The sequence below is a fragment of the Medicago truncatula genome, chromosome 6, assembly GCF_003473485.1.
Source record: "Medicago truncatula cultivar Jemalong A17 chromosome 6, MtrunA17r5.0-ANR, whole genome shotgun sequence".
NCBI lineage: Eukaryota > Viridiplantae > Streptophyta > Magnoliopsida > Fabales > Fabaceae > Medicago > Medicago truncatula.
This window is the reverse complement of record NC_053047.1, coordinates 5,644,234-5,716,322: the sequence shown is the minus strand read 5'-3', so window position 1 is coordinate 5,716,322 and position 72,089 is coordinate 5,644,234. Positions and strand designations below refer to the sequence as shown.

General features: G+C 33.9%; 5 protein-coding genes and 1 pseudogene across 9 annotated transcripts; 2 read left to right on the top strand and 4 right to left on the bottom strand.

Annotated features, from left to right (window-relative positions):
• Nucleotides 1-28,530: 28,530 nt before the first annotated feature.
• LOC112422726 (GDSL esterase/lipase 7) lies at nt 28,531-33,094 on the bottom strand. The gene is made up of 5 exons (XM_039827181.1): nt 32,800-33,094; nt 32,369-32,490; nt 29,898-30,146; nt 29,250-29,502; nt 28,531-29,122 (listed from the first exon to the last, which is right to left on the bottom strand). Exons 1-5 carry the CDS (start codon nt 33,041-33,043, stop codon nt 28,908-28,910), a joined length of 1,083 nt encoding a protein of 360 aa, XP_039683115.1. The 5' UTR covers nt 33,044-33,094; the 3' UTR covers nt 28,531-28,907.
• Nucleotides 33,095-43,602: 10,508 nt separating this feature from the next.
• Nucleotides 43,603-49,617, top strand: LOC25495443 (calcium/calmodulin-regulated receptor-like kinase 2). Of its 2 annotated transcripts, none has more exons than XM_013595665.3 (8): nt 43,603-43,874; nt 44,976-45,373; nt 46,164-46,317; nt 47,319-47,445; nt 47,780-47,862; nt 47,941-48,012; nt 48,459-48,662; nt 49,162-49,617. In XM_013595665.3, the coding sequence occupies exons 2-8, from the start codon at nt 45,048-45,050 to the stop codon at nt 49,471-49,473; spliced, it is 1,278 nt and encodes a 425-aa protein (XP_013451119.1). In that variant the 5' UTR covers nt 43,603-43,874; nt 44,976-45,047; the 3' UTR covers nt 49,474-49,617. The 2 variants fall into 2 exon arrangements, with proteins under 2 accessions (XP_013451119.1, XP_024641643.1); XM_024785875.2 differs by having other exon boundaries at nt 43,604-43,874; nt 44,994-45,373.
• Nucleotides 49,618-50,185: 568 nt separating this feature from the next.
• On the bottom strand, nt 50,186-54,028 carry LOC112422628 (uncharacterized). The gene is made up of 4 exons (XM_024785874.2): nt 53,089-54,028; nt 51,220-52,393; nt 50,711-51,107; nt 50,186-50,628 (listed from the first exon to the last, which is right to left on the bottom strand). Exons 1-4 carry the CDS (start codon nt 53,105-53,107, stop codon nt 50,344-50,346), a joined length of 1,875 nt encoding a protein of 624 aa, XP_024641642.1. The 5' UTR covers nt 53,108-54,028; the 3' UTR covers nt 50,186-50,343.
• LOC112422725 (NAD(P)H-quinone oxidoreductase subunit 5, chloroplastic-like) lies at nt 53,603-55,251 on the top strand (annotated as a pseudogene).
• Nucleotides 55,252-57,677: 2,426 nt separating this feature from the next.
• Nucleotides 57,678-61,444, bottom strand: LOC25495440 (pentatricopeptide repeat-containing protein At3g58590). 2 transcript variants are annotated; one of them, XM_024785687.2, is made up of 3 exons: nt 58,895-61,444; nt 58,356-58,532; nt 57,678-58,170 (listed from the first exon to the last, which is right to left on the bottom strand). In XM_024785687.2, exon 1 carries the CDS (start codon nt 61,385-61,387, stop codon nt 59,195-59,197), a length of 2,193 nt encoding a protein of 730 aa, XP_024641455.1. In that variant the 5' UTR covers nt 61,388-61,444; the 3' UTR covers nt 57,678-58,170; nt 58,356-58,532; nt 58,895-59,194. The 2 variants fall into 2 exon arrangements, with proteins under 2 accessions (XP_024641455.1, XP_013451117.1); XM_013595663.3 differs by having other exon boundaries at nt 57,678-58,532.
• Nucleotides 61,445-65,129: 3,685 nt separating this feature from the next.
• On the bottom strand, nt 65,130-69,707 carry LOC25495439 (rhamnogalacturonan I rhamnosyltransferase 1). Of its 3 annotated transcripts, none has more exons than XM_024786627.2 (9): nt 69,356-69,707; nt 68,378-68,792; nt 67,749-67,816; nt 67,551-67,639; nt 67,264-67,429; nt 66,884-67,155; nt 66,588-66,792; nt 66,334-66,491; nt 65,130-65,873 (listed from the first exon to the last, which is right to left on the bottom strand). In XM_024786627.2, the coding sequence occupies exons 2-9, from the start codon at nt 68,706-68,708 to the stop codon at nt 65,639-65,641; spliced, it is 1,524 nt and encodes a 507-aa protein (XP_024642395.1). In that variant the 5' UTR covers nt 68,709-68,792; nt 69,356-69,707; the 3' UTR covers nt 65,130-65,638. The 3 variants fall into 3 exon arrangements, with proteins under 3 accessions (XP_024642395.1, XP_024642394.1, XP_013451116.1); XM_024786626.2 differs by having other exon boundaries at nt 66,884-67,173; nt 69,346-69,706; XM_013595662.3 differs by having other exon boundaries at nt 66,884-67,173; nt 69,356-69,706.
• Nucleotides 69,708-72,089: the final 2,382 nt, after the last annotated feature.

Below are 72,089 nucleotides of genomic sequence, written 5' to 3'. Positions count from 1 at the left end.
CTTTACTCCAGAGAGGACATTGTACAACTAGGCAGGGCAAGCCACCACCTGATCCGTTGCCTCCAAGGTTCAGGTCTGATCTCAAATGTGACTTTCATCAAGGTGCCTTAGGTCATGATGTCGAGGGGTGTTATGCTTTGAAGTATATCGTGAAGAAGCTCATTGATCAGGGAAAGCTGACTTTTGAGAACAATGTTCCACATGTCCTTGACAATCCACTACCAAATCATGCCGCTGTGAATATGATCGAAGTGTGTGAGGAAGCTCCTAGACTTGATGTCCGCAATGTTGCTACTCCTCTGGTGCCTCTGCACATCAAGCTGTGCAAAGCTTCTCTGTTCAGCCATGATCATGCCAAGTGTCTAGAATGCCTCCGTAATCCTTTGGGTTGCCGTGCTGTTCAAGACGACATCCAAAGCTTGATGAATGATAATTTTCTGACCGTCAGTGATGTTTGCGTGGTCGTGCCAGTTTTTCACGATCCGCCTGTCAAGAGTGTACCTTTGAAGAAGAATGCTGAGCCTTTGGTGATAAGGTTGCCAGGACCAATTCCTTATGATTCGGACAAGGCAGTGCCATACAAGTACAATGCTACTATGATAGAAAATGGAGTAGAGGTGCCTCTAGCCTCCTTTGCCACAGTAAGCAATATTGCCGAAGGGACTTCTGCAGCGCTAAGAAGCGGGAAGGTTCGTCCGCCATTATTTCAGAAGAAGGTAGCTACGCCAATCACTCCACCAGTTGAAGAAGCAACTCCAACCGTTGTTTCACCCATTGCTACAGATGTGAATCAGCCAGGCAAATCTATAGAGGATTCGAATTTAGATGAGATTCTGAGAATAATAAAGAGGAGCGACTACAAGATCGTTGATCAGTTGCTGCAGACTCCTTCAAAGATATCCGTCTTGTCATTACTCTTGAGCTCTGAGGCTCACAGGAATACCTTGTTGAAAGTGCTGGAGCAGGCATATGTTGACCACGAAGTTACGGTAGACCGTTTCAGCGGCATAGTGGGAAATATTACTGCTTGTAACAACCTCTGGTTCAGTGAAGAAGAGTTGCCGGAAGTGGGAAAGAGTCACAATCTGGCTTTGCACATCTCGGTGAATTGTAAATCAGACATGATATCAAATGTGTTGGTGGATACCGGTTCCTCTCTCAATGTAATGCCCAAGACAACTCTAGATCAGTTGAGCTACCGTGGGACCCCTTTGAGAAGAAGTACTTTCTTGGTCAAAGCTTTTGACGGATCTCGAAAGAATGTGCTGGGGGAGATAGACTTGCCGATAACTATTGGCCCTGAGAATTTCTTGGTTACCTTCCAAGTGATGGACATTAATGCATCCTACAGTTGCCTGCTGGGAAGACCGTGGATACACGATGCAGGTGCGGTTACTTCCACCTTACATCAGAAGTTGAAATTTGTGAAGAATGGAAAACTCGTTACAATCCATGGTGAAGAAGCATACTTAGTCAGCCAGTTGTCTTCTTTTTCTTGTGTTGAAGCAGGGTCTGCTGAAGGGACTGCTTTCCAAGGTTTGACCATTGAAGGTGCAGAGCCTAAGGAAGCTGGGGCTGCTATGGCTTCATTGAAAGATGTTCAGAGAGCCATCCAAGAAGGTCAGACTGCCGGCTGGGGCAAGATGATACAGCTCTGTGAGAACAAGCGAAAGGAAGGTCTCGGGTTCTCCCCGTCATCAAGGGTTTCCTCGGGAGTCTTCCACAGTGCAGGGTTTGTTAATGCTATCTCTGAAGAAGCCACTGGATCTGGTCTCAGGCCTGTATTTGTTACACCAGGAGGCATTGCGACAAATTGGGATGCCATTGACATTCCTTCAATCATGCATGTTTCTGAGTAATGTGTCTTGTTGCTTTAATGCTTTGTTTTCAAAATAACAATCCTCTCGCTCTGCCCAAAGCGAGAGTGATATTTTCTGTAAGGGCATGTTTATTTCGGCATTGCCGTTGATTAATAAAATTTTGTCGTTTCTTCCACGACTACTTTTTTTTTAGTGCTTTTTTCCCTTGGAAACAATGGTAATGCCAGAAAAAACCAAAACGTCTGTATTTTCTTATTAATTTCAAAAATCTGCATGAAAAAAAAAACTCTTTCTAAAATCATCCAATCATTATATGCAGGTTGAACCATAATAAACCCGTTGAACACAGTAATCCTACGGTTCCTCCAAGTTTTGATTTCCCTGTGTATGAAGCCGAAGATGAGGAAGGTGATGACATACCGTATGAGATTACTCGGTTACTTGAGCAAGAAAAGAAAGCTATTCAGCCTCACCAGGAAGAAATTGAGCTTATCAACATAGGTACCGAGGAAAACAAGCGAGAAATCAAGATTGGTGCTACTCTAGAGGAAGGGGTTAAACAGAGGATCATCCAACTCCTCCGGGAATATCCGGATATTTTTGCATGGTCCTATGAAGATATGCCAGGACTAGACCCTATGATCGTGGAGCATCGGATCCCTACCAAGCCTGAATGTCCTCCCGTCAGGCAGAAATTGAGGAGGACTCATCCTGACATGGCCCTCAAGATCAAGAATGAGGTTCTAAAGCAGATTGATGCGGGTTTCCTCATGACAGTTGAGTATCCCGAATGGGTTGCTAATATTGTGCCTGTGCCAAAGAAGGATGGTAAAGTTCGGATGTGTGTTGACTTCAGAGACCTGAACAAGGCCAGTCCAAAAGACAACTTTCCATTACCTCATATTGATGTGCTTGTTGATAATACTGCTCAATCTAAGGTGTTCTCCTTCATGGACGGTTTCTCCGGTTACAATCAGATCAAAATGTCCCCTGAAGATAGAGAAAAGACATCTTTTATTACTCCATGGGGTACTTTCTGTTACAAAGTGATGCCGTTCGGCCTAATCAATGCCGGTGCTACCTACCAAAGGGGAATGACCACTCTGTTTCATGACATGATTCACAAAGAAGTTGAGGTATATGTGGATGACATGATTGTGAAGTCAGCAGATGAGGAGCAGCATGTTGAATATTTAACAAAGATGTTTGAAAGGTTGAGAAAATACAAGCTGCGACTGAATCCCAACAAATGTACATTCGGTGTCAGGTCCGGAAAGTTATTAGGCTTCATTGTCAGTCAAAAGGGCATTGAAGTCGATCCTGATAAAGTCCGGGCCATCCGAGAAATGCCAGCTCCACAGACAGAGAAGCAAGTCAGAGGTTTCTTGGGACGTTTGAATTACATCTCCCGATTCATATCTCACATGACTGCAACCTGCGGGCCGATCTTCAAGCTACTTAGAAAGAACCAGCCTGTTGTATGGAATGATGAATGCCAAGAAGCTTTTGATAGCATCAAGAATTACCTGCTGGAACCACCTATCCTCGTCCCACCCGTGGAAGGAAGGCCTTTGATTATGTATTTGGCAGTATTTGATGAATCCATGGGATGTGTACTTGGTCAACAAGATGAAACTGGAAAGAAAGAGCATGCTATCTACTATCTAAGCAAGAAGTTCACCGATTGTGAAAATCGGTATACAATGCTTGAGAAGACTTGTTGTGCTCTAGCTTGGGCTGCCAAACGCCTGCGTCATTATTTGGTGAATCATACAACTTGGTTGATATCCAGAATGGATCCGATAAAGTATATCTTTGAGAAAGCGGCCGTTACTGGGAAGATCGCACGCTGGCAGATGCTTTTGTCTGAATATGATATTGTGTTCAAAACTCAAAAGGCAATCAAAGGCAGCATTCTTGCCGATCACCTTGCTTATCAACCTCTTGATGATTACCAACCAATTGAATTCGATTTCCCTGATGAAGAGATCATGTATTTGAAATCCAAAGACTGCGACGAACCGTTGATTAATGAAGGTCCAGATCCCAATAGCAAGTGGGGTTTAGTCTTTGATGGTGCTGTCAATGCTTATGGCAAAGGAATTGGGGCAGTCATTGTATCCCCGCAAGGGCATCACATTCCTTTTACCGCCAGAATTCTGTTCGAATGTACCAACAACATGGCTGAGTATGAAGCATGTATCTTTGGGATCGAGGAAGCAATTGACATGAGAATCAAACACCTCGACATCTATGGAGATTCTGCGCTCGTCATCAATCAGATAAAGGGTGAATGGGAGACCCACCATGCTAAGATGATTCCTTATCGTGATTATGCGAGACGTCTTCTGACATATTTTACAAAGGTTGAGCTGCATCATATTCCTCGTGATGAGAACCAAATGGCGGATGCTCTTGCTACTCTATCTTCCATGTTCCGAGTAAACCATTGGAATGATGTGCCAGTAATCAAAGTGCAACGCCTTGAAAGACCTTCACATGTGTTTGCTATTGGGGATGTGATCGATCAGGCTGGTGAAAATATGGTTGACTATAGACCTTGGTACTACGACATCAAACAGTTCTTGCTGAGCCGTGAGTATCCGCCAGGTGCTTCCAAACAAGACAAGAAGACCTTGAGAAGATTGGCCAGTAGATTCCTGTTAGATGGAGATATCCTGTACAAGAGGAACTATGACATGGTACTGTTAAGATGTGTTGATGAACATGAGGCGGAGCAGTTAATGCATGATGTACATGACGGTACCTTCGGGACCCATGCTACAGGGCATACTATGTCAAGGAAGTTGTTACGAGCAGGTTACTACTGGATGGCCATGGAGCATGATTGCTACCAATACGCCAGGAAATGCCACAAATGTCAAATCTATGCTGATAAGATTCATGTGCCTCCGCACGCTCTCAATGTTATGTCATCCCCGTGGCCGTTCTCAATGTGGGGCATCGATATGATTGGAAGAATTGAACCGAAGGCTTCAAATGGTCATCGTTTCATCTTAGTGGCAATTGACTACTTCACCAAGTGGGTTGAAGCAGCATCTTATACCAATGTGACCAAGCAAGTGGTAGCTAAGTTCCTCAAGAACAATATCATCTGTCGATATGGTGTTCCCAGCAAGATCATTACCGACAATGGTACCAACCTGAACAACAATGTGGTGCAAGCTCTTTGTGAAGAATTCAAAATTGAGCATCATAACTCTTCTCCCTATAGACCTCAGATGAATGGTGCAGTTGAGGCCGCCAATAAGAATATCAAGAGAATCGTCCAGAAGATGGTAACCACTTACAAGGACTGGCATGAGATGTTACCCTATGCTCTGCATGGCTACCGCACTACCGTGCGCAGTTCAACCGGGGCAACCCCTTTCTCTCTTGTATATGGTATGGAAGCGGTTCTTCCTTTGGAAGTGGAGATCCCATCTCTCCATGTGATCATGGAAGCAAAGTTATCTGAGGCTGAATGGTGCCAAAGCCGGTATGATCAGTTGAATTTGATTGAGGAAAAACGTATGGATGCCGTGGCTCGTGGACAGTCATATCAAGCAAGAATGAAGACTGCCTTTGACAAGAAAGTCCATCCTCGAGAATTCAAGGTAGGGGAACTTGTATTGAAAAGGAGGATAAGCCAGCAACCCGACCCAAGGGGCAAGTGGACGCCTAACTATGAAGGTCCTTATGTTGTCAGGAAGGCCTTCTCCGGTGGTGCTTTAATCCTTACACACATGGATGGTGTAGAGCTTCCAAATCCAGTGAATGCCGATATAGTCAAGAAATACTTTGCCTAGAAATGTGAAAAGAACAGCGTGGTAGGTCGAAAACCCGAAAGGGCGGCCTAGGCAAAAATGCGCTTCCCGGTGGATCGAAAACCCGAAAGGGCGGTCCAGGCAAAAATAAGGGACAAAAAAACAAATATGAAAAGCTCGCTGAGATTGTACGCAACTCAGGCAAGAATGAGCGTCTCGATGAGCCGAAAACCCGGAAGGGCGGTTCATGCAAAAATGAGATTGAAACAAAAGGCAAGTAACTATATCTGGCCAACCACCGTCCCCCTTGGGGCATCTGCAGCTGTTAATGACCGTCTTCATCAAAAGCTTCTGTACTTGTGGATTCAAAGTTTCTAAGAAATGTAGTGATTACTGTGTTCAATGTACCACCAACCAATAAAATTACCATTTTCCAAGCTTTGTGAATCCGTGGAGTCACGCCTTCGGCTGACCACCACTCTTATACATCAATTTGAGCTTGCGCTTTTATTTGAAACTCTGCTTTCTTTTTACTTTCAAAGCTATATACAAAACATTTTCTTTCTATTTTGATAATGACAATGCTTGAAACAAACATTTTGAAAATTGAAAACTTTTTGTCTATTTTGAAAAGCAAACCTGAGCAACAGGGTACATTCAAATGAAACATGCATGAACGAGAGTATGTTGATGTCTATTTCAATGTATGTTACAAGCAGGTTCTCCTCCAGGATAGTCTGTGGTCAATGGCAAGAATGAAAAAACAGAATGAAAATGCATGAAAATGAATAGGCTCGCTAAGTTGAAAACCCGAAAGGGTGGCTTAGGCAAAAATGAGCACCCCGCTGGATTGACAACCCGAAAGGGCAATTCAGGCAAAAATGGGGCATTGAAAAGAATTTATTTCCCCGGTGGATCGAAAACCCGAAAGGGCGATCCAGGCAAAATGGGATGCAAAAAATGAATGAATGAAATTGAGAATATAACATGCAAAAAGCATTGACCACAGATGCGATGTCTACAAAATGCCCAGCACAACGGCGTTTTCCCCAGTAAAGTCTTCCAAGATTCTATCTCCAGCAAGTTGCATACCTACCTGCCCTCAGCCATGGTTCCGATACATCTCCCAACGACGTCATCTTCAAAGAGGATTTCCAAGAATGTGTAATATAGCACGAGCCACTACGTGCCCAATACTCTGATGTCTTGTCTTCCCCGTGAAGTCGTGCCTACAAAATGCCAACAGTCATGCATTACAAGCATTCATACATGCATAATCATGCATATTACGTGCCCATGCATTTAATAAAACCGTTATGTCATCCGTGCATATTGCATTTTCAATGTCAACATCAGTCTCAATTCAATACTCATGTCAGGTTCTCTGTCGAAACCTTGTGAGCCAATAATATCGGTCAATTTCTGCCTTTCAATTCAAATCAACGTCAAGTCAACCTCAATCTATATTTTGTCAACAAAACTCAATCCCCAGTGAATATGTTTCTGTTTGGTCAAGTTACTAGTTCGCATCCAAGAACGACTTGTACCCGTTTACTTTTCAATGTTATCGGTCGAGTGCCCAGCTCAATCCAAGAGCAGCTTGTGCCTATCAATATGTTTCCGTTTGGTCAAGTGCCCAGCTCAATCCAAGAGCAGCTTGTACCTGTCTATCTGTTTCTGTCCGGTGGAGTAACCAGTTCGCATCCAAGAACAAGCTCGCACCTGTCTATTTGCCTTTGTCTCCGGTGGAGTAACCAGTTCGCATCCAAGAACAAGCTCGCACCTGTCTATTTGCCTTGCTTTCAGTCGAGTCACCAGTTCGAATCCGTAAGAACAACTCGTACTTGTCAATTTCCCCAGTCGGGTCACCAGTTCGAATCCATAAGAACAACTCGCACTTTCCAATATCTCCAAGTGAGTTACCAGTTCGAATCCATAAGAACAACTCATGTTTGTCCAGTAACCTCTATCCCCTGTGAAGTGACCAGTTCGAATCCATAAGAACAACTCGCAGTTGTCTGTTTGTTTCATCCCCGGTCAAGTGGCTAGTTTGAATCCAAGAACAGCTTGTACCTGTCCAACTTGTTTCTAGTTTCCCGTTACTCTGCTATTCACTATCTTTGTCAATGTCTACCAATCCCGCAATGGATACGACATATTTTGTTAATTCCAATCCCCATGAGGTCTTGCATTCATAATCCAAATGATGCATGGCATGCATATTATTTGAAAATGGGTAGGCGTATTTTTACGTCCAAACACAGTGCAAATGCTAATATTTAAGTATCTTCGTCCTGTCAAGCCAAAGACTCCGTCTCTTGACTCTCCAGACAAAGAAACTTAAATAGGGGCAGCTGTTATACCCTGTTTTTGGACCTAAAAATACTGGGCCCAATTTCATTTCAAACTTTGTCAATTATCAAATTTCAACTGCACAGTTCAAATTTGTCTCTGCTACGCAGTGTTTTCAATCACATTTTTACCTATGTTTTTCTTGCATAAAACCTTTCAAAATGTCTTTACTTGTTTTGTAAGTCATTCAAAAGTGCCTCTGAATCATTACATTGCTTTTTCTACAGTTTATTTCAAGATTTGCAAAAAAGGTCATACAGAAGGGTATTTTGGTCATTTCCTGCAGTGGGACCCATTTTCATCCTTGTGACTGTCTCTGAGTCTTTTCAAATTCATTTTTAACTTTCCATCAGTAAACCTTGCTAATTTCATTTCAAACTTGCATCTGAGTCAGTGTCGAGTCATTTTGGCTCTGTTTAGGTCATTTTTAGCCCTAGGGGCATTTTGGTCATTTCACATAAAATTTTGGCATGGGGAGGTTACTTTGAAGTACCTCATTTAGGCCATTGGTTCGTTTTAGTCCGTTTTGTCAATTTTATTTTTGTTTCGCTTTACGTTTTGTCAGGTTACCAATTTTATTCCAATTTTATTTTTTTTATTATTATTTTGTTTTTTGCATTTTGGTCCCCAAAGAGGTCCAAAATTGCTTTTCAGTCCAGAATTCTTTCTATTTGCATTTATAGTCCTTTTTGTTATTTCCATTTTAGTCCTTTAATTTTTCAATTTTGCAGAAAAGGGCTCAAAGTGTCAAGCTCACGTTTTTTTTCAGTTAAAGTCCAGATGTCACAATTCTATTGGTCCAAGATCACACATGTCAGCTATAAAAGGTGTACAGTGCCACACAGACCCATTAACTACACGCCAACTCATAAACACAAATTGGATTTTCTTTTTCCAGCCACAAAATCAAAACAGAAAAATTTCTCAGATTCACCAAGAACAAAACCCTAACCGTTTTCCAGAAAGCAAGAATCATCAAGATTCGTTGGATTTTCCATTGATTCTCAGAGATTCTTTAGGAATCATCATCATTGAATCATCTCCTTCGCAATTCAAGGCACGGATTCACTGCAGAAGCAGCAAATTCCGGTACCGATCACGAAGAAGGTTCAGCGAGGAGAAGAGGGAAAGAAACAAGGTTCTAAACCGGCGAAGAAGATGAAGAAGCAGAACCGGTGAATCACCGATTTATTTTCGGTCCAACAGCAAGCAAAATCATCAAAATCATCAAGAACATTCAAGTTTTCCCAGAGATTTCCTCCATTAAAGGTTTCAACCAAAACCTTAGGTAAAACTCATAATCTTTTCTCAGAAATTAATATCACTGTTAAACCTGTAGAAAACAATCACGCAAGCAAAACATATCAAAAATTTCCAGAATTCAAAGAAGACCGTAACCGTAAACATGAAATCTAGATCCATAAGGATCTAAGTTTTGAAAGCAAGAACGAGTACTAGAAACGTAATCAAACCACGAAACGGTGTAGATCTTTAAACGATCTAAACATTTCTTTTCAAAAACCAAAAATCAGTTTCAAAAAAAACCGTACGGAACTTTTTAGATCCACGCCGTTTCAAGATCCGTTTGAAAAAACCAGTGCCAGAATCATACTTAGAATAAGAAGACGAATCAGAAAATGTAGGAATCTTAGAATTCTGGAAATTTCTTCGCCGGAACCCTAGGAGGTTCATCGGAGAAGATGAAGTTTCCGGTCACCTTCATCTTCTCCGGCGACATAGCCAGAAACCGGTGGAGGTGAGAGAAGAGAGAAGAGTGAGTTTAGAGAGAGAAGCGCTGAGAGAAGAGAGAGAAAGGTTTTGTAAAATGAAAAAACCGGTGCTAGCTTGTTTATATAGGCAACTGAACCGGACCGGTTCAAGACCGGTCCAATCCCTTCAATTCTGAGCGTTGGATCTAGGGTTTCCCCCTCTGGATCAATCCAACGCTCCCTGTGCATCCGGATCTTTTGGTTTTTTGGGCTTGGGCTTTACTCTTTGTTTTTTTACGTTTTTGCTTTCTTTGTGCTATTCACACTGCTTTTTTTGCTACTTGCACCTTCTGCTTGCTCACTTTTTTTATGAAAAATCCTAAAAAAATCCTGGTTGTTTCTTAGTATATTTTTGGTATTTTTATGGTGTTTTCCTGCATGTAAAAAATGTTAAAATAGCATGAACTAATTTCCATGTGTTTTTACACTTTTGGTATACTTTTTGCTATGTTTTGTTCTTGATACTTTGATGTGTGTTATGAATAAATGACACCATATCTTGTGATGAATATGCCTCTGGACATGTGCTTCTTTTGCTGATTTGAATATGATTTTTATGGATTCCTTGTTTTACAAGCAACAAGTGTTTGTCTTAAAGAATAAAGTGTCAAACTTCTCTATGAATTTGGTGTGATACTTTGCTTGCATGTGTCTCCATTAATCTCATGTCATGGCTTGAAACAAAATTCCTTTCAAAATTGCCATGATGTGATGATTATGGGTTACAAGCACCTTTAGGTATCACATCAAAATTTTTAGGTTTATTGTCACTTTATTACCTTTTTCTTTGCCATTTTTATGCGTTTCCTTTTGATTATTTCCTATTATTTTGTGCTTTATGATTACTAACCATTTCATCTCATGTGCCATACATTTCATAGCATTCCACCACCCTCTCCACTCTCCACTTTCTTTAAGCCTAGCATTTATTTTTTTGCAAGTTTTAATTCATTTGGTAATGTAATTTGTTATCATTGGTTTGTAGCTTGGCAAAGGGGCCATAGAATGTATTTAGGCAATTTTTGTAATATGGACTATGGACACTATGACGCACCGACACGCACACACTCACCTTAGATGTATGCATAGGATTGTATGGTTAGATGAGCGCTTAGGTTTAAACGCTTAGAGAAAATCCATCTTTTTTCAAAAAAAAAACAATTGAACTTCACTTCAAAAATTTTCATAATAAGTATGAAGTCAACACTTCATTTTTTCCCTTTCTTTTTTTTTTCTTAAGAAAAATTCAATTCATCTTAATCATTTAGACTTTCTTTCTAAATCACTAGTCTAACCTCACTTTTTGCTAAAATCTAATGCTCATGAAGCCTCCCAATCTCCTTCTTCAAAACCTTTTTTCTCAAAACTTAAAATTAAACAATTAAAACAAAAAACAAGTCTTTTTAGCAAGAACTACGCCGGTTTTGATCCCGTAAAACGGTACGTAGGCAATGAGTCAAAACTCATCCAAGCCGAAATAAAATCAAAGTCTTACCATCTCTCCCCCCATTCTTAACTAAATAAACCTCCCATTTTCAAAAGTAAGTAAAAATGAGCGCGAATATAGACTTAGGAAAACGGCTCCTATAGAGGACTATAGTTACTCCGGGTGCCTAACACCTTCCCGTAGTAAAACCGACCCCCGAACTTAGAATCTAAGGGTTTTTCTCAATTTTGCCCTTCCCAAGAAAAAATAGAGATATCAACGGTCGAAAGGTACAAGTCCAATTAATGGCTTGGCACCCAAAAACCATGATAACAGATCCAATCATTTATGTTGTTGAAGAATTTGAAATAGGCATGCCTCCATGATGTTTTTATCACTAGAGTTCCACAAACTCCCCAAAATCCAATGAAAAAACCAATCACCAAGCTAACATAAAACCCAAAGGTTATGAGCTTATCTTCATCTTCTTCATTAGTGACATGTTTATCATGGCTTCTTGTCACATCTCCTGGACAAAGATTTGTGAGTGGTGGGCCACAAAGTCTACTATTCCCAACATATGATGAGGGGCCAAAAGTTTGTAGTTGAGTGCTTATGGGAATATTCCCTTCTAAGTTGTTGAAAGACAAGTTCATGTGACTAAGAAATGTCAAATTTGAAAAGCTTGTTGGCATTCTACCTGAAAGATGGTTTATTGACAAGTCGAGTGATTGTAAACTTTTCATATGACCAATGTTGCTAGGAATAAATCCTGTGAGATTATTCCATGAAAGGTTTAAAGCAGCTAATGCCACGAGTTTCGTTATACCTTCTGGTATCTCTCCGGTTAAATGGTTGCAAGAAAGATCAATGGTTGTCCAATATCCAAGATTTGTCTCATATTCTCTGCTGTATCCTTTCAATGTCAATATTTCCTTGTCATTGAAGGATCCAATTTCATACACTTCACTGTCCTCGGAGACTCTGACTGACCAATAGTGAAATATGTTTCTTGGAGACTTCAAATTTGATAAAGCAACTATGTGACTGAAGCATTCTGGTATCCCTCCTGTTATATTGTTTTGAGAGAGATCCAGTATTTGTAGAAGTGATAGATTGCACATACTTGTAGGAATGCTTCCTTGGAACTTATTTGCCCGTAGACGTAAAACAATCAACTGATGAAGATAATGGCCTAGCCAAATAGGTAATGATCCTTGGAGATTGTTATCTCCAACATCAATTAATTTCAAGTTTTGACAAAGGATCAAAGATGGAATTTCACCGGAGAAGTTGTTATTATTTAAATGGAGTGATTCAATATTTTCTAGAGCACCAAGTGAGTTGGGTACTTTCCCTGAGAAATTATTCTCTGCCAAATTTAGAACTCTTAAAGATTGAAACTTCTCCCAACAATCTGGAACTGGCCCCACTAACATATTACTAGACAAGTCTAAATGAATTAAACTTTGAGATGAGGATGAACAAAAAGAAGACAGGGTCCCTGTAAACATATTATTTGAGAGAAATAGAGCGTACAACTCTGGAAAAGGAGGCACTGAACCATTCAAATTGTTGAAACTAAAATCCCACACCCGAATATCATCATAATTTACATTCAGACTTGGTAAGGATTTTGGCAAGGGTCCATTGAGTTTGTTATGGGAAAAATCCAAGTATTTCAAACTTGAAGATAAATTCCCAAACCATTTAGGAAATGAATCTGAAATACCACAATTAGAAATATTTAGATAAGTAAGCCCCCTTTGATGTTTGAGCCATGTTGGGAATTTAGGACCCAGCGGGCATGACGATGCATGTAGTATTTCTAGTTTGAAAGGTGCAACCCAATCTGAACTCAAGTTGAATGAAAGTGAATTTTGAGTCACATCAAAATATTTCAATTCAGATAAGTTTGATAAATGTGTTTCATTAATGACACCATTCAACTTATTTGAAGAGAGACGTAAGTCATTTAGATCAGAAAGTTGGCCTATTGTACGTGGAAATGGCCCACTTAAGTTATTATGGGAGAGATATAGTGTTTTTAATGAGACGAGTTTAGTTATCTCAAATAATGGTTGTGATCCATTCAATTGGTTAAAACCAAGATCTAGAATAGAAAGGGAAGACAAATGAACAAATGATTTTGGAAATGGACTGACAACATTGGTATTTCCAAGAGATAATGTCTCCAAAAATGGAAAACATGAAAAATCTGGAAGTGACATCACATTGAATGGGTTATTGCTTAGATCCAAATTCCTTAAATCATTTTTCGTGGTACACAATTGTTGTATGTTGTCACTAAGATTTCCAGACAATTGATTGGAATCCAGGTATAACCCTTGTAGTTGAGACATATTCCTAAAAGATTTTAATACGCTACTTTGTAGTTCATTATCTGAGAGACTAACATATTTCAGAGAAATGGAAGTATTCAGAAGAGGAATAGATTCAAGATTGACTTGATGGAGTCCACAACCATTGAAATGAAGTTCAGATAAAGAAGGAATTTTGCTTATTGATGAGAACCAATCAATAGCCAGAGTGAGATTCACATATGAAAGATCAATGTATCTCAAATTAGATAGATGAGAAAGCCATTCAAGGTCATTTGCAGTCAAGGAATTAATTAGGAAATTGGAAAGGTTCCCTAGACTAGGAGGAATGACACCAACAAAATAATTATAACCAAGATTCAACTCTATCAACTTATCAAGTGAACCAATGCACTTTGGAATCTTTCCTTCTAAGTAATTATGACCAAGATTTAAAGAAGTAGGATGTTTCAGTTCACATATTGAAGAATCTAACTTACCTCCAAATCCAAAAAAATTGAGATCCAAACTGGTTACATGATGAGTGAAATTATCACATGAAATTCCTTCCCATTTGCAACATTCTTCACCATTCCATGATGAAATTCCATCCCTATTAAGATTGATAGCATCTCTAAACTTGAGGAGAGCAATCCTCTCTGTTTCCACGCACTTGTTCATACCGATACTTTCAGCACATAACAGCCCGATGCATAAAATGGCCACTATACAAAAGAGAAAATGGAACACACAATGAATCATTGTGATGTACTCAATTCCGTTGGAAATATTTTTGGTTATTCCAATAAAAGATATAGAGTAATTAACTGAATTGTAAAGTGGAATGAAGAATTGTAGACAGCAAAATTACACATCTATAGAAAATATCTAGCTACTTTCCTTGTTGTTTCTTCGGTTGCTATAATTCACACATTTTAAGTCAATCAAACTTGTGTCATGGGCAAGACTTTTGATTTATGATAATAAGTTAAATGTTTGATGTGTCATTTTATAATAATATTTTTTTTAGCAAATTTATTAATAATATTATTAAACATGATAAAAAAAACTAATACTATACCTTTGTCAATTAAATATGAAAAACGATATTTGAATAACTATTTTTTAACAATTTTATCTCTCATCATACTCACATTATGTTTTTATTATCTCATTTTCTTTATAAATTTTTGGTTGTCTAAAAAATTATCATATAAATAAATGTTCAAATAACACAACTCATTAAATATTCTTTGAAGTCAACGAGTCTTGCTTGCAGGTAAGGAAGATAGCTTCCTCCCATCTAAGTGGATCCCACCCCTAAAATTCTAAACTTTTTAGAAATTTCTTTGCATTGTCTTTAACTTTATAACTCTTGAGTGGAGGATTATTCTTGTATGATCACATGATCGAACAAGATTGGTCTAAAGGTAAGGTCCTCAAAACAATTGTTTTAAACCTAACAAAATGAAAAATTAATATTTTTTTTATTAAAGACCTCATTCATATTCTACTAATGATAAAAAAAAAAAAAAAAATACTTGATATAAAAGCCTCATACTCTACTAAAATTAATAAAATATTATTTAAAATTATACTATCTCTATAAAGATTTAGTCACTTGTCCTCGTGAGCTTAGCTCAGTTGGTATGTACAATTCTTAAAATATGCAAGGTCCTGGGTTCAAACTTCGGCCAACACAAAAAAAAAAAAATTAAGTCACTTGATTTTTCTTTAAATCACAGTAGAATTATTAAATGAAGTCGATCACCTTAGTTTAATATATGATTATGTATCTAAAACTTATGAAAAAATTAATTTAATTAAAATAATGTAATTTTACTGAAGTACTATTATGAGTTTCCGAAAAGTCTCATCTTCGTTTTTTTTTTTTACCATGAAATATTTACTCATTAGATCCAAAGTACAATTTTGTTTTTGTTTTTTTATTGAAGGTAATGAGATCCTAAATACACTCGTTTACAAGTATTGGTGGGGAATGTCATGTAAGCTTAGCTCACTTGATAAGCGATAATACATATAAATGAAGGGGTTGGGGTTCGAACCCCGAACACCTCACTTATTCACATTTAAGGTGAATTTCTCTAGCCGCCAGGCTACTTGACAAAAAAAAATGTATAGGTGGGGAGATTTTAACGTATATGAGAGTATTAGAAGTACAATTTGAATCAAATTAGGGACAAAAAATGTTGTGAGTTCCGGTTGATAATCACACCAATGAAAAACAAAGAAGTGTGGAGCAAAGGAAGTGGTAATCAATGTGTAAAGTGTCTCCAAGCAACAACAACAAAAACAGACCTAATCTAGTGTAGAGCAACACCACAAGCATAAACAAAGAACAAAGATAAGCAATGAAAGAAGGAACAAACACACCAAAAGATTGTTGACCCAGTTCGGTCCAATATGACCTAATCTGGGGGAGAGAGCAGCTCTCCAATCCACTATGATGAAAGTGTTACAAAGAGTTACAAGAAAATAGCTTGCAAGCTTATACAAGAACAAGACCTAATTTCTACCCATTTGTGTTCCACTCTCTCTCAATAATGAACCCTAAAGAGAAGACACGGAAGGAAGCTTTTGATCCTTCCAATGGTGAAATCTCACTACCCAAGGTGTTTACAATGTTTCCCAACCCAAGAGATCCTTACTACAAAGACACTCAACCCTAAAGTTACCTCCTTTGTAATCCAAGTTTCTCTCTCTTCCAGCTCTCCTCCAAAATCTGCACAAAAACACTTATTTAGCAGTCTTCAGCTGATAAAATCGTGCCACGTTTTCCAAATCGTGCCACGATTGATACATACGACCAAAGGTACGACCAACCTTATCCTGAAAACTTAACCAGCAAGTTTGAAAATCGTGTCACGATTTCACAAAATCGTACCACGATTTGACACCCTGCAAACCAACTCACGACATTACAAAATTGTGTCACGATGCCACAATCGTGTCACAATTTCTCTATTCTTTTAAACCATAAATTTAAAGCCAAATTTCAACAAACAAAAAAAAATCAAAATCTTCCCCCAACTAATCTAACTTTTTGAAACCTTTTTTCAGTGTTCGTTATTGTGGTAGATCCCATTGACCACAGTAGCACTGGCTCCCTGTTGAGCTTTCCTCGACAGGAGAAATTTATAATATTGTCCGTAAATTGCTCAACAGGAGAAATTTATAATATTGTCCGTAAATTTTATTGTTTTAGGTACACCATTTTTTAAACCATACATCTACATTGTCTTAAAATTTATAAGTAGTGTCAAGCAGGCAGCTCAACTGGTTACTCTTGCTTTCAAGAATCAGAGCCCGGTTCGTTCGAGGTTAAGAAATAAGTGGTTGAACTTTGTTGAGTTTAATTCAAAATATCTGATTCATTATTTCCCATATCTTCCTAAAAGACAATCGTTGTGCATACAATAATATTGTTTCCATTGAAATCCAGAATAACTGTATTGTTTCATTGGACTTTATGCCTTCTTGTTTTTCAAATTTATTTAATGGTTAATATGTCTTTACCACGGTAATGTGGGCGAGTTCCGATTTACCTCCTGTAAAAATAAAAGTTTAGATTTCAATCCTATAATATGAAGATTCTTCACAAAACACCCCTATAATATTAAGATTCTCCACAAAACATCTTTGACCCCATTCAGACGCTGATGTGGCACGCCGCCATGTAATTATTTTTATTTTTATTTTTTTAAAACCTGACACATGTGTAATGGACGCTGACTGTATAATTTTTTTTATTTTTTATTTTTTTTAAAGGGTACACGTGACATTTGTGATTTAAAAAAAATAAAAAACAAAAAAAACATAAAAAATTAAATAACTTATGGAAAAATTAATAAAAATGAAAAATAAAAAAAATAACGAAAAAATTAATTAAAATAAAAAATATGATTAAACAAATTAAAAAAATTCTGGAAAATTTAATAAAATAAAAAATAATCTGAAAATTTTAATAAAAATGAAAAATAATCAAAAAAAATTGGAAAAATTAATAAAAATTTAAAAGTTCTAGAAAATTTTAAAAAATAATAAAAAAATCTGGAAAAAGTTAAAAATATGAGAGAAAAAAAAATTCAAAAAATTTATATTTCTGGAATTTAATATATTCCGAAATTCATGAATATAAAAGGAGGCAATGAACCATTGAAATTGTTGAAACTAAAATCCAACAAATCATCTCTAACGCCCACTTTCGTTTAATTGTTTAATTAATTGAGTTTAGGCGATTATATTACATTTATATAATATATGCATGATTTTGGTATGTTTGATGATTTGCGATGATTTAGATGATTTGATTGATAATGTGATAAGTTATGAGTTGAAGGTTTTGATAAGGATATGAGACTTATTTTATTGTTAAATAAAATAAATATTTGAAAATAATATAAAATATTTAGTTAAGGGTTGTTTTGAGATTTTAGAGAGTTTTGGGGGAGAAAGTGAGATAAGATAAGATATTAGGAAGAGATATAAATAGGGGAAGACCTAATTGTTAGAAAAACTGTTGTACGTGAAAACTTTTGGAAAAGGGAGAAAAAACTTAGAAGGGAGAAGATCAAAGAGAGAGCTGCAATTTCTTCATAACCAGGTAAGGGTGAGACTACTAACTCAGTAATGTTAATTGATTGTAATTCTGATGATTAGTTAGCAAGCTTTATGATTGAATTGGAGAAAACGAAAACTAGGTCAAATCCCTAGAATTGATGATCAAACGGTAGGAATTGGTTAAATTGATGTAGAAAGTGCTCCTAGACCTTAGATAATGTTTAGGACGAACTTTGGAATCAATGTTAGGCTTAGAACCATGTGAATCGTTGAATTTTTGTGAAAATAGCAAGTCTGGTCGTAACGACATTCATCACTCGCCATAGCGAGCTGTGAGTCTCGCCTCGCGAGTGATGAACATTCATCGCTCGCCTCGCGAACCCTTTTCCCTCGCCTCGCGAGTTGCACAATGCAGCTCGCCACAGTGAGCAACCTTACTCGCCATAGCGAGCTAGGGCAGAGAGCATGTAAGATTTTGCAATTTTGACTTTTTAGTTGGACCTTGAGTGCCATTGAGTGCCTGAACATACCTAGTAATGATTAGGAATGAATGTAGGATAAGATTGAACCTAGAACAACATTAGTTGGGAAGTTGGCTTGTACTCGCCATGGCGAGTAGATACTCTCGCCTCGCGAGCACTTTCAGATTGGAGTGCATTGAGTGTTTGTGCGATCTATGTCGCACGTTTTGATCAAGAGTGAACCCCTAATTGGTAATGAAACCTAATGATGACGTTTAATGCAATCTGTAAGGCCGTTTAAGATATGTTGTTATTAATTGAGTATGAGTTAATGTATTATGCATTATGTAAGATATGAATGAATAATTATGATGCTATTGAATTGCAATTGATATACTGATATCATCCGTTATTGTGACTTGACTATGTTGCTGCTGTTATTTAACTAAGTGCATAATGTCTATATATGATGAATAAGATGACGTTTAGCTCCAAATTATTGGATGCATATTGATATTGATAGAGTCCATGCATTAGCATTCATTGAGTTTAGTCCTCACCATGATAGGAGCTTTGTCCTCCGCACGATTATTAGGAGCTTTGTCCTCCGCACGTTTAAAGTATATTAATACTTATGATGACGATTGGTACCACATGCATATAAGGAGTCTAAGAGCATTGTCGCATTGTCGTGTCTAAGATGCTATGTTGTTGATGATGATTGAATATGTGATTACGTAATAATTGTTTATCAAATATGCAAAGTTGTTTAAGATTAATATGATGTTAATTATGATTCAAATTACTTTGATTAATATTATTTTGTTATGAAATCTCACCCCTTCTGTTTGAAAATGTTGCCCTTCGTATGGGTAACTTGCAGGTGATCGTGCTTAGTGTGCAGTTGCAGTCGTGAGTGGCCTTGCCTTCACTGTGTCGTCTAGGTCGCTCTGATACGTAATGGGATGGGGCTAAATGTTATGCATGCTTCGTTCTATTACGTGAATAATATGCTATTTGTGATATTGAACTAAACCTTTTGAGATTATATTGATGGGGCCTGCGTGCCAAAACGTTTTATGGATTATAATATAATTTCCGCTGCAATGTTTAAGTTATTTGGTTAAATTGTTATTTAACTGTTTTTGGATTGTGTTAAATGTGATATCCCGTTGTTTATGATGTTTACTCTGATAAATGTTTAGAAATTTTTATGTTGGGAAAACGGGGTGTTACATCATCGAATTGTACTTGTAAATGATTTTGGCAATGGTCCATTAAATTTTTTATGCGAAACATTCAAGATTTGCAAACTCGAAGATAGCTTTCCAAAACCATTTAGGAAATGAATCTGATATTCAAGCACACATTGGAAATTTAGGACCTAATGTGCATGATGATGCATAAAGTCTACTAACTATTTATTAAAATTGATGTCATATAAATTTACTATTTTACCCCTATAAGGGACAATTTAGTAATTATATAACTCCTTAACTTTGGTGAGTGCCACCTCATCTAAATTATTTTATTTTATATTTTTTTGTTTTTTATTTCTTTTTTATTATTTTCTTTTTTATTTTATATTTATTTTTATAAGAATAAAAATAAACCTAAATTCAGTTGTTTCTACATTATCGTTGTGGGAGATTAAGGTATCGTTTGACCCGGCTTTTTTCCAACTTCTCTACATTTTTAAGAAGTTAGGCCAAACGCAATATCAATTAAGTACTTAATAAAAAAAAATACTTTTTTGAATGCCTAAAATTGAAGGGAATGAGCTTTGGCCAAAAAGTTGTTGAAAGTTACTTTAAAAAACTACTTCTCGATAATTTATTTCACAAACACCTCTTTTCAACTCACGCTGAGAACATTTTCTTTTATTTTTTAATATTATATTTCAATAAAAAAAAATTTCCATTTAATTTTATTTTTTGAACCATTCCATTAAATTTTTTATGGAGGTTCCATTTAATTTTATTATCTTTTTTCAAAGGAATTTTATTATCTTTTTATCACTTATATATTTAATTTCAATATCGTTTAATCATCACAACCTCACAAATGTTTTTATTCACACTAAATGATACCAAATATTTTTATTTCCTTTCTTCAACCTCGCAAATATACACAAACACATTAATGTATAGAGTAATATTTTATGTCCGTCTGTCTGTTTTTTTTTTGTTATGCTAATGCATATAATTTTTTTTAGTGTTGCGTTGAGTGCTATATCACCGATTTTTTTTAGCTATTTTCCAATTTTTATATTTTTAAAAACTTTTAACTATTTTCCAATTTTTTTTTTTTTTTTTAACTATTTTCCAATTTTTTCTCCCAAATTCAGTTGTTACTACATCGCCGTTGTGGGAGATTAAGATACCGTTTGACCCGGTTGTTTTTCAACTTCTCTATATTTTTAAGGAGAAGTTAAGCCAAATACAAAATCAATTAGTACTTATTAAAAAAGGTACTTTTTTTTAATGCATAAAATTGAATGAAATGAGTTTTCGCCAAAAGTTATTGAATGTTACTTCACAAAACTACTTCTCGATAATTTTTTTTTTTGCTTTCGCACCGATTTTTGACCCACCTAAGGTGGGCGACTAATCCGGTTCGTGCGTTGTTCCTCCTCGGAATCAAACCCGATATTCCTCGGGTACGTCCTTGGAAGGAGTTCCTTGCCACTGGAGCCCAAGCAACTTGGTTTACTTCTCGACAATTTATTTCAGAAGCATCTCTTTTCAATTCACATTGGGAACCTATTCTTTTATTTTTTAATATTATATTTCAATATGTTTTTTTCTTCCATTTAATTTTTTTTTTAACCGTTCCATTTTATTTTGTTTAAGGATGTTCCTCTTAATTTTACTACCTTTTTTCAAAGGAATTTTATTATCTTTTTATCACTTATATATTTAATTTCAATATCGTTTAATTATCACAACCTCACAAATATTTTTATTCACGCTGTCATTTAATGATAGAAAATATTTTTATTTTCTTTCTTCAACCTCGCTAATATACACACACACACATTAACATTTAGAGTAATACTTTTTGTGTGTCGGTTTTTTTGTTACGCTAATGCGTATAATTCTTTTTGGCATTGCATAATACATATGATTATTTTTATAAATTTTTTTATTTTTATTTTGATTCAAAAAAGGTATAGATGCCTAAAAAATTATACTTATATATATATATATATATATATATATATATATATATATATTGAACCTTTATATTGTTGGTGTAAGCCCTAGAGGCCAATAATTTATGTTAAACTTATCTTATGTATGATGACTTTTATTATTGAATAATATATGATACTCTTTATTATATTTATAGTAATGTTAATAAAGTTCTTAGAATAGATAGTTCGTGTAATAATATATTAAGTGTGACTTAATCATGAGATTACATTATCATAAAGAACACTATTTTTAAATGTATCCGTAGTCAAGCTTTAATATAATTAGGATAATAATAAAGCGTCGAGATTATTATGTATGTAGACTGATGACTGCATCTCATGGGTTATAGATATGAGATATTAAGTCTATATGTAGGTATAAATATTAGGAGTAATATTTATACTGGATAGATCCACTGTGAGAATACTACATAGTACGTTATGAGATTGCCATAAGATATTCTCACAATTATAATAGTGTATATCGCTCTTAGACCTGAAACCACTATGATCCCTAGATGTGGACTCAAGTACTTTGTTGTCATTCTAATGTTGTCTGTAAAAGGATAACCATAACATTGGTTGATGGGTACTTGATGAATCATGTTGAGGGACATGAGTGTCCTAGATGGGATTTGTCCCTCCTCATAAACAGGAGATATATCTTTAGGCCTCTTGATGAAATATGACAGTAAAATTGCATGGTCATGCCGAACTAAGTCAGTATATTTTGAAATCAAGAAATATAAACATTGATCTATACAAGGGTGACAATATCTATGCATTGGGATCAATAAAGATATCGAGACAAAGGAGTAATTGTACACATAATTATTATCATGGAAAAAGTTTCGTCAGATCACTTGACATTCTTGTCACTTGGGTAGCAATGATGTGTTGCTAGATACCGCTCATTAGTATTAAATATTAGATTTAATATTATTGTCAACGTGACTAGATACTATAGGGTCACACACAAAGAACAGTCAAAAGAGAAATATAGAAGTATGACTTATATAAGGGTGCGTTTAGTAAATAACGCAAAGAACAGTCAAAAGAGAAATATAGAAGTATGACTTATATAAGGGTGCGTTTAGTAAATAACGTTAATTAGTTAGCATAATTACTAAACAAGTTATTGGGCTTACTGAAGCCCAATAGTGGCTTCTGACTTGCAGAGCACACAAGGAGTTCTATAAATAGAACCCTAGTGCTGAAGTTTGAGGTTGCACGTTTTTGAGAAACCTTGGCTCTCTGAAACTTCTGATTCCTTGGCTAGCACCGAGTTTTGGAGGAGCATTGTTCGTGTGGACTTGCTAGAGGCTTTGCTGCTTGCTGCTTGCTTTGTTGTGATCGTGATTCCAATTTCCAGCTTTCAGATTCCACACTTCGAGGTAACAATCGGATCACTGATTCATGTGTAATTCGTAATGATCCAAGGAAAGAAAATTGAAATTTTTATCCGCTGCTTATTCTGTTTTGAATTCGATTTTCCTTCAGTGGTAAGGTTTTGACACAATTTTTATTTTACCTTCTGGTATTGTAGTTGAAAAATTGATGCATGTTGGTTATTTTAGTTTTTGTGAGTAATCCTAAAGTTGTAACAGTTTTCATATTTAGTTAATTTTTTCCTATATCATTGAGTCATACGAAAGTTGATTGGTGAAAATTTGTTTTGGTCATATCATTGAGGTCAAGAAAGTTGATGATACAAAATTTTGTGCATTTAAGTTCACGTTGATTTCATGATACAAAAATTGATCACATAGAAATATGTTAGTTTCTTTCGATATGAGAATGAACAAAGGGAATAAAATTAAATGATGTAGTATTGTATTTTCATATAGGACTTTCAATGTCAAAGGATTAAAACTACATTAAGGATCTCAAAAATGATTTGGACATTTGAAAAATAGGTTTTGGAGTGCTGGATTCTTAGATTGTGACCGGTAGTAATGAGAATCAAAGGACTCCAAATCCTATTTTCCAAATGTCCAAATCATATTTGGTTTATTTGTTTTTGTATTTCTATTTTTATGTGTGGATTCTTGGATTGGACGTTAAGGTTGTTTTTGCTTCTGGTACAAAGGTGTAGAAGTATGACAAGTTAACTGACATTGTTACTCATGAATTTCGCTTTAAGTTATTTAAGAAAATTCAAGACGGAAAAATCAAAACTGACGTTTTATATTGTATAGTTATGTGCTTTAATTTATTTACGTGTTTTCTCCGATTATAATGTTCTTATAGATGTAATTTTTTTTAAGAAATCATTGTGGTTTTTCATGAGATTGTCATTTATGAACGACAACAATTTCTTAGGAAAATGCAGCTATTTTCCTTAATTTTCTCAATTCTCCTTTATAACAAAGATTTTTCTATTTTAATCCCTAAAAATTTTTTTTTTATTTTTAAGATACAGTAAAAGTGATTTATTTAGAATATTCATTAATTTGCTCATTTTTTTTAACAAATTTTTTACAATATACGTTATTCAACCCGTGCGAAGTACGGGTTTGTAACTAGTTTCTAGTTTGAAAGGTGGAACCCAATCCGAACTCAAGTTGAATGAAAGTGAATTTTGAGACACATCCAAACTTGTCAATTTAGATAAGTTTGTTAGATGTGTTTCATTAATGACGCACTTGAACTAAGTATGTTAAAATTAGTATTTTTTCCTTGTCAATATTTGAACATTGGATCTTTAACTCCCCAAATCCTTTAATTTTTCATTTTTCTTTTCTGTGACAAATTTATTTTCCCCTAGTTTTTTTTTCTTCATTTTTATATTGAATAAATATTTAGATTATAAAAAATTGTTAATAAGTATAATTCAAGACAAATTATATCACATACATACATAAGTATATTAGATTGAAATGATTTTATTAATTCAAGACAAATTTTATCCCATTAAAAAATTTTATTAGCTTTGAATTATTAGAGTGTGTTACATTCTTCAGAAGTTCAAAATTCAAACATAACATTAAACACAATTCTTCATATTTTTGGAGTGTCGGAATTTCAGAGCGTTAAACGGATGAGATTGGAACATTTCCACTCCATAATAAGTGTTGTCTCAAGTCATTAATTATCCTTCCCTACTACTCCATAATAATAGGCCTACTAATCGATCCCACTAATAAATCTTTTCATACACATCTATTATTGATGATGATTTTTCTTCTACTTTCCTCTCCTGGTTGTTTCTTTGATGCCATAATTCAAACTTCCTATTCAAACTTCCTAAATTGCTACTAATATCGTTATGTAATGACATATCAGAGATCTAATTTGCTTTATTTGTCATTAAACAAAAGCCTTGTTCAATAGTTGGGTGGTTTTGATCTGTCTATAAATATGAGCCTAGTTTATTCTCGGTTCTTCATTCCAATAAACCAAAAATCAAAAATATTTCAAAGGGAACAATAATGCTTTATTGTGGGTTGAATTTTCTCTTTTGTGTGGTGGGCATTCTATGCATCAAACTGTTATGTGCAGAAAGTTTTCATACCAATAAATGTGCAAGAGACAGAGAGGAGAGGTCTCCTCAAGTCTAAAGATGCTCTCATTTATGGTAACTTTTCATCATGGTTCACTTGGTCAGTTGATAGAGTTGAATCTTGAGGGTAATAATTTTGTTAGTGTTCCTTCTAGTCTGGAGAACCTTTCCAATTTGCAAACTCTTGACATTATATCTCTCCTATAATAAGTTGAGTGTGCCAATTCCAAATACAGTTGGCCATCTTTTTGGTCTTCAAAAGTTGTTTCTCTCATCAAATAAGTTGAACGGTGTCATTAATGAAACACATCTATCGAATTTATCTCAATTGATATCTTTTCATGTGTCTCAAAATTCACTTTCATTCAACTTGAGTTCAAATTGGTTTCCACCTTTCAAACTAGAAAGACTATATGCATCATCATGCACATTATATATAGGTCCTAAATTTCCAATATGAGGGTGGTGGGTGCGTGCGTGCATGCGTGTATGTGTGTGGGCTCAATTAGTTTGAGCTAGCTAAAGGATTAAGGGAGTTAAAGAGATAAACATCCAAGGTTTAAGAGAGAAAAAATACTAGCATAACAGCTAACACAATAACATTTGTCATTAAAAAAATTAATAGCTTTGAATTATTAGAGTGTGTTACATTCTTCCATTTTTCCTAGAAGTTCAAAATATAACAAAATTCAAACATAACATTAAACAAGACTTTTGACTTTTGTGATGGGCAAGATTTTTGTTTTTCTATAAGTTTTGAACTATTGTAGACTCTGTTACATACTTCAATTTCTCCTAGACAGGTAAATCACCCATTTATTGAACAATACTTTTGTGATGAGAAAGACTTTTATTTACTATAAGTTTTGAATTATTATAGAATGTGTTACATACTTCCATTTCTCCTAGACAGCTAAATCACCCATTTATTAAACAAGACTTTTGTTTTATGACAAATAAAGTAAATTTAAATTAACCAAGATAGTAGTATATGTCATTATATAATGATATTAGTTAGTAGCAATTTAGTAAGTTTGATTGACTTAAAACACCACTAAGAATAGGAAGCTTGAGTTATGGCTTTCGAAGAAACAACCAGGATAGTTATAAATGTGTAAGAAAAAATTTAAAAGATAAGAGAAAATTATTAGGAATTTAGACATAATTATTGTGCATCATTGTAAGACACTCAATACTTTTGGACCCCAATAACCGTTCACTTCAAAGGACATGTATAATGGCGGAGCTAGAAATTTTAGATTGTGGGGCAACAATATTCATATACTATAATATCAAAAACACTATTTTACCAACAATAAAACTACTTATTATTTGAGATTCTTCAAAGTAAAGGTAAAATAAGCACCTTCATATATATAATATTAAAATGAAGGAGAAATAATAATACTTTTACAAAATTACTCTGATCAAATATTAATGTATTTTTTTTTTTTATATATAAGGTTGTTGATGCAAAAATGCATCAACTATATATTAAAAAAAGAAACCAAAAAGAAAGGGGGACATAAAACCTTAACCTTTCAACCATTTACAAACCTGTAACAGGGAAAGCCTATCATATCCCTAATGTAATCAGCTCTAACTTGTAAGTGAATCTCATTCATCCATAAAATAGAATTACACGACATACCAATATTTGCTAATCTATCAGCACAACAATTACCTTCCCTAAAAATATGTGTGACCAAAAAATTCATCTGCCTTGATAGAGAAAGACAATTATCCCATCTAGTTCTGATTCTCCAGGGAACTAAAGAGATAGATTTGAAGGCCAGCATGACTAACATAGAATCAGTCTCTAACCAAAAATTAAACCAGCCTTTACTATGAGCAATCTCAATAGCCTGCATGGCTCCTGATAATTCAGCAAATAAAGAGGATCCTAAACCCAAGTTTTGAGCAAAACAACCTATACATTCAGCTTCGTTGTTTCTGAAGATACCACCACACGCAGCCTTCGATGGAATACCATCGGCTGCACCATCTGTGTTACATTTAATCCAGTCAAATATAGGTGGATGCCATAAGACTTCAATGATCTTTGGTGCCTTAGGTGGATGAATAGCAATATTAAAAGTTTTACGAATACTAAACTCAGTTATACTATTACAAGCAGCTTTGCTTGTATTGTTACCAGACAAAGAAACATTAGAAATAATCAAATTAATAGCAACTCTCCAGTGAATTTTCTTGTTTGAGAATCTTGATTGATTTCTCACAAACCAAATAACATGAAAGATATTGACAAGAATGGCTTGAATAACAACTTTACACTGTGGGGACCATCTTCCATTCGTCAATTGCCAAACATCCTCAAAAGTACTGTTGAATTGAAGCCTCCTATTGAGAACAGAAGCTAGCCAACTCCATAAATTAAAGGCAAAACTGCAATGAAAGAAAAGATGGGTGGCAGTTTCATGAGCCTTATAGCAACAACTACACATAGAGGCTAAAGACACTCCCCTCAAAGCAAGTCCATGCTACCAAAGATTTAGAGGGAGGAATGTCAGAAGACCAAATAGCTTTTGACCAATTAACCTTCTGAGATTGATAGGCTTTGAACACATAAGCTTCTTTAAGAGATAATTCACCATTATTAGTGTTTCCATATCCATCTATCAGAAGTCGGATGCATTGGAAGAGTTACTTTAGACACAAGACTAGCCAAAGTGGGAAAGTAAGCTAGCAGAAACTGTGGAACCTCCCATTTACCATTACGGATGAAATCACAAACCTTGGCAGAAAGGTGACCAGAGATTGTGGATCAAGATGAAGTTGATGGGATAAAGGTTCCCCACACCAGGAATCATTCCAAAAATTAACAAAAGCTCCATCACCAATTAACCAAGTGGAATTAGCACTAGAGATAGAAAGTTCAGACTTCATATTAATGTATTTACATATCCATAAATACAAAATGAAAGTTATCGACTTGAGAAAAATACAAGTATTAGTGTACAATAAAAAAAAGTAATTAAGATTGGATTGAAAATTGAAATGAGCATATAATTTCAAACAAACTTTTATTATAAATGAATCACTCATTGAATTAAAAATTGAAATGTTCATATCGTCACAGTTTTTTTCTTCTTTCTTTATCATTTTCTCTTGTAACCCAAAAAAAAAGGTATACTTTAAGGTTGCCAAAAATTACAGATAATAAGTGTATGGTTCGAGACTTGTGAATATACCACCTGCTCATAATAGGCATTTGACTGTATCACTCTTTGCAAACAAAAAGACACTAACAACCTGCACCAATTTCACTCAAGAAATATACAGATTTTTTTTTTAACATCAAAATTTATTAGATAGAATGGGGAAAAGTACAAAGAATAATTAACACATAAATCGGAAAAAGTACAAGGGGTACTCGGCTCAGACAAAATAAACACCCTATATTAAAGATTAAGGCAAAGAAGAGGCTTCAAAAACCATTCAAAATACATACAAGTCCCTCCATGAGACATCTTTGATATCATCAACTATCTTCCACATCTGAAGTCTTTGGAGAGAAGATAATCCTATTGCGCGCCTCCCATATTTTTCAAATATACGGAACTATAGCTGCTCTATAATCGTAGAGAAAGGAATCATTATTGGTCGAACCCCGTAAACAAAGATCATGCCTCGTTGTATTCCCATTATCGTTTCTTTTATTCCTTTGTTACTAGTCGGTGTTCTAACACAATTATATTTTGACAAGCTCTTGAATGCTGACCGGTGAGCATGAAGAGCTATTCCTGAAACATCGTGATGCTACGACTGAATATACAACTTCTGTAAGATGAAAAGCATCCCAAAAGATATGTTTACTTGGATTCATGCATGGTCTTAAGAAAGGGATACATGCTGAAGTTCCATGTTGCCAAGTAGTGCAACATGGATTCCTACCATCTATTAGACCTGCAATATTACACACAAGATTCGAAGGTTTGATCAAAGATGGGTCCAAAGTAAAACTTGCCAATGTTTTCTAACCAAACAATTTTCAATGAACATTATATAACTATTACATGTGTAGAGTTTTTACCGTATATGGATGGATTTTTATAGAGATCGATGATTATGGAGTATGATTGACCAAGAACAAAGGTAGAGCCTGGAAGACTGGATGTGAGATTTTTTAGCATTGCAGAGAGCTTTTCGTTGAAGTAAAGTGCCATTTTGTTTGCTTCTTCCATGCATTCACCTGTGTGTTCATGTGTCCTAGAAATTGCTGGTATGCACCCTATAGGTCCAATCTCAAACACTACTATCTTCCTAGCTCCCAACTCATACAATGTCTAGCAATTGTAATAATTTCAAGAAAAGGTGAAACATAATATGAAATAGACCATTTATGAAAATAAAAACTTTAATGCATATTGTTGTAGTCAGTCATTCACGCAATCACCACATTGGTAGTTGTTGAATCGAGATCAGACAAACTTAAATACCGATCTTGAAAATATGAATCATCCAATTTCGATCCAACGATCAATAGCATGCTGACTTCGTGAGTGTGTTGAATTGATTTCGGCAGCAAAGCCAAATTCCCAATTTTGCACCTTTAATGTTTAAAGTGAGGTTTTATGTTGCTAATTTGATTTTTTTCTAGCAGTGCTTTTAGAAAATATTAATGTGACCTAAAATAACCCCTAGTGCAATTTAAAACTTTTTATAAGACATTTGTTCTTACTTTAAGTTGCTGCGAAAAATTTTCTATGAGGTGTTCAGCAAAAGGCTTAGGTTGGTAGAACTTGCTACTGTCGTAAAACTGAGGTTGGAGAAAGTTGTTGATGTAATCATTGCTTCCAGCAGAAATTATAAATATAGATTTTTGTAGATGGTCAGATAACTCAGTTGGATATTTAACCTTGCTTGTCAAATCTCTCTTAATTTCCCTTCCAAATAAGTTTATTTGTTCGGTCAAAGTTATGCATTTTCCCTGCAAAATCGACAAACTAGTAACCAACCACTAACAAATTATGTAATTATCAACTAATTATATTTCACTTGGAAAGTACTTGTGTTGCACCTCATCCCCCATTTTTATGGTTTTTTTTAGCGGCAAAATTTATTTAAAACTCGATCTCTACACAAGACGAACAGAAACCTGTAGATCAAGACTACAAAGGCGTCGTATATAGGCGGAACACCTAAAATGAACATCAATAAAGACACGAATTACACACATCACCTACCTAAGACCTACCTTCAACACCCATGAACCCCACAACCACCAAAACCAATTTCACCGCCTAAAACATACTCCATCGCAAACAACCACTGAAAAACTAAATCCATAAGCACCCATCGCCGCTACTCACTCCAAAAAAACACCCCTCCAAATCAAACATCCTCTTCACCTCACCATGATTAAGCCACACCCAAAAATTTCTATTCCAACACTCCTTCGCCTTCCACCACCTCTCTACCCCTGATCCACCGAAGAAAAAACACCATAATAGGCCAAAGCAAACTTGAATCAAAGAATTGACAACCTCGATCTCGAATCAAAAACGAACAGCGTACTAGAATCCAGAGCACAAATCAGTAAGGCATATGATAGGATGGGTAGTAAGTAAACCGAAATCATGTCAGAAAAGGAAATAGTTCAGCTCAAAGTAGCACCCAAACACAAAGCAACCCAAACGCAACAAGAGCTAGCGACGACGGATATGGATCCAACACAAAGGCGATCAACAACAGAAACACAAAGAGTTCACCATTATCCACCTACACATCACCTCCCTACCTAAACAACGTCTACACCCCCTCTAAATCACCTTTTGTCCACCGCGTGTTCTGATAGATCTGAGTCCAAATTATCCACGACCACCCCATCCAGACCACACCGCTACCGCCACCATAAATCACCACTCAATCTAACACCTGCACTTCCTCCCCCAACCATCTCACAACACAACTATCACCACCACAACAAAACCAACGCCAACTATGATCATCCTGTGAGACACCACAACGTACCCATACATCACCACCACAAAATCACCAACACAACCATAAACCACGTAAATGGCCGGGGAAAAATCGCCAAAGAAAACATGACAAACCGACTCCTCAAAGACGACCCACCACAGCAGCAACCACCTTTCCCCACAATCTCCGCTACCATTGCCGACGACGACACTCACTCTCACCACTTCCTCACCATAACTCGAGACCTCCTCACCAGGACCACCCCACATCCCCTCCAACAAAACGTGAACATCACCATAAGGAAACATATCTATAACAGAATGTAGCAAAATAAAAATGAACACCGGACCGGAAATCACGACAACGGACAAAAAAATGACCCAGATGGGCTGAAGAAGGTGGTGCGGAGACATAGTCTCGTCGCATCACCACTACATGAAAAGGGGCCACATAAACAACACATAGGGGATGAAGAAACGCACCACAAATCACCTTGAAAACCACCGCAACTGCAATGGGGATTACAGATCTATGAAGAGCCTACAACGGCTAAGAATTGGAAAAAACCAAGCCGTTAGCGCAACCACCAGAAAAAAAAAAGAAAAAAAAATCAGAGCTCGCCATGAACACAGACTTCCGGCGAAATCACCGCCAAGAGAACAAGGACCGGAGGTGATGCGGATGGATGTTCCATCTTCGCACCACCAGCCACCATTATTTTTAGAATAGAAGGTATTTGAATTAGAAGGGTGGCAAAGATATGAAAGTTAGAGAGAGTTCAGATCGGGGTATTTTTAGAGAGAGAAAGTTTCAGGAATAGTACTAGTAAAGACTAGCATATTCCAGCTGTTGTTTGATTGTTTCTAGGGTTCACCCCCATTTTTATGGTTATAAATGAGTCTATGAGGTGTCAGTTTAGTTGTAAGAGCTTGACTTCATAATTTCAAGAGACGAAGTTCAAATCTCGTGTAAGACCCGACGACTAGATGGTGTTCACAAATATAAATCTAATGTACACCCGTTACAAGGTAGATGGTGTTCACAAGTATAAATTTTCTTTTATGGTTGTATTTTTCATTTTGATATCTAGTGAACATATAAAATATGGCTCAACGCCATTGTTTGTATAACAAACAAAAACAAGATATGAAGTAGGGAAATCGAAACAAAGAAAGAAAATCATTATATATGTTTCTAGCATTACAATAGGAAAACGAAAAATCTTACAAGAACATGTCCACTCTCTGGCAGAATTCCACATGATCCAGATGCATAGTTGACTCCAGATAATGACCCGAGACCTCCAAAACTCAAATAAGGAGGAGAATATGGCAATCCAAGATATTCAGCTAGTCATCATCATCAAAAGAAGAAAAAAAATTAATCAATAAAAATCACGAGTTCGAAATATATTAACAATATACTCATTTTTCATCCCACTTACGATATAGATTTTACTAAACAAAAGTAGTGTTTCTACAAAAAAAAAAAAAAAAAAAAAAAAAAAAAAAAAAAAAATTGATTTCGCTTCTCAAATTGAGATAAATTCACTTTAGAATACTACAAATAAAAAAATTTAAGCCTTAGGAAATTAGGTACCCAAAAAATTATCACATTACTTAATTTATACTCTAAAGCTAATAACAGAAATTAGGTACCCAAAAAATCGGCAACGGTTCTGCCATTGGAAAATCTTCCCGTTGGACCTCTAGGGAAATCAACTCCATAAGGTAAGAAATTTGCTCTCGCTAAAGTTGGAAGAAAATTATTATTGCCATTGTCTAATAGGGAGTCCCCAAAAACATATAATGCGGGTGCAAGGGGAAGGGTAAAGATTGGGGAGAGGAGGTTAAGGGAAAAGAATGAGAAAAACATAACAAAAATCATTTGTTTCATTGTCATTTTCAATAGATAATAAAACACTAGAAGGAAAAATTGGAAAGATGAGAGTATGTATCAATATATAAACTATTTCTCTCTTGCTCTACTTATAGAAGAGATCTTCAAAGGATGGTAACATAAGGCACATGAAATTTAGTTTGTATCATGTGAGGTTCATGCATACACATATGTATGCGTAAGTGTTGCATGTTTTTTTTAGCACAAAATAGTAAAATTCTCGTGCATTCGCATATTGAGGCGAGAATAATGTACACATTTCTGTTGTGTATATAGAATATGGTGCAGGGAAAGCAAACTAGTTGCGTGTTGTTGCTAGATATGAGTTGGTATGAAAGATAGGTACGACTTACTGGTTTGTAGCATTGGGTGCGTGAAGATATGGAAGGCTTCCGCAAAGTCTGTTTATTGTAAAAAGAATCATTAGTCGAGGTTTTACAATTGGATTGTGTGCCCATTGCAATTTTCGATATAGCAGGAAATCACGTTTCAATGGTGATGAAATCATGATCCATGTTGTGATGCAGTTGTGAAGACATTAAAAACTTTCATGGCTGGGAAGAAAATCATCTTTTCGGACAACTTTTTTAAAGCCTTGGGTCCAAGTTTCCTTAAGGTTTACACAATTATTAGCATTTATCATACACATAAATGACAGACATATACACGACAATATAGGTGCTCATAATCTTACCATTTAACAATGGTTTACACAGTTTTCGCCTACATCTTATTGAATAAAGGTGATCATTGTTGGATTGTGAGAGAAGCCTAAAACACTACATTTCACCTTAAGTTTCATTGTATGTGAAACTTCTTACTCACATAAGACACTTCAATATTTCCCCTATCAAGTATGAGTTCACCTATTCATCAAGTTTACTTCCTCTCAAGTGGTTTTCTTTCACATACACTCGCGTCTTAGTTGGCTTACATACATTATGACACATCACCTGACCACTACATTGTCAGGAAGATTTTCCACATCAGAAGTTACTCACTTTTGGTTAAACCATTGGCTCTGATACCACAATTGCATCACGATGAAACCGTGAAACACTAGAGAGTTCTCCATATTAGGCTAAGAGCAACTAGATAAGTGTTTTACACCACATCTTAAACTAAAACCTCAAGACATTAAGTATATGAATTCTCTTACTTATATATTCCATTGATGTGTTTATAGTGATACCATAAATCTTCACAAGCTTTATCTGGATTTTTATGCATTGTGCAAGGGTTTTCCTTAGTATGATTGGAACCAATTCATTCAAGTATTAACCTTTTTTAATGTTTAAATCTTTTTCTAGTTAACATGTCTCTCCCTGTACAACCACATGACAATTTACTTAATAGATAACATGGCAAACAATAAAATCACTCGTTGTTGTAGTACTCTATTTACCGATGAGATTGAGAATAGGCTAGGCTCCATTACAAGAAACTTGAGATGTAGTGACAGCCAAAAATTGTAGGTAAGTGTCATTTTGACGTAGGTAAAGCCCAAAATACCTATACGTACGCCAGGTTTATGTGGTCAATACTATACTTATACCTATGGATTTTTTCCGTCACTGTTGGTTTTACCTACGGATTTTGGCCGTAGGTATACAAATTATTCAAAAAAAAAAACCAGCATCTCTATTTTTTTTAAAGGACCTACATCTCAATTTAATCGAAATTTTGTGTTTAAAAAATTAATTTAATTAAAAACTAAATACAATAAATTAAATAAAGGAATTTATGAATTTAATATGAGACAGTGATTTTTTTGTTGTTGTAGAAGTACATATTCCCTCTAGTGAAAGCGAGAAGAATTTTTTTTCTTTTTTTGCTTGGGACCATTTCCAAAAAAAAAAATGCAGACAAAAATTACATTGAAAGTGCTCTTTGCTAGGCAAGAAAAAGAAAAAGAAATATATGGCTTGTTTGTTTAGATTAGAAATCTTTGCAATATAATGTTCACTGCTTAAGCATTTGAGAAAAGAAAAGAGAAGAAAATTCACTTGCAAATATATATGCATAGTAAGATACACGTATTCGTTTTACATTGATGAAAAAAATGAAAGAGGTTCATTTCGAGAGTATGTTAATAATGTTATGTTATACACCAAATTCACTGTAACTTTTTAAAATGTAAAGACCTGATTAATAGTAAGAGGTTAAATATATGGACAACCTTGGATGTTAAATAGAATCAACGATATTCTTGAAATATTTATAATTCTAAAGCATACAACAAAATCAGAGATTAATTTCATATCTTACTTCCTTTGGATCGAATTTGTTAGCTTACTCATAAATGAAAATGCAACTGCAAGCATCTTTAGTAGTGTAAGGTAAAAAAAGCATATTGTACTCAAAACAAAGCATGTTGTGTCTTGACTATTTCTTTGGTTCTGGTGTCTTGACTTTTATTTATTACAGGTTAGTAAAACGAACTAAATTATTCATTAACTCATTATTTATGGTTAATTTGTTACTACATGACACTAACAGCTACACGTTAAGCAATAACAATTGTTTTTATTTTTATTTTTATCAAAACTAGATATTAATGATTGAAGAATATATCCTTAATAGGGGTACAAATAGGAATTGGAAAATTGTCAACCAGATAGTGGTGGGCTTACTAATTACCAACCTAGACAATAGATGAGCAGCCCAATTATTTTTTTCTATTAACATACACAAATAAAAATAAGAATTCTGCTCTTCACCCTGCACTTTTCGCTCGCGCCCTGCAGCCATGACCAAAATACACCTGCGTTAGTTAACTAACGCAAGTGTAAAAAAAATTGACTTAATTATTACACATGTGTGACTTAAATGGCAAAACAATACTTGTGTGGGTTAACAATACTTGCTTGGGTTAACTCTTGCACACATCCAACTCTTGCATATGAATATGCAAAAATATTGTAAATATGGCAAAACAACACTTGTGTGGGTTAACTCACGCATGTGTTAACACCCGCGTGAGTTAACTCGTGCAGCATGACTTAAGTCGCGCATGTATAAAAACTAAATCCCTTATTTTTTTACACTTGCGTTAGATAACTAGCGCATTGGTATTTTGGTCATGGCTGCAGGACGCGAGCAAAAAGTGCAGGGTGAAGAGCAGAATTCTAAAAATAAAAGAATTAGGAATTTCCTTCATCTCTTTAGAAAATCTACATGAGAAGGGAGTCTTTTGTGAGCAATTTGGGTGAATCTTGAGAAACAAAAAGTGAAGATCCTTAGTAAATCAAAGGCTAAGGGTTGGTTACTTTTGGGGGGTTAGATTCTAAAGTTGGAAAACAATTGGAAAACACCTTCGGTGAGTGAAATCATTGAGACTTGTTCACGGTAAGTATTGGTTTTCAATTTAGAAAGTGGAACTTTTAAAAAGATAATTTACCACCAAAGAGATTACCGGGTTGAGTCATGACTAGGTCACTCTCTTTAAGACGTTTCACGACACTACTCAAGTTTGTGCAAGGTGGACTATCAACCGCGCCGCCACTAGGATAAAATAGCTCAGTTCAAACAATGTGATTACCTACTACAACATAGAAACCACTCTAATATGGTACGAATACCACTCAAAACCGAAGAGACATAAATAGTAGAAGAAAATAAGAAGGGCTCGTCAACACAAGTCAAAAAAGGGAGACAGAAGAAAAATACTCGAAGTTTCAAAATATTTTTCGGTGTGTCGAATAAGTGAGGCGAGCTCTCCTTTTATAGGGAGAGAATCATAACAAATCTGGAGTGACTTAATCATTAAGAAAGAAAGCGCTTTCATATAATGATTAAATTAATAAAAAATTAATTTAAGATTCTCGGATAATAAAAATATATTTATTTTGACCCAAGCCCAAGCCCGGCTCGGGCGCGAGTGTGATATATATATATATATATATATATATATATATATATATATATATATATATATATATTTCTTAAGCGCTCGCCCGTTCACAAAGGTACCTCAAGGGCACATCTTTAAAGGTCATCCCACAATCATATAAACACTACTAGTTGGTGTGTCCTCTCCCATGTGGGACATTTTTTCTATTCACGCCAACACTAGTTTTATCAAATGGGACTTCTGTTTACTCTTCCAACTTCCACATAAACTCAACTAATGTTCCAATAGTAAGAGATTGGAAAATGGATAGAAACTAGGTTTGCTTTTAGAGAGCTTGTTGAAACCAATTTATTGTAAACCTTTTGTATTTCTTTGTAAAGAACTTACTGATAATGAAGTGGGTAAATAATTATTTGTTCATTATTTTGTTGTTGGTCATTGTTGGATCAAACTGAGTAAATAATTATTTTGTTCTCTATTCGCTTCCGTCTTTATCTTATTTATGCTTTGATTCAGTTGTGGTTTTGCTTTACACTTGGTTGCTAGATTAGATTTAGATATGTTGTTGTTGATTATGATTATTTTGGTTATTAGTTATCATTGATACTTTTTTTTTTAGAATTGATATTTGAACAACTATTTTTTAACAACTTTTGTGACAACTTTCTTTCTTATACTCATATTGTCCTTCTAATTTCTCTTTCTATTGCTTTGATTTTTGTGTCACTACCTAATTTTCTTTATTTAATTTGATTGTCCAACAAGTTGTCATAAGAAATGGATGTTCAAATAACATTGCTCTTTTTTTTAAGAAGTTTACCATTGATACTTGTCACACGCATCTAAGTTTATTGGTGTGATTATGAGATATCGAGTTCACAAGAGTTAGTAAATTTGATCATTGAATATGTATTATCTTAGTTCATATAATTCTTAAAATTATTAAGTATGTCTTATGTAAAGACAATACCGACAATGTCATATATATTTAGAGATCAAAATAACTATTAAGAATGATACACAAGTTGTATGCGACATCTACTCACATATTTTTACATTAAATTAGTTAAGACTCTCACATCATCCATGAATGAGTAAAAATTTGAATATATAAAAGAGGTGATTTATATATAAATCCTTTGAACTTTTTGATGGAAATGTTGCGTCTCCTTCTCTTATGGTATTGTCGTATTGACTTGTTGTTTGTGACCCTCCCCATAAACTCTCCAATAGCTCCGACCATCGTGCTACAGTGAATAGTGATGACAGTCAGTCATTCACTATTTTTAGAGTTTTTTTTCATGATATGTTGAGTTCACAAGCAAGTCTAAACAGCAAAGAAAGCAAGAAAAATAGAAGATTTTGAAGAAAGCAAAATCGTGTCACGATTTGGAGCATAGGATGAGGTTCATTCGACATTGGTTAAAACGCGTCACGATGGCTATTTCGTGACACGATTTTAGGAACCCTAATTTGAAAGTATTTATTTTTTGGTAGTGTGAATTAAACAAAAGGAAAATAGACCACATGAAGTAGTATGGGGGCGCTGGAATCAAAAGAAGATTGGGCTTTAAACCAAGCATTGATGTGCTAAATGGATCAATGAGAAGGATTAAGGAGTTGACCCGTAAATAACATGCTTGTGTAGAAAGAAAGTAACTAGGTTACATGACCTATATAAAGAAAGCTAGCATGCATCACGTTTGGGGACGAGGAATCACAATTTACGTTTTGGAAAAAGAAAAGGAGCCGCTCATTCAAGCTACGGGAGAAAAAGAAATACGAGCACATGATATGGAAAAAGAATAAGAAAGAACAGTAGCGATTGAAAAGTAACCGGGAGCAAGGCCGACGGCAACGACGGAACTCTATCGGTTTATTTTCTTTACTATGTTGTTTATTATTTTAATCATGTCTAGCTAATTTCCTTTGATTAGGTCTGAGATGATTCTTTGTAACCTTAATTGATCTATGTTGCTGTGAAACTCTATTTATTGTGAATGACAATCTAGTTTTTATTCAATTCAATTGTTCTTAATGTTTTTTATATCCTGATCAAATATAAACATGATTTAGTGAGAATGAATGACTACTGACCATAGCTTTCTACTTAGACAAAATTGAATTGTTCTAATAAACAGGGTTAGTCTAGGAATGGATAATCGTTTGTTAGTGATATTAGGTTAACGTTCTTAAAACCTTCAAAGATTATTAGACCACCTAAGGAATTAGGGGCTGTAGTTTGAGAAGAGGGTCCTAACTCAAGGGATTGATTAGGACTATTTTGTTAACTATCGTGGAACTAGAAAATCATTCATAAGAATAGGTGCAGTATACCAATTAGGGGAACATAACATAGATGATTCGAAAGACCTGATCTCATCTCTCTTCATATTTTCTAACCAAATCTATATTTTCTTACTCAATCTTTATTTTATGTTATTTAATTTTATGCAAACCAAAACTACTGCCTCAGGCATTAAAATAATTTACACATCCTAGATATTAACCTTATTGCTAAATTGAGATTAACACAGTCCTTGCGGAAACGATATTTTTACTACTTCGATAGTATTTAGTACACTTGATAAAATAATCTATCAAATAGCTTCCGGTAAGATGTCGCATTTTAAAGGGGTTGGATGAACAATCACTAAAATGCAAAGGCATGCACTAAGAGACAGAAACAAAACCTAAAAGGGCGGAATTGACCAAGTTTGAGGTAAAGTCAGCCACATACAAAACAAACACATAACAAGACATTCAATACAATACAAACCGTTCTATATTACCGGCTTTGATAAAATGAAATTTTAATCGTATTACTTTAATCAAATCTTGGATCATCTAGTTAAACAATCAAATCTTTGGATCATCTAGTTAAACAAAATCAAGTCATTCTATCATTTTGACATCTCTTGCTAAAAGTATAATTCACTTCACATAATTAGTAGTAATTTAGTTCAAATCAAAATTTCTTCGGTATACCTTATATTAAGATGACTTTATTTAGATTCTTAATATATCGGTTTCTTTTTATTTTTTCAAAAAAATTTAAAATTAAAATCTATTTTTTTTAAAAGGCGGTTTGTGACCTACCGTTCTAGCTTTGATTTGTATTTAAAATTGGATCAAATCTCCTAAGATACTAATAGATTCACAAACTGCCTTTAAAAAAAATAGATTTTAAGTTTTTTTTTTTGAAAAAAAAAAAAAAACCGATATATTAAGAACCTAAATAAAGTCATCTTAGTACAAGATGTATCGAAGAAATTTTGATTTGAACTAGATGTATCAACTTTTATTGACCTAAATGTCTTTTATAAATAAGATAAGAGGAAATAGTTGAATTGAATTGTTGCTATTATATTAGACAAAAAAATTGTTGCTATTAATAAATGAAGTGAATTATTTTTGTTGAGGATGATAAATGGAGTTAATGAAGAAAAATTATGCTTTCAGGACATGCTCGTTAGCTGCATGCTGCCTGAATTGTGTCTTGAATTTTTTGCATTGACTTAATTTTAATCTGACTTTGATTTGTAGTTTGAATTTGACAATTTGAATGTGTTTTAATTGTTTTTTAGTTTGTATTTTGGTGTAAGACTTGGCTTTAAACTTTAATTGTTTTAATTTGATATTAGACTTTTATTATTCAAGTGTTTTAATTTGATAATTTCACTTATTGTTTGAATTTGCATTTCCAAAATCTTAGAACTGTTATTTTACATGTGTTTTAGGATTTGAGTTTGCACTCAAATGTTATTTACACAAATGGGTGTCTTAAGATCAACTCAATCCAAACCAACTTGCAATCGGTTTGATTTGGTTCATATTTTACCAAAAAAAACTTGTAATCCAAGCTCAATCCAATATCTATTTTTTGGATATGACTTTTCTAAAGTGAGCAACTCATTCTAAAGTATAAAGTGGACAATATCAACTATTAATTAACAAATTAAAAGTAGATATGATATGCACATCATAACAAATCATTAATTTCTTACAATAACAACCATTGATTTTCTCACTTTACACTTTATTTACTATAGATGATTCTAGCCTCGACTTTTTTTATTGGTTTGAGAATGAGTGTAATAAACCTGACCAAATGAGCTTACACACACCTCAAATCTCAATAATATGTGACTACATCTTTTTTTTTTAAAGCGTTCACTTGATTAATGTTCCGATCACCAAAACGATCACATGAATTTCAATGACACAATAATGTGCATTGACCATCCAATTTAAATAGATGGTTGAGATTGTTTTAATGTGTAAAATTTAATGTATAATTTAAATTGTCCGATCTCAAATCTATAATCAAGATCGCCCACAACGTGAAACTAAGAGCTACACTAATTGCATTAAATCATAGTCCTAATGACAAACCCCTAATTGATCTCAATGGTTGAAAGCTAAGTGAGAGAAAATCCATTTACCTATAAGACATCTCAAAAAGAGAGACAAAACCTAGTCACATAACAAATATAAAAAACCTTTATAGCATTTTTCTTTTCCTGACGGAACCTTTATAGCATTGTTGTTGAGTTGGCTATTTCAAAGATCCCACCATAACATAAGTCAAATCATTCAATAAAAAGTTAATAATAAAGAATCAATATAGTTCATGCATTTTAATCTTGAGTGTCACTTTCACATTAGGCTATACACATCGGAAAATCATATGTACACATCACTTTATTAGCGATAAGAGATTAATAGACAGAAAGTTTCCTTGTTTATACCAAAACAAAATATGAGAAAGGTTCATTCATTGTTTAATTAAAAGTAAAACCATACAATACGATGTTTGATTAACATATGAATGTGATAGCTTGAATAAGATTGCCACACAATCATCGGATCAAATATCAGATTTTTTTTCATAAAGATCAAATATCAATTATTTTGTCATTCATACAATACAAAATTATCAATTAGATTTATGTCAATTACTTTGTACCATTGTGCTCACAAGGCTATTTCATATATAGGATAGGATATACATTTCTATTCCTATAAGAAAGAAAATCAACGTGGTGACATATTTTATGTAAAATAAATACATTGACAAACACAGAAGAAGAAATTTCAGACGGTCATTTAATCCCACCTTGTGTCTATAACACATTTTTTAGAAGATTAGTCATTGCTAAACGGATGTAGAAACTTCTATAAGATATTAACCTAAGAAAAAATTAAGAAATTTTATGAATTAATGTAAAAAAGTAGAATTATATTAAAATCGAGTACATTTAATTACGAGTTTGAGTCATGTTGGTGTTTTTTAAGAGAGATAAATGTATATTCTTTTGTATGTATTCTTTGAACCTTAGAATACTCTTTGTCTTGAATCGATACACCATTCATCCAGCCTAAAAATTATATTGAAAAAATGGGAGTACATTTAAATTTTAAAAGGCATTGAATCAACATACCAAGGTTTTATATTTTTAATTGAACATATTTTATATTCCTTAAAGAAATTAAAATAATGTAATAAACTTTTTTTTTTTTTTAACAGGCGAAAATGAGATATATTAATACTGACACTGTAATTGTTACCGCACAAGGTGTGCCAAAACAATCACAAAAGTGTCAAGTTCCAAACAACATTAAATCCAATCAGTCAATGCCCAAACAAGAAAGCGGACTCGACCACCACTGATGAGTACCAAAACTAAATACAACATTACAAGCCTTTAACCACCACAAAGAAGTTGATTTCACTTTATCTAGCATTTGTGGCAAAGAACTTTGTCTATTTCTAAAAATCTTATCATTCCGTTCATTCCACACCACCGAAACAACAAGTAACCAAATCAAATGAAAGAAGGAACGTTGCCCTCTCGAACAACCTGCATAATTAATAAATTGCACAAAATGATCTGAAGTTGATTGAGAGTCAACCCTTACCACTCCAAGCCATGCTCGCACCAATGATCATAAAGCACTAAAAGTTACACAAGACAAAAACAAATGATTGCATCTTCTACATTTCCACGCCAAGCCATGTAATGAACTTATTAGGTTTAGTACTCCTTAAAATAACTTACTAAGTTTAAATATACATATTTTCTTGACATGTTTGACTAATATTTGATTATATTTCATCATCTTATTTGTTATAATATTACCTATTAAAGTCTATTCTATATTGTAATAAATTAATAACAAATTAAATAATCCAATATCAGTGTAAAATTTATTAACATTGTTAATATATCCTTTTGAAGCTCCAATATTTTTTTAAAGGTCCAATATATTTCTTTATATTTGGTAAATGATTCATTTACTTTTTGTCAAAAAAAAAACAATAATTATTCATTTACATACCAACCCGATTTTGTATTTATTTTATGAGTTTAATAATCGAAACACTCATAAAATGATGGAGAGAAGTCTTGCTCTATATCATCTAATCATATTTTTATTGTGCATTTTTTTTTTACAAATATTTTTATTGTGCTTGTTCATAAAGAAAAATTAAAAGTATGTCATATGTAGTGGTAAAAAAGATCTCCATAATTATTTGACACTGCATAATTTGATGAGATACATATATAAAATAATTTTACAAATTAAATTCTTACCATATAATATAACCTTTTTGGCCAAGTTTTTTAAAACCTTAAACCCCACTCTCACTTCAATTCATCAACACAATTGAATACACCAACAACAACTCCACAAATATATATATATAAATAATCACTTTTTTATTTAAGCCTCCAAGTCCAACTCAGACCCTTTCAACTTTTTTTGTTAAGTTTTTTTACTCTTTCAAGTTTCAATTTCAACAACAAAACATTCTTCTCATAAATCAACAAACAAAAACAACATTCATTCTTATTTTCTAAATCAACCTAAAAAAGACAACCCAGAAGGTTGAATACTCATAAAAGTGTTGAATTTTGAATCAGGATTTGTAAAAATATGATTTTTACAACATGGGTTTGTTCTTCTGCTGATTTGGTATGTGGGTTTGTTGTTTAAGGTTTTTTGCTTGTCATTTTTTTGGATTTGGGTTTGTGGGTTGTTTAGTTTTTTGAACATGGGTTTGGTTTTGGAGAGAGTTTTGTTGCTGAATTGTGTATTAGCTTTTGCTGCTTCTGTTTGTTTTGTTCTTGCTATGTAGAGTTTTGTGGATTTGGATTTCTGGGTTGTTTAGTTTTGTGATGATTTTTGTTGCTGAAGTGTGTGTGTAATTTTGTTTCTGCTTTATTTTTCAGTGTTTTGAAGTTGTTTATTCTTTTCATATTTTGATTAATAGTTGATAGAAAACTTTGATGAACAATGAATTGGTGTTGATGGATTTAGCTTGGTGGGTTGTTGAGTTTCTGTGTTGAGTTAATTTAATAACTTTGTCAATTCGTTCAGAAATATGATCTATCGCCAAGGGAATTTAGTAATAGGATGCACTTGCAGTTCTTTTGATTTTACTTAGAATTTATCAATAATTAAATAGAGTTGGTTTGGGTATGATTGTCATAATTAAGGTGCCGCTGCTATGTTCTATAATTTTGTGGCCAGTAACTTTTGTTTGGGTGTTAGAGAGAGAGCATTTGTTGTGTCTAGATTGATATTTTGTATACATTTTTGCCGATGATTCTTCTTTTAATTTTTTCAGTTGTATAAGTATAACACATTTACAAATTAGTACATTCATGAGTTTAAAATCTGAAATTTGCAAATCATGTTGCATTTGAGTCGTTGATTTCTCAATTGATTACTCGTGTCGACATGTTAATGTCGTGTCTTGTGTAGTGTCTGTGTCAATCCTTCATAGCTCCAAAACTACGAAGCATGGATACAGACACGGACACTGGACACGACATGGACACTGACACGCCGACACCGTTAATAATTTGAGAAAATCACATATTTTAGTGTAATTATATGTGTCGGTGTCGGACACGCCTAATCCGAGGAGTGTCCATGCTTCATAGCTCCAAAAAGAAGCACTAGATGAAAAATATAAAATGAAATCACTTAGTACCTTGAAGTTCAATTTCATGTCATTTATATATGGATGAAGTATTGAATTGACATTAAATTGTGCTAACTTTTTGACAGTGTGCTTCTGTTTTGTAGTACTAGTCTTCTGCAAGATGATTTCACTGTTTAACTATCAAGAGAAATTGAAGAATGGTTCGTCAAACTAATTTAGTTATCATTGGTGTCACCGTTGGTCTGACCCTTGGAATTCTGATTTCTTGCCTCCTATTTTTCGGCATAAGGTGGTGCAGGAAACGTTCTCATCTTTCACGATCTGCGAGTGAGCCTAGTTTGACAACTCTCCCGATACGAACAAATGGACCTGGAACAAGTATCGATTTTAGTGCATCTATCACTAGTTCCATTGGCACATCAAGGTCAGATAATCCACAGAAAAATTCCCATTTCACTTGGTGGAATAATCAAAACAAAGACCGGTTTGCTTCAGCGTCAGGCATTCTAAAGTATTCGTACAAGTAAGGACATTTCGCTCTTGACCATGATGTCAATTCTTTCTTTCTTATTTCAAAATTGTTCTGGCACTGGATAACTTCGATTATTTGATTTGTGAAATTGGAATTTCATATAGTCCTTTTATTAAGAAGTTTCTTCGAGTCCGATAACACGCCTAGTAAAACTTTATTTACTATTAGGTTAAAAACCATTGATGCACTTTAACATAATAAAAGCTTAAAAGTAACTTGTAGAATATTTGGAAATAAGCACTTTATCTATCGGTATAAGCACTTGTGAGAGTGTTTGGTAGAGCTTATGAAAATAGCTTATGATATGTCCGTAAGTTGTTTTCACCCTCTTCAAGCTCCCAACCAATATAGCTTATGAAAACAATTTGACTTCATTTTATCTTTTTTTGATAAAAACATCTTATAGTACATATGCACTTATACGGTAAGGGCTTATACTATAAGTGCTTAATTCAACTGCTTATCCAAATAGACCCTTGGTTCATAATATGGTATCAAACACTTTACGTGCACAAAGTTGATACTTCTTGCCCGTATTCTTCCAAATAAAAGGTAAATTTCAACACAAGATAGATTGAACTTGTTCATTGCCACGCTTTAACCATAGGGCTCTTGTCTGAGGAGACATGTTAAATATAAAATGGTTTATGTGCTTCCACATTAGTTTATATGGAAAAAACAAAAGGAGAAAGTATGACATATAATTACAGATAAAACATTAATGTGGACATTCACATTAATATTAGTAACGGAAGACCTGATACTTTACATGGTGGTACAGAGAACTTCAAAAGGCCACACAAAATTTCACGACTACCTTGGGACAAGGATCATTTGGCACGGTTTATAAAGCCACAATATCTACAGGAGAGGTGGTAGCTGTGAAGGTGCTAGCAAACAATTCTAAACAAGGGGAGAGAGAATTCCAAACAGAGGTATTAACAAATAACTATTATAATACTTGGTTAATAAGACATTTTTATTTTGGTACATTTATATAGTATTGAAAAATGATTCTTCCTTCGTTTGTTTTGACTGAAAGAATCATACAGATTAAGTAGTATAGGGATTAAGCCGTTCCAAAGTTCTTAAAAGACTCTGGGCCTTTTTGGACTGGCTTATTTGATCTTATCTAATATATACTAGCATGAGCACTTCTGAACTATTTGAAAGAGTTTATGGAAACAACTTATGACATGTTCACAAGCTCTCCATGATAGCTTATAAAACTAGCTTATAGCTTATATGGAAACAATTTGATTTCATCTTTTGCTGTAGAAATAGCTTTATTCATTGGCACTTGTATGATAAACATTTTTGCTATAAGCGCTTAATTAAACTATTTATCCAAGCAAGCCTAATGTTGTTGGTTTGCTTAGACCTGACACAAATTAATAGATTTAGCGAAACTGTACATGTAACGATTATCCATCTTGGCTTTAATTACCTTACATATCGAAGAGTTTACTGTCAATAAACTTGGAAGTTCAGTCAATACAGCTAGTATAATGTGCCAGTTATTTCGAACTGTTTGGGAACATCACCATTTTAAATGACCTATAGTTATCTTTATTGGAAATAAAATCAGCAATCATTCCCTCTATTTTGCAAGATAGAATGCATTAGTAGAGATCACTCATTTCCACTATAATAGTGTTTGTCAAATATCGGCTATAGCATAGTGGGTTTTGAATAAATCGCTCTTGTTCCATGATATGCTATTTAGTACAAAATCTTGTCAAATAGTAGCTCTAGCGTTATATCACTATAGCCTAGCGTAATTTGAACAAACCACTATTTTCCACGAACCACGATTGACAACGTAAAATTATTAGTTATAACTTCAGAAACTCAAAGGTCAACTGTTCAATAAATCTAATGGCGATCACCTGCCAGGGTTGTTGAACTTGTGGGTTTTAACATGACATTGTTTCAGGTGTCTCTGCTAGGAAGACTGCATCACCGGAATCTTGTAAATTTGCTTGGATATTGTGTAGATAAAGGACAGCGCATACTGGTTTATCAGTTCATGAGCAATGGAAGTTTAGCAAGTATTCTATATGGTAAGTGGAAGATCATTCCTTCCCATTCTCATTTGGTGTTTCTCCCAATGTTTTAAAAACTGCTAAAATAACTAAACATAGACAGGGCTGGTTCACGGTTCAACTAGTTGAATTGTCCGGTTCAGTTTTTAAAACATTGGTTTCCCCTCCTCTCTTCTAATATGGCATTCATTTGCTGAGAGCTGCATGATTATGTCATCGAATAGACAGAAACATTTTACTTCTTTACATGTTTTTAGTTGTCACGTAATCATTAAAGTTTTCTTTCTGATTTTTCGTTTTTAATTTTACAAATTAATGGTCTCAATTGAGAATTATCTCTGAATATTGATAGATGAAGAAAAGAAGTTAAGTTGGGATGACAGGCTACAGATTGCCGTTGATATTTCACATGGAATAGAGTATCTTCATGAAGGAGTATGTATATTCCCTGTTAGATTTTGTATTGTGCTATGTGAAAATCTGTTTTAATTATTATGAATATTCAATGAACAGGCAGTCCCTCCCGTCATACATCGTGATTTGAAGTCTCCCAATATATTGCTAGATGGCTCTATGAGAGCTAAGGTAATGTTGTTTCATTGTTCGTACAAATTCTTTTTGATAATGTGGTTGCCAAATCATTTTCCTAAATTTGTAGAGAATAATCAATGAAAACATTGCCAAACTTTTTGCACCTTTTAACCGAGATGTTCCTGTCTAGTACACTCCTAGATTCCTAGTAGGTTTTTCATTATACTCATTTGCTTTAGGTTTATGTAAAATGACTTTCTAACATGCTAGTTAAGCTTTATGATTTGGAGTTACATTCTTGAGGAACAGTTCATAAAATCCAATCTTTATCGGTTGAAACTTGTATTTTCAAGTTGGAATTTTCGCAACAGCGATTGGGTTTTTGTGTCTAATATATCAACTAACTTAAAGACACTCTGAATTAGTAAATATTGACTTTAATGCCATTAATTATCTTCTTTTATCCAATATATCAACTAACTTCAAGATATCCTGAGTAGGTTGCTGATTTTGGTCTCTCAAAGGAAGAGAGATTTGATGGCCGAAATTCTGGTCTTAAAGGTACATATGGTTACATGGACCCGGCATATATTTCCTCAAGCAAGTTAACAACCAAGAGTGACATATACAGTTTTGGTGTCATACTTTTTGAGCTCATCACTGCCATCCACCCTCATCAAAATTTGATGGAATATGTTAATCTTGTAAGTTAGTATTGCTTTTGCAAAGTGCTCCTTCATCTTGAATTAGGGAAATGATGAAATGATTTTTCGACAACCGAATTTACATGTCTTTCACAAAAACTTAATGTAGTTTAAATAGGTGGTTAATTATGTTTTGTAGATTATTATTGGATATATCAAGTGTCGAATATCATTTATCAGCAAATTAACTTCATTAGCCACGAATTTGGACATGGTTAACCATAATTTTTAGGCATCCAAATACGTGTAGATTTGAACACCTGAAAGTTATGATTAATCACATCCAAATTTATGGCAATGAAGTTACGTTAATGGTTAATGAGTTTTGGCAAATAGTATATCCATTAACTATATACTCATCATAGTTAACCACCTACTTGAATTGCATTAACCGCTTAAAAGTTGTCGCAAAAATTGTCCAATTTTATCTTCTTGGTATGAATCTTCTTATAGGCATGAAGGTTTCTTTCTGATTTGCTTATTTGTCTTTTACTTCAAGGCTGCTATGGAACATGATGGAATAGATGAGATACTTGACAAGCAACTTGTTGGAAAATGCAATGTTTTAGAAGTAAGGCAACTTGCTAAAATTGCACACAAATGCTTACACAAATCACCTAAGAGAAGACCTTCAATAGGTGAAGTTTCACAAGGTATATCAAGGATAAAGCAAAGGAGATTGCAAAATGTGATGGAAGATAACTTGTCATTTGCAAATAGCAATAACTTTTCAAGAGCCGCGGGTCGATTAGAAGATCGACAAGTTGAATTAAGTAGGATAGTTACCATGACCATCAAAGAAACTGTATGAACACACTTGCTCAATGTGGGGTGAAGTTAAAATTCATATATTTGTAGTAGTCCACAAGGTACCATGGAAAGTTTCCATCTAATCTAATGTAAATGGTACGGCGAAAATCAAAATTGATATCTTAATATTTTGCAAAAAGAAAAACAAGATCTTGTTCTTGTTTTAATTTGCTTACTGTTTTCAAAATTTTGTAAGAAAAATAGTATAACAAATTGAAATAAAAGTAATATTTTTTTTAAAATAAAAGGAAAAGAAAGACATGTTTTCTCACACTAAACACATTGCAAGTGTAAGAAATGAAACAAGACAAATGTTAGGTTTTGAAACAGTGGTGTACAAGCAAAAGAATAATCCACTGAAATAATTACCAAAAATCCGTAGGTTCGAGGAATCTGGTTATACAGCAATTACAGAAGCTAAAGAGTATGAATATAAACAACTTATTAAAGCTAAACAATTATGACTAAAATATTCTTCAATTTGAACTCACTTAATACTTGGGCAAATAGTCATTTTTAACGTCATTTTGAGTGACGGAGTGCACAATCAGAGATTATTTTGGAATTTCGGTACATTGAGGGACTAGTGTGGTTACTCGTTAATACTTTCTGCTAACGTTTGTGCATAAATGAAGAGAATATATACCATGTATACCTGCATATCAATTCATATATAATAATTATCTAAAATAACATAAATAAATACAAACACCTCAATAAACATAAATCAAAACCCATATGATGACAGTCGTACACACAATTCATAAGTCACAAATTATAACCTTAAGCTTTAAGCTTTTAAGAAGTAAGGCCTAAACACAAATAAAAAGTAGTCAAATTCTATGTATTTAATCTAGAAAATATTTCAAATTCAATTAGAATCTCCCATTTCATCTCCATCTTCATTTTCATCTTCATCTCCATTAGCATTTTCATCATGCAAACCATCAATCCCCACATCATCTTGAGGCTTCAGACATGGTATAATCAAATCTAAGTCCCCCACATCTAAAGCATCAACGTCTCCATTATCGTCAAGATTTAGCTGAATTGAGGATCGCTTCTTTTCGGTCCATTTTGAATTAGCCATGACAAAAAGAACATTATTATCAGTCTTTTGATCTTCCCTCTCATTGGTACTCCTCTTAGCGTGAACCTAAACAAATACAAATAGAATTAAGATTAGCAAGTATTAGCCATTTTACAAATACAATTAAGATTAGCAAGTATCAGCTTACCATCTCGAAGGCACTTTTATTACGCTCACCCCCATAAGAACTGCATGCCAAGCATAATACACGAATTGCAAATTTCTGGAGCTCTGGTTGACCATCTATAATAGATGCCCACCAAACTGGTGGAGTCTCTTCATCAGCTGTAACTACAGGTATGGGCTGACCAAAAACATTTGCCTGTTTATCGAAATCCTCAAGTTGAATTTCAATCTTAGCTCTTTCTTCGGGATCAGCCACCATCCTTGTTATACAATCATGTAGACCAAGCTTAACTTTGATATCATCTCTAAATCCAGGACTATAGTGAAATTGAGGGTTAAGAAAATAGCCTGCGGCATACAAAGGGCTTTGGAGTTGTTTGTCCCATCCTTTATCTATGATCTCCTGTAGAGGCTTAAAACTAAAGAAAACGGAAAAAATTGAATTACTTTTTTCTGTTCAAACCAAGATTACAAAACAAATGTTCTATTTTAAAGCTAAAGTTGATACTCGATCCTACTGAACATGTATACCTTTCTATGCCACTTTTGGAAAGCCTCTGTATCAACTCCTTAGCTTTCTCCATTGCCTCGTAAATGAAACCCATGGCTGGTTCGTCAATTGAACTGACCAAACGAAGCACTTGAACCAGAGGATTTGCACCTTTATAACAAATCATAACATCTTTCCAAAACTCCTTGTCCAAAACCAAATCCTCGACGAATTTTCCATTTTTTGTCTCTGCAAACTCGTTGGACTTCCACCTCTTGGATGTGAACATTCTTATCAACGCTTCTCTGTTCTCATGAAGACAGCATAAAGATAAGCAATATAAGACACAGATAACAGTTTCCATCCCAAACAAATTTACTCCTTTGGCAAAGTGCTGCAATAGAGAAATGAGAGAATCACTTGAATAAATAAACATTACAATTCTTCTACACTTTTCAGTTGTCTCTTTATAAATGGGTATCTGCTCATATTCTTTTAGTATCATCTCAATGCACCGTGTTGCACAAGGTGTCCAATACAACCTAGTCCTTTTCTTCATCAACATCTCACCAGCCTTTTCATAGTATGTTGCACTGTCCGTCACAATTTGGACAACATTTTCTTCCCCAACTTCTTCAACAATGTCATCCATCATCTTAAATAGTTCTTCAGGTGAACTTATATCAGCTGATTCAACAGACTTCAAAAAGAATGTTCCCTTTGGACTGTTTACGAAGAAGTTTAGTATGTCCCTAAACTCCTTCTCATCATACCAGTCATCGACCATTATGGTGCAACCTGTTATCTTCCACACAGCTCTATGTTCTGCCAAAGCTTCCATTGTAAACTCAACTTCATCCGTCAAATATTTCCCTTTAATCTCATCGAAAGACGGTGGCTTAAACCCTACACCATGTTTTGAAACCATATCACACATAGTAATAAATTCATCACTCTTTACCGCATCAAGCCGTATGACATTGTTGTAGAAAAACCTTGCAATAGCTTGACATGCTTCTTCTCTCGAAGTCTTCTTATTCTTACAACTAACGACGGAACCTGGTGAGCTAACTCTCCTTCTCTTGAAACTATCTCTAGAGCTACCAACAACCACTTCATTGCCTTTTCTTTTTCCGCCATTATTATGGATCTCTAGCAATGTGGTATGAACCTCCAATGTTTCCTTCCTAACCTCATCACCAACATCCTTGCAAGCTTCAACATTTTCCATTCCAGTTAAGTGACATAAATCCGTATAACCCACCAGAAACTACATTGTCCCAATGTTTGCAATGAACTATATCTTGTCCATATAGTTTTGTGTATGTTTGGTTCCACTTCTAGAGGGGCCAAAATTAATTCTAGAAGTGTAGAATTGATTCTGACATGTTTGGATGCTTTCAGGTAGAATTGATTTTGCCTCCAAAATTGATTCTACTTGAAGCTAGGATTTGTAACTTTTTATTCTATAATTGATTTTTACACACAAATATATCATTTAACTCACTTTTATATGAACATATTCAAACACAAATCACTTTACCTTCAATTAACTTTCAATGAATCAATTTTACAGGATCAATTCTCTCAGAATCAATTCTTGGAATCGCAAAACCAAACATACATACAATGCTTCAAAACAACATCAACAACATTGTTTGGTATTATCTTTTTAGGCATGTTTAGGGCAAAAATTGAGTAAAAAAATTAAAAAAAAATTGCAACTGGGTCAAAAAATATATACCCATTTCCACAAACGCATTTTCTGTTTGATGGCAAAAACGCTTTGACATTCAAAAAAAGAGACGGAAATGAAAATGGGTAAGTGAAAAAGTGATGGGAAAACATAAAGTTTGAATTTTTAACACTTGAAAAAAAAAAATATAGGAAAATAAATAAAACAAACTTACACATGTTTGAGTGTTTCATGAACAGTGCTTTAGAACACGGCAGTCTTCTTGCGCCGCCGCTGCTGCTGCAATGTGTTTTACTGTTTTACCGTTTACAGCTTATAAAATCGGGTGGCACTTCAGTGCCATTGAAAAACTAATGGTATGGTGACATTACCAATCAGAGGCTGACATGTGGCACATAGTCATTAAAATAAAACAAAAAACAAAAAGCCATTTTAAGTGAAAAAGAGCCAAACACGGTATAAGCTTTTCTCCTTGTTTCTCCCTTGCCTCTTCAACCCAAAAGCCATTTTAAATGAGAATCTATTCCATATAAAACTGATATAGCTAGCAAAATTGAAGATATTTGTCTCTTTTGAGTGTACAGAAGCATTGAAGTAAACACTAAACAACATATGAATACTTAGTGATCTAAAGCTTGAAATTAAATTGATCATCTTGTTCATGTTTTTCAATGAGGCAGAAATTAGTAAACATAAGCCCAAAAACCAGCACCTTCGGCCAACAAAACATGTGCTGTCATGACAGTAACCGAGCTAAACACAGCAAGGGCAACCAAACTGTCATGACAGCATCTGCACCTCCTAACCAACCACAAAATGAATGTGTTTTTCATTTTAATTATTTGAATCCTCACTGACCAATTATTATGATCTATGGTTTTCAAGCAATTTTCATTACCTCCTCTTTTCTTTCAAAAATTATCTTAACAAGCAAACATTCTTATTCAACAACAAGGATTTCATTGAATATGAGATTGAGAAGGATGGATGTGAATCTCCGGCGGCCTGTGACAGATTGATGTTCGACGGCAAGGCGGGGGGTGGTGGTTGAAGGTTATTGCGGCAGACGGTGAAGAAAACCGGTGGTGGTGGTGGTGGCTTTTGGGTTGAAGAGGCAAGGGAGAAAGAAGGAGAAAGCTTATACCTCGTTTGGTTCTTTTTCACTTAAAATGGCTTTTTATTTTTTGTTTTATTTTAATGACTATGTGCCATGTGTCAGCCTCTGATTGGTAATGTCACCATACCATTAGTTTTTCAATGGCACTGAAGTGCCACCCCATAAAATCTGAGAGAATTGCTTTTGACACATGTTATAAGAAACAGCAGTAAAAGACGAAAATGCTCCCTCGACAATTAACTGCAGCCGGTTCATTATTTCGATAGTTAACTGCTGAGAAGGCATTTTCGTCTTTTACTGGTGTTTCTCAGCCTTATATTATGTGTCAAAAGCAATTCTCAAAATCTGAAAATCACAAAAACTAGAAAATGCAAATGCAATAAAGGTATATCTATGCATGAATAGAGTGGTTTAACAAGTTGTCCCCGTGAGTTTAGCTATAGACAATGCATAATACATATAAAGTTTGGGGTTCAAACTTCGATCACCATAAAAAAAAAAATCGAAATTATTAGCTCTATGTAGTAGAATACTAATTTTAGCTTCTCCATTTATGTGTGTGAGATTTTAATGGTCATTGTAGTTTTGTTTTTTTAGGAAATTATTGTAGTTTTTTTTATCTATTAAAGAAATAGAATTTGATCAATAAAAAAAAATTACTATATCAATAAGATATTATATCAAATCAAAATACATATATACTTGATAGGTATAATAACAGTAGTATTAGGAGCTACTTTAGCTATTGCTCAAAAAGATATTAAGAAAAATTTAGCCTATTCTACAATGTCTCAATTGGGTTATATGATGTTAGCTTTAGGTATGGGCTCTTATCGAGCCGCTTTATTTCATTTGATTACTCATGCTTATTCAAAAGCATTGTTATTTTTAGGATCTGGATCCATTATTCATTCAATGGAAGCTATTGTTGGATATTCTCTAGAGAAAAGTCAAAATATGGTTCTTATGGGCGGTTTAACAAAACATGCCCCAATTACAAAAACCGCTTTTTTAATAGGTACACTCTCTCTTTGTGGTATTCCACCTTTTGCTTGTTTTTGGTCCAAAGATGAGATTCTAAATGATAGTTGGTTGTATTCACCAATTTTCGCAATAATAACTTGTTCCACAGCAGGATTAACTTCATTTTATATGTTTCGAATCTATTTACTTGTTTTTGAAGGATATTTAAACGTTCATTTTCAAAATTTCAATGGAAAGAAAAATAGTTCTTTCTATTCAATATCTTTATGGGGCAAAGAAGAAAAAAAAATTAAAAAACAAAATTCATTTATTAGCTTTATTAACAACTAATAATAATGAAAGGACTTCTTTTTTTTTTTTCGGAAAAGGACATATTCCCATCGAATTAATCGAAACGTCAAAAGCATAAGACGTCTTTTTCTTGATAGTACCTATTTTGGTACTAAAAACATTCCGTTTTTTTATCCTCATGAATCAGACAATACTATGCTATTTTCTATGCTTGTATTAGTACTATTTACTTTCTTCGTCGGGTCCATAGGAATTTCTTTCAGCCAAGAACCAATAGATTTGGATATTTTATCTAAATTGTTAATTCCGTCTATAGACCTTTTACATCACAATTCAAAGAATTCTGTGGATTGGTATGAATTTTTTACAAATGCAACTTTTTCGGTGAGTATAGCTTTTTTCGGAATATTTATAGCGTCTTTTTTCTATAAACTAGTTTTTTCATCTTTACAAAATTTGAACTTATTTAATTTATTTCAAAAAAGTGTTCCTAAAAAAATGATTGCTGATAAAATAATCGATGTTATATATGATTGGTCATATAATCGTGGTTATATAGATGCTTTTTTTGAAGTATCTTTAATTGCGAGTGTAAGAAAGGTAGCTAAATTCAATTATTTTTTTGATAGACAAGTAATTGATGGAATTCCAAATGGAATTGGGATTTCCAGTTTTTTTATAGGAGAGGCTATCAAATATGTGGGGGGGGGGGGGGGGGGGGGGGACGAATTTCTTCGTATATTTTCTTTTTTGTATTAATCTTTTTACTAATTTGTTATTATATATTTATATAATAAAATGAGATAATAATGTACTACTATTCAACCAAAATTGGGATTATCCGCTAAGAATTAAAGCTTCGGGTAGATCAAGAAAACAGCAGTATCAGCTGCAACAGGAGTATATTATAAATTCTTTTCTCTTTTTGTTTTAAAAGATTCTATTCGAAATTATTTTGTCTTTTTTTCTCTAGATTTAATAGATTCATGGGCGAATGACGGGAATTGAACCCACGCATGGTGGATTCACAATCCACTGCCTTGATCCACTTGGCTACATCCGCCCTATACTATGTCTAAATTACATAACTTTTTATACTTTTTCTTTATCATTTATTTTTTTCTCTTCTAAGTTCTTACGAGTCTTCTAAAATACTATAAAATAAGAAAACATTCATTTCTTTTTTTTTTTTTTCTTAATTTTACATTGTGAAGTCATATGTATTACAAAAAGATTGATGAGAGAAACGTATAAATTAAAAATTTGAAATTTTTTTTTTTTGAAATAAAGAAAAATGCTAAATGAACTTAATAAATAATTGATTAATTTCTGATGTCAAACTTTCCGATAATTCATTACTAGATAATCGTAATACAAAATTGATTGTTGAATTGAAAGATATAATAGCATAGACCATGTCTATAAAATTTGACATGAATCATAAATCATTTGATATGTCACAAATGTGGCTTGGAAGAATTGATTCATCACATAATTATGTTCCTCGTCCCCAACTATAATACTTCATACATCAGCACTCAATAAATAACCTTTTAATCAAAACAAACATTTATATTTCATTGAGATTTTGCGCTTCAACAACTTCTTGTACTCGGTATAAATCTACAATTTCACATCTCAACGTAACAAATTGTTTTATGTTAATCCCACCATTATTCGATTTTGAAATGACAATAGAAAATCCTAACTTCTTTTCTTCATCTCGAACCTATGTCAACAACTCCTCTCATGAAGTAAAGAGCCATTCAAATTATATAATCCGAATTAAGTTGTTTAAAGTTTTGGATTACATAATCGAATGAGTCATTACTGGCATGTTGACGTGATTGAAACAAAAATGCATAAAAATCGAATGAAAAATGTTTTAAAGTCATGTTGCCTTTATATTGAAACGAAAATAGTGAGTATCAAGTCCTTTGATGATTGGATTGTGCTTAAATATTAAGATTTCGTTGAAAATATGGTGCTTTTGGAAGAGTTTGGAGAGAAAGATGAAGTGTGTATTTATAGAAAACATGTTCATACATATTTCCCATTTTACTCTTTTTAGGATTATATAGTCCGAAACATGTTTATTTTTCCTTCGACTCCCTCCTTTGCCAATTCACCTTTAAAAAAAAAATAAAAAAATACCCACTTCGAATTATATAGTTTGGTAATTGCGATGAAGTCCAATGCCAATAACCCAAGGTTGATATTGCAACTTGATGTTGCACAGAAGAGTTTATATAGTAACCAATAATAGTAAAGTGAATAAAATCTAAGATTCTTCAAGACTTCTCACATGGTGACTATGTCAACCCCACATTGGAGATGTCAACTTATATTATAGCAGCACAAGCTAATAAAAACATAACATAAAATCAAAAATGGAGTTGGAAATAGACGGCTTGGCGCTATGCTTTCTGTTATTAACATTAACAAAAGTATTATTTTTGTTTAACAAATACATTAAAATATTTAATCACTTTTGAACTAATAAATTTTAATCATTTTGTGTGTGTGTGATAAGCTTAACCTATTACAATAAAACAAAACAGAACTCTCTTAATCAACTACATTTTAATGAAATTTTAGGGAAGATGAAGTCTAAAATGAAATATCTGGCTGGTATTGTCCTCTCAGCCTTCCCTTTCTTCACACAACTTGCAAGATTCATCGAGGAACAAAAGTCCTCCATTACAATCTTTTCCCATCAATGTAGTTATAATAATACCCCAACTGAACAAAGATCTCGTCATTTTGACTTGTTTGTTGACATTCTTTTACTACCAAATAACTTGGTCCATTATTCAACTTCTTCAAGCTCGTGTTTTTCTTTGTACTGCTTTGGCACGCCTTGTGGTCTAGGAGTCTTCACGGAGCAGGAAGTTTGGCTTTTCACTACACAAAATGACAAATATGTTGCATTCAGTGTTGCTAAATGTTCTTGAGTTTCTGTCAGATAATATGTTTGTTTTTCCCCTGCCCTTGATCTGTATACTGACACATGCAAATTTTCATTGACTTTGCATCACAATGAGTTCTAACTTCTAAGCCTTTAGAGTAATAAACTAAGCAGTAAGCACCTGTTTTTTTTTGCGGCCATAAGATGTTGAACGAGCAATAGGGTTAAAGCTACTATCTGAAGCTTCTGCTTGAATGCATAATAACGATTGTGTCACCGTGAAAACAAACACAACACTTCTACGCTTTCTCTTAAAGGACCAGCAGGCTTGTTAAAACCTCAGTAGATGCTCATTTCCCTATCAACAAATAGGAAGGAATTGTATTAGATCAATGCTCCTCGCTAGGTGAACAAACACAGAAATTGACAAAATATATATTTTGCAACCTTCAATGTAGACCGATATTTGCATCGTGATAACACAAATTGCTAATGATACTTTTATATGTAAAAGTTCATACAATGTGAACAAGTATGTCTAAAACTTATTGCAAATAAGTAACAAGAAACTTGACCATTAATAAGATGTGACTGTCATAATAATTCATAATCAACCAAAAATTGTTATTATGTCTACAAGAACATGAAAGCGCAGGCATAAAACAAAGACAGTTTCTTCCTAAACATTTAAGAATGACAATTGTTGAACATATTACTTACGGTGGTGGTGGCATGTCCTTTCGATTGTTGATCAGCTACTTCAAAAGTACTATTCTGATAACTACACAGAAATCACAGATTATAAGATTCTATGGTTAACCGCTGTAATATCCAACCGATTTCACCATAATCCAATTCTGTGAGGACTCTTAATTGCTGAGGGCGAGCAAAATCCCAAAATTGTGCGTTTTTTCAATTAAAAATGAGATTCTGACTACCACTATGTTGACAACATTATCAAGATCGTGATCAACGTATGAGTGCTTGATTCAATTTCATCAAATTTCTTAACTTGCTGGTTCATGTATTGTACAAGTCAAACTGCAATATTTCCTGCCTCTTGTAGCCTTCAAGGAAGCTGCGCCATATATTGGCATTTGGTGGGAATGGCATGCGTGCCATGACTTCCTCGGCTTCCTTTATCTGTCCATTTTTAGCAAGGAGATCTATTATGCAATGGTAATGATCATGTTCTGGTTGAATCCCATAAATGGTTCCCATCTGCTTGAAAATTTCCATCCCTTCGCTCACTAATCCACCGTATCGGCAAGAAGAAAGCACTGCTCTGAGAGCTAATGTGTCAGGCTTAAACCCTATCAATACCATGTTGTTGAATATCTTTACTGCATCACGAGCATAACTATTCAGCCCGAGGGCAGAAATTAAAGCTGTCCATGTAATAACGTTTCTGTCTGTAATTTCTTCAAAAACTTTCACTGAACTTTCAATCTTTCCACATTTCCCATACATGTCAATTAGTACATTGCCCACAAATGTGTCACAACTATTAGTCTTCACAATCAGACCATGAAAAGAACTTCCCAAATCCAAACTGCAAATTTTGGTGCACGCACATAATCCAGTCACAAATGTGTATTTGTCTGGGTGTACGTGTGCTGAATGCATACGCTTGAAAAGCTCAAAAACCTCGTTATAGTTATTGCTCCGAGCACAAGCTGAAATGGCAATGTTCCAAGATACAACATCAGGCCTTTCTTGTAAAGAAAGTAACTTCATTGTTTCATTGTAAAGACCAGTTCTGTTATAGATTCCAGCAATGATATTAGATGGGATTACATGAAGTGGATTATTAAACTCTTGGACAAACGAAAGCACTTCATTTATAAGACCATTTCTTTCGTAAGCCACAACAAGCGAGCTTAATACATATTCATGATTCTCATACCCCATTCTTATAACCAAACCATGGAGCTGACGTAGATCTAATACAGATGACGACTTAAGAACAGCCGAAAAGGAAAACTCGTTAGGGAAACAACCCGATCGAAACATTTCTCGTAATAACAGAATTGACGTGGAAGAGCAAACATTCGAGTAACCTAACATCAAAGCATTCCAAGATACCACATTCTTCTCTTCTATCTGATCGAAACAATAATGAGCAGAAATCAATTTCTCGAATTTGGCATAGAAGTCCACCAATGCAGTACCAACAACAACATCAGATTCAAAACCACTTCTGATTACTTTAGCATGAACGCATTCTCCACACGACAAGTTTCTCAAACCAATACACGACTCAATAACACCAACAAACGTGGCCTGACTTGGCACCAATCCCCTCCTCAACATATTCAAATAGACCTCCAATGCCATTTGAGACCTCCCATTTTTCACCATTGAATCAATGATCATATTCCAAGACACAACATTCTGAACAGGAACCTGCTCAAACAATCTCTCCGCCGAACACAAAGCTCTACACCTAACATAAACACCTATAAGTGAATTAACCGCATTAACATAACAATCAAACCCACTTTTCGTCATCAAACAATGAACTTGTTCACCATAACTCAAATCCTCTTCACACCCACCAATTCCCGACAAAACCGCCACAAAAGAACCTTCAGACAAAAACACCCCCAACCTCAATAACTCACAAAACAAAACCTTAACATCCTCAACAAAACCATTACAACTCAACAAAGACAACATAGTATTCCATGTTACTAAACTCTTACACTTCATATCATCAAACACCGAAAAAGCTTCATCCAAACATCCACATCTCCCAAAGAACCCCAACAAAGCACTACCCACAAAAGCATCAACATCAAAGACTCCATTTTTAACACTCAAACCAAATAACTGATAGCCCTGAAAAAGCTTCAACCCTTCGCAACAAAGCAAACCCGTTAACGTATACTGATTAGGACCAAATCCACACACCATCAATTCATTAACCAATCTCCAAGCTTCATTTACATCTCCACTTCTACTATAAGCTTTGATCAGCGCGTTGTAGGAGACGAGTGTTCGTTGAGGCATTACGTCAAACAGTTTGCGCGCGAGAATGAAATTGTTGTAGGAAATGTATGAGGTGATTATGTTGTTGTTGATGAAAATGGATTGGTTTGGAATGGGTGGGGTTGTGATCGTAAGTGCGTGGAGACGTTTTGTTGCGTCGAGGGATCGGAATGTGGTGGTTGATGCGAGGAGATTGAGGATACGTTGGCCATGGTTACTCATGAAGGTTGGTTTGAGAATTCAAATGATTTGAGTTTTTGAAGTATAAATAATGAAAAAAGTTTCAAATTTAAAAGAGGGAAGAGTGGGTCCCACAAAAAATAATACTCTAAATAATCTCCAATTTTTCCACCGAGAAACACTTAATAATCCATATAATATAATGAATTATGAATTAATTATGAGTTTTTCTATTCACGCCCTATATATTTCTGGTTACACCCAGTTTTTTTAAAAAGTTTTTTATAATACCAAAATTGTCTTTTTATATAAATTTTCTTAAAATCTTGATTTCATTCATTGTCACTCTAAAATTTCACTCTCTTTCACCCACCAACATCAAACAATCCTGATGTTCAATTAATCTCTATGGAAGATTAAAGAGTGACTCAAAACATCTTTCATTCATACTGGATTGCATATAAATAAGTGATTTTTTTCTTCTTTTTCAATAACGCTGATTTCAATTTTCTTCTTGTTGTTGTTCAGTTTTACATTGTTGAGGTTAACTTAAATTCAATTTAAGTAGGTCATGTAAACTCAGTTTAATTTAAGTAGATCATGTAAACTTTGTTTAAGTAGCTAATGTAAACTGAGTTTAAGTATGTACACTTAAACTCAGTTTACATGACCTACTTAAACTGAGTTTAAGTATGTATACTTAAACTCAATTTACATTAGCTACTTAAACAAAGTTTACATGATCTACTTAGACTGAGTTTAAGTATGCACACTTAAACTTAGTTTACATGACCTACTTAAAATAAGTTTACATGTACATACTTAAACTGAGATTACGTAGAATCATTGAACAAGGTTGAACTTATAAATGTACACTTAAACTCGGTTTACATGACCTACTTAAACTGAGTTTAAGTATGTACAATTAAACTCAGTTTACATGACCTACTGAAACTAAGTTTACATGACCTACTTAAACTGAAGAGGGATTTTAGGGTGTAACCAAAAGAAAATGAAGATGCTTTTTGAAAATTAAATTTTATGAAAGGGTAATTTTGTTATTTTGAAGTGCAACCAGAATCAATCAGGATGTAATTAGAAAAAACTCATTAATTTATTGCTCTAAAGGAAAAAGAGAGAGAGACTTTTTAGGGGATTATTTTTGAGTCCTAAGAAAATTGTAAAATAATACTAAGTTGGATCTTCAATTAACTTTAGTCTTGAATTTTTTAAATTTAAGGACCAAACGTGCAAATTTTGAAAATTTATAACAACCAATCTGCAATTTTTTTAAAATTAATAAGAGCTAATTTGAAAAATATAGAGATTGATTTGTAAACTTTAAAAATAAATAGAGAATAATGTGTAATTTTTTTAAAAATAAAATAAAATTATAGAAGCTAATTTGCATATTTTAACGAAACTTTAAGGATAAATATAAGATTTACATTTTATAAAGTATATTAAATTTTTAATTTTTTTTTGTAATGTCATTCAACTTGAAAATTAGTTGAGTGGTCGGCTAGTAGTTCTCAATTTATTTTTTTTGAACAAGAGTAGTTCTCAATTATGATTTTCTTTATGCTTCTAATGATTGCGATGAAAAAGAAACTTTCTTCATCAATAATGAGTTTCTTAACTCCTCCAAAAGAAAATTATATCAAATATGAACTACTAACTAAGAAACACATAAATCAAATTTAAAATAAAAAGATAAAAGATAAATTTGCAAAAAATTTCATAAAAATGAAGTTTTGATCTTCTTTTGAATGGAATAAAATATGTTTGTTTACCTGAAATAAGTGTTTACTGTTTAGAAACTTTCAAAATTAATATAAGTGTTCACAAAAAATTATAAAAAAAAAATGGAATTACAAACTTTTTTCATTAATTTGTCAAAAAAAAAAAAACTTTTTCATTAAATAAAATAGAAGAATTAAATTAATTCTGAAATTAGATGCAAAGGAATATATTGATGACCATGAATCATGATTATTAGGTTAAGACCCTAAAGTAGGGATGAAAAGGTGGTAGATGACATGGTATTTGAGCTCCTCCTAAATAAGTCAGTGGTCAACCAACACCCACAACACTAACAAGTGGAAGAAAATGAAGGAAAGAATATGGCACATAGGACACTTCACCCACACTACACTACACTAGTCTCCATTAAGAATTTTTTTAAGTTAAATTGGTCATTCTAGTTCCATTTTGCCTAAACCACAAAAGTAGCAGTTATTATTCCTACAAAGCTACAACAATACACACAAGTTTTAAATGTCATTTTTTTTCCACGTAATTATATACATTTTTATTATAGTTTTCGTACCAATTATTTTTTTTAGCTATAATATAATAATCGGAAAATGTTGTATTTATTATATTATTACCAAAAACAATTGTTTGGATTGTATTCTCCAGAGTTTTATTTTTTTGTTTCGTAACTATTGAACATAGATCACTTTTTTTTCTTCCCTTCTCTGTAACTTAGACGTAATTAGAATCTTCGATCTTAAATGAGCGTTCAATGATGCTCTTTTAATCTGCTATGAGACTAATCCTCAAGTTGATAACTAGAATTTTTTTTACTAAGGTCGTACTACCTCCCGAATGAACGATTCTAGAAATTAAACCTAAATTCTATTCTTCGTGAAGAATCATATTGTCAACTCTCTCAACACCATGTTGGTGTTTAGAAGACTCGTTTTTGTTGCTAACCTTTGGATTTCTAGGAAAAAATGTCATAATAACTTAGAAAGATAAGTTAAATCTGACGAATTTGTTTCACCTATATTACAGATTACCAAGGCTTTAAAATAATATTTTATTAAATAGGTTAATCCAAAAGAACATTGTCCTGGCCTTACCAAAGTCAAAGGTACTTGCTAATGTTTCATTGAGATCTTGCTACCTGATCCGATGAAAACGGATTACAAATTTACCATGGTCAATATGTGAGCTCGATGAAGTTAAGGATCATGAAGGCAACCAACAAGTATAAATATAAATAATGCAAACTTGAAGATGACATCTTGTTGTCTTGGTGATGATGCCCTTAAAATTCCAAGTATAATTATTGGATAACTAACCCAAATTCTTATCCTCCAAACGATGTAAATTTGGGGATCTGAGATGTAAATAAGGTACATCAAATTTTGTTTTATTTGAGATGGCATCAAAATATTGAATTGATGATCTCATGAATCATGATCATTATGTTAAGACCCCTAAATAGGGATGCAAAGGTGCTAGATGACATGGTGTATTGAGCTCCCCCAAAATAAGTCAGTGGTCATGTAAAGGTCAACCAACACCCACACCACTTACAAGTGGAAGAAAATGAAAATAAGCATATGGCACATAGGACACACCACCAACACCACTAGTCTCCATTAAAAATTTCTCTAAGTTGGTTTTTTGTAGTTCCATTTTCCCTAAACCACAAAAGTAGTAGTTATTCCTATAACAATATTAAAAAAAAAATAGTATAATGCTAATTAATCATGACTCTTGGCCCTACATAAACTTTCCAACTACATATTTTTGAGTCTTTAAAAACACCACCTTATTTAAGGTTTTCCCATGTAATCTTAGTTTAGTCCACATACATAGTAAGAGACAATAATCATAGGTAGCATTATGCAAGCACACAATATCTTAATCAGAAGTAGGTTCCAAGACACTTCAGCATTTTTCTTTTACATTTTCCACATGATTTAAAGAGTCAGCTATGAATATGTGGTAAAGTACCAATTTTGAAGTTAGGAAAAGAAAAGAAACAAGATTATTGTAAAAGTGATCTATCTTTTGCTTTTCTTTATAATAATGTACAAGATACAACTCCACTTTGCTATTGCTTTAAATAACATAAAACTTGTTCCTCAAAACATAAAATTTATATGCTATAAATATGTTTTACTACCTCTTCAAATATTGTTTTTAGTCATCATTATTTTGTTTTAGTTCTTGTAATATTTGAATCATGTTGAATTAGTCCATGTAAAAAGGAGTTAATGTCATATTTTAGGGAAGAGAACCATTACAAAGGACTAATTTAACATGAACTAAACATTAAATGGACTAAAAAACTAAATATTGAGGACAAAAAACTAATCTTCCGATTTTTCAAAGATCACGACCAAAAAAGTGTTCCGCATGTACTAAGAAGAAGACATAATTGAATCTGCAGGACTATAAACATATTTAAACCATTGTGATTGTAGTGAAGAATAGCGTGTAAAGAGGACTATGAATAAATTAGAGGCATGCCTTTAGCTAAGATAATGCGATTCTCTATAGGTCCTCTTGAAGTGGCAAGCATTCATGAGGGTTGGAATAAAAATAGTCTTCTTCTTTTGGTCTATTTGGGATGATAACTCTTCTTTTTGGGTTTCCCATCCTCTTGGCATGAGATTTCTTCACCTTAATGGAAAATTCATCCCAACTTAATGACTTATTCATATATAGATCTATGAGGGGCACCAGATGCTTTCTATCCAGGAGTATAGTCCTTTTGAAACCTAGGAACCTGAATAAAATGAAGTATGATATCAGTAACAAAAATAAGATTTTAATAGAGTCAATAATGATTTTGGTCTTCGAATGCGTCAAGCGCTGCCTGTCACTACAGTCCTTGAATGTATCAAAATTACAAAAACAACCCTGAAACCTGAATGTGTGTTTTTTTAAGTGAGTTTGATTTTTCGATTGTGTCTTTCCTTAGTTTGTTTGGTCCTTAAATGTGTTTTCCGTTAGTCAGTTTAGTCTATGAAAATACTAACAAAAGTCACACTCATGGATGTTTTTGCAATTTCAATTCATTCAAAGGCTATAATGACACCGCCTTACACATTTAAGGACTAAAATGACGATTTATTCATTTTAACTTTAGAGTAATGATGAATCATGCAATCTAAATAGTACATCATCAAAGGATGAGGTTACAGAGGAGATAAAATAGAAAGAGACATCTAGCAATAAAACAATACCTTCTATGGCCTTCAACAACCTTAGCCATGTTTCCATCATATGTTGGAACAAATATATCACTCTCTAGAGACACAAGGTAATCCAACGCAGCCATTTGTGATGAGTGGTTTTGGAAATACATCAAATCTGAAGGTTCCAGCAGAGTTTCCTTCCTTACCTGTGGTAGTAGCACAGGAAAAAAAAGGTTACAAACAAACACACACAAATAGATAAACAGACAGGCACATATATGATTTTGCTTCTTTGTACCGACCAAGTTAGGATAAGTAGCTCGTAAACGTGCCATTCTTCTCTTTCCACCGAATATTTCTCCAGCAGCAATATAAATTTGAATATTTTGATCTATATCTAGTGCTTTCAGTATTAGAGCAGTTTCCTCAGGTGTTAAAGGACATAAACCGTCTTTCCTCTTAAGTTCGGAATTTATGACTTTTTCCTTCCACCAAGGATAAGCATATCTAAAAAATACGATTTTCCAAAATCACATTCAAAGAGTAAACAAAAATAGATGCTGCAATGCATAAACATAGGATTTAGTTAGTTCATTACCTCATTCTTGTGAGTTCCTCAACCTCACTGCTATCACATCCATGAGTGCAGCCAGAGAAAGCCAACATATCCATCTCATATCTAAGATGAAGTACAAGAAAAGGTCCTCTTTCCCTCAAAATCCTCACTATCTTTCTACCAAGTTGTTCTATCTGAGAAGTAAACCTCAACGCATTAAAATTTACACGGCATCTCAACTTTTGAATCTCAATAGGTAATCCATTGTTAGCAAGTCGAGCATCGGTCTTATTTAGGTGCACAACCTTGTGTTTCTGTATGAGAGGAAGAATCTGTGAGAAACACGTAAAAGAATTAGTTGAACTGAAGTATCTCAAGAAAAAAATACTGATAAATGAAAGAAACTATATTAGATTGAAGACCTGTTTTTCGTAGTACGAAATATCCGACCAACTAATCGGGGGCAATGAGTAAGACATTCCTAATTCAACTCTTCTCTTGAGCCTAGGTGGTAGTTCCTTTAATATTCTAACTTCATCTCTCAAAGATGCAATGAAATTATCTACATCAAATATGTCTTGGAACTCACTGCAACATCAAGGTAACAAAAAGAGGACATTTCTATTAAGAAATCATGGAAGATAATCATAAATGGAGATGTTTTCTCAACTAAAGTTATTTATGATGCAAACAATACAAATGTGCAAACCTTGGATCAGCCCAGAAAGACGATTTATCAAGCTCTGGAACAATGAGAGTGACATTTAAATGTCTTGCAATAGCAACCATGTCGCATATCTGCAGAAGAGAATTCCAAATTTTGAGAAAAACAGAATCAAACTTATTGTACTTGTATAATTTTAATGATTGCAACAAAGGTAACTAATGCTAAGTACTTGGAACTCACTGCTGCTCGCATTTGATTGAGTCCTCCATTGCATGAAACCATAAGATAACCATTATTCTTATAAATCCCTGATGAAAAGAATTAACAAATTCAGCTAATATCCATAAGATTCTTATTCTTATCATAAGAAGAAACAAGCTTTTTAGTAAATATACACAGGGTTTAAAAAAGGAAAAGGACTGCGACTGTGATTTAGACAGCGACATTATCGTGTTTGATGTCTCTTCAACCACAATGGGATTGCTATCGTAAGCCCTATTTGACAACAATTCACTGCAATATCATGAAACACGACCGACCACGACCATAATATAAAGGCACGATCTAATTAGGACTTTCTGTAATGAGAAGACTTTTCTGCAATATCATGGATCATGACTGACTGTGACCACGATATAAGGCTCATGCATAATCAACGAGAATATACTTACTTTTACTGACGAGAATAATTCTTAAACAGTGTAGCACTGATGGTGTCTGACACTGACACAGTCACATTCAATCGCTTTCATTTTCTTAACTTATTGCAATACCGATGTCTATGTGTCCATGTTTGTGGTTCAATGTTCTTAAAGTTCAAAAACAAGCTACAATTACTTCAACTATCATACAAACAACCAAAAACTTACTTTTTGGCGGAAGCGCAACCTTAGCTGAAACACTATCCTTTGCTACATCTACAGATGAAGATGCATCTTGGTGACTGAAACAATAAGGCATACCCTTCAACAACTTTGGACCCCAAAACTCTCCAATTGCAATCAACTGAACAACACTAGTCCAAAGAATCACAGTAGTAATAGCACGTGCCATCCACACTTTGATCCTAGGCTTTACAACAAACCTCTTAGATTTCACAACTTCATCACCACTCAAAACATTGAATCCCATTTCCATTTCCTCACTATCACAGTGATCACTTTTTCCATCAGATACTTTTGACAACCTCAACAACATCATTGATTTTTATTTAACTTCGATTTTTTCGCACATTCCAATTACTTGCTTGAGCTTCACTCTTCTTCAATCTTCAACAATCAAAGCCTTAAAAAATAAAAAATAAAAAATACAATAAATATTAAATTGAATATAGATATAAAGATATAAAAAACAAAGGACTTAGAATTTTGTGATGCTTAATATATTCACAAACAATCTAGACAAATGTTGATGATGCTTGAAGTTAGGATTTTTCAACCATGAAATAAATGCCAATCAAACGAAAAACCATTGACTTCAGAAAAATAATAAATTTCAAGCCAAAAATTAAGGTGGTCAAATTCCACCCACCAGACAAGGCAATGTTTTGAGTAAATACATTAAATTCACTAAATTCATACTATAATCAATTATAACCTTAAAAACATCAAAATATCAAAACATCATTGAATTTTCAGATTTCTTAGCACTTAGAGATTTGTTATCATTTTGACATCCACACATAACAAAAATTCAAAAACAACAAAATTCAAAACATCATTAAATTTTCAGAATTCTTAGCTAAAAGAGGTTGTTTGTTATCATTTTGACAATCATATATGACAAAAAATCAAAAACAACATTCCAAAAAACAAAATTCAAAAACAACAATAATTACATTAAATTACATTTAAGTTGCATCCACGTAAGTTGGAGAATGAAGACCCCCCCAGAAGGAAAGTTATGATTTTGAATTTGAAAATTTGAAATTCTCTCAAAAGGGTCAAAGATTAATCACTTTTCAATGGCATTGATGAAGTGAATAAGAAGAAAGAAAATCTCCAAAAGGGTTTGTTGGGACTGTGTTTCTTGAAGAATTTGAAGTAACAATGTTGAAAATGTTGAATTTTGGAAGTTGAGTATAGTTATCTGGAAGATTTATTGTTCCGGTGAGCTTTCCGATGAGATTCCGGCGAAGGTCGCCGGAGAAAAGAAAAAGAGAAGAATTGGAGAAGGAAATTGGGAAGAAGTGAAAAGGGAGGAAAATGAAGGCTCTAATTAAGGCGGCAGAGAAGGGTGTCATGTGGGACCCACTTTAACAGTAACTAACCCCACTTTCTATAATTTTCTTTTTTAATTGCCATCCTAATCTTCTTATATTTTTTTAAATTAATTATGTTTTTTGTGTTTATTAAAGTGAGATTCTTCAATGTTTGGTTTTAGCTAATTTATGGGCTATCATATTAGCATATCTTCTAAAGAACTCAACCAAAATGTAGCCTTAATTTGCTTCAGTTTTTTAGATTAATTAGGTTTTTGGTGTTTATAATTAAGATTGAGAATCTTCAATGTTTGGTTTTAGCAAAATTTAGGCTATGATATTAGTTTAACTTCTAAAGAACTCAACTAAAGTATCACCCTAATTTGCTTTAATTTTCTAGATTAATTATGATTTTAGTGTTTATAAATAAGATTGTGATCGTTCAAAGTTTGGTTCTAGTTAATTTGTGGGTTATCATATTAGTATATCTTCTAGAGAATTCAACCAAACATATTTTTATAACGAAAAAAAATATTTAGAACCATCTCGTAATTACAATTCAAATGGATTTAACCTGCTTTAGTTTTTTAGATAAATTATATTTTTGTTGTTTATAATTAAATTTGAGATTCTTTAATGTTTGGTTCTAGCAAATTTATGGGGTATCATATTAGTTTATCTTCTAGAGAACTCGACCAAAGAGTTTAAACATAATTAGGAAAAATAAAAAAAAATAAAAAAAAATCTCTAATGATAAGATTGTAAGGAGATAAACCAGGTTGTAAATTGTTGAAATTGTCAACCAACATTTTTTTGCATCAAACTTAAAAGGTTTTAGAGAAATGATAGCAACACACATTTTAACACATACTTTTCAACACACTCTCTTTGATTGATTAAAATTTACATGGGACCCATCAAAATTGATATGAGACGCACATGATTTGGTGGGATCCATATGAATTTTAACCAATAAAAAAAAATGTTGAAATGTATGTGTTAGAACGTGTGTTGCTAGCATTCCTCAAAGGTTTCATCTTCTTGACTTGAAGCGAGGAAGGTAAAGAGATAGTGCTTGCCTTGATAAAACTCCTCTCAAGATCTCTAACACACATACCAATAAAATGTCATTGATTGAGACCACAATTTCATCAACTTAATCCCACAATTTCATTTTTAGACCTTTCCATAAACTTCATAAAGTTGCACACCACATACCATGTCTCTCTTGAGGCATGTTTTTGCCAAAAAATAATTTGACAATTCCAGCAACATGTAAAATATGTCGTAGACATGTCCCATAATCTAAGAGACTTTCAAGTTTCTATACCAACAGAACAATATATGTCATGCATTCTCACCATAAGTACATGATTTATGCAGGTACTATCTCCAATATTCCACTTTGGCTCCTCTTTCAACAAAACGTGCAATGTGCATATGCTTCACCAAGTAATTCAAGTTATTACCAAATTCTCACTTTAAGGATATTACTATGTGGAAAATATGTGGCTTCGAGCACTTGAGCCACTAATGAATTAGGATTGGTAATAATTTTTCCAATTTTTCTAGGCTAAGCATAACTAGATTTAAAGCATATAAACTTCTAAATCCCATGCATTCATGGTGCTTTGATATAGAGAGTTTGTCTCATGATAACTGGTGAATATTGTGATTGTTGCCTTTTTTGAACCCAACGAAAAGGAGTTCATCATCTTTAAAAGTCACCCTAAATGATTAAGGGATTAAAACACCGGTTTGACGAGAACTTTCCTATCAGCAATCCTAGACAACGTTTTACCGCTTCAAGAATTGATTTTTGGTCAAACCTTAACCTTGATGAAATTGAACACTGAATTTTTAATCATACCAATCAGTGATGGAAGTCCAAAATATTTTCAACTGGTCTTGAATATTTCGACTAAAGAATACCTTAGATTTTTTGAAAATTAACCATTTGGCCGGATGATAATTGTGGAGATTAGAGTTTGTTGAGAGAAGAAAAATGTGAGAAATGAATATGAGATGATAGCGAGGTCTCTAGGGCCAGGGTGCAATTTTTTTTAGGGTGGTCAAAATGCAATAAATATAACATAGCAAGTGTAATTTTAAAAGATCAAGGTGTGCAGGGGCACAATCTCACTTACACGTGGGCCCGTACTTGGAAAGTGGGATGTATTAATGTGTTGATGTGTATGATCTTTTTTATGTTTTTATTTTTAAATTGAATATTTTCCGCGCGCAATTGTAGAGATTAATCCCTCAAGCATTGTGATATCCAGATGAAATAATCTTTTATGTTGTGTAAAGAGAAGGAAATAATTGTACATTTACAAACAAAACTATAAAAATCATGGTATTCATGGATATCGACAAATACC

What these genes read in the sequence shown, in the direction of transcription:
- LOC112422726 (XM_039827181.1), bottom strand. Translation starts at nt 33,043, where the DNA reads ATGACAATGAAACAAATGATTTTTGTTATGTTTTTCTCATTCTTTTCC. An exon ending in AACCGTTGCCGATTTTTTGG is followed by an intron (nt 32,491 to 32,799) that starts GTACCTAATTTC and finishes GATGATGACTAG; the next exon opens with CTGAATATCTTGGATTGCCA. An exon ending in ATTTTTCGCAGCAACTTAAA is followed by an intron (nt 29,503 to 29,897) that starts GTAAGAACAAAT and finishes TACAATTGCTAG; the next exon opens with ACATTGTATGAGTTGGGAGC.
- LOC25495443 (XM_013595665.3), top strand. Translation starts at nt 45,048, where the DNA reads ATGGTTCGTCAAACTAATTTAGTTATCATTGGTGTCACCGTTGGTCTG. An exon ending in ATTCTAAAGTATTCGTACAA is followed by an intron (nt 45,374 to 46,163) that starts GTAAGGACATTT and finishes ATGGTGGTACAG; the next exon opens with AGAACTTCAAAAGGCCACAC. An exon ending in TTTAGCAAGTATTCTATATG is followed by an intron (nt 47,446 to 47,779) that starts GTAAGTGGAAGA and finishes GAATATTGATAG; the next exon opens with ATGAAGAAAAGAAGTTAAGT.
- LOC112422628 (XM_024785874.2), bottom strand. An exon ending in TCCAAAAGTGGCATAGAAAG is followed by an intron (nt 51,108 to 51,219) that starts GTATACATGTTC and finishes CGTTTTCTTTAG; the next exon opens with TTTTAAGCCTCTACAGGAGA. An exon ending in ATAAAAGTGCCTTCGAGATG is followed by an intron (nt 50,629 to 50,710) that starts GTAAGCTGATAC and finishes GTATTTGTTTAG; the next exon opens with GTTCACGCTAAGAGGAGTAC.
- LOC25495440 (XM_013595663.3), bottom strand. Translation starts at nt 61,387, where the DNA reads ATGAGTAACCATGGCCAACGTATCCTCAATCTCCTCGCATCAACCACC.
- LOC25495439 (XM_024786626.2), bottom strand. Translation starts at nt 68,708, where the DNA reads ATGATGTTGTTGAGGTTGTCAAAAGTATCTGATGGAAAAAGTGATCAC. An exon ending in GGTTGCGCTTCCGCCAAAAA is followed by an intron (nt 67,817 to 68,377) that starts GTAAGTTTTTGG and finishes TCTTTTCATCAG; the next exon opens with GGATTTATAAGAATAATGGT. An exon ending in GTTGTTGAAGGCCATAGAAG is followed by an intron (nt 65,874 to 66,333) that starts GTATTGTTTTAT and finishes CATTTTATTCAG; the next exon opens with GTTCCTAGGTTTCAAAAGGA.